Source organism: Papaver somniferum, unplaced genomic scaffold (assembly GCF_003573695.1).
Source record: "Papaver somniferum cultivar HN1 unplaced genomic scaffold, ASM357369v1 unplaced-scaffold_107, whole genome shotgun sequence".
Classification (NCBI taxonomy): domain Eukaryota; kingdom Viridiplantae; phylum Streptophyta; class Magnoliopsida; order Ranunculales; family Papaveraceae; genus Papaver; species Papaver somniferum.
The window spans coordinates 13,649,719-13,721,807 of record NW_020619603.1 but is presented as its reverse complement, the minus strand read 5'-3'; the positions used below and the strand labels follow the sequence as shown (position 1 = coordinate 13,721,807).

The 72,089-nt window shown below is 36.3% G+C and overlaps 10 protein-coding genes across 10 annotated transcripts; 6 read left to right on the top strand and 4 right to left on the bottom strand.

The window, feature by feature from the left end:
- Positions 1–7,534: 7,534 nt before the first annotated feature.
- LOC113328125 (F-box/LRR-repeat protein 13-like) lies at positions 7,535–9,452 on the bottom strand. Its single transcript, XM_026575216.1, has 3 exons — positions 8,607–9,452; positions 8,055–8,222; positions 7,535–7,858 (listed from the first exon to the last, which is right to left on the bottom strand). The coding sequence occupies exons 1-3, from the start codon at positions 9,450–9,452 to the stop codon at positions 7,535–7,537; spliced, it is 1,338 nt and encodes a 445-aa protein (XP_026431001.1).
- Positions 9,453–12,289: 2,837 nt separating this feature from the next.
- Positions 12,290–13,024, top strand: LOC113328124. The gene has a single exon (XM_026575215.1). It carries the CDS (start codon positions 12,290–12,292, stop codon positions 13,022–13,024), a length of 735 nt encoding a protein of 244 aa, XP_026431000.1.
- A 1,066-nt stretch (positions 13,025–14,090) lies between these two features.
- On the top strand, positions 14,091–15,269 carry LOC113328123 (F-box/kelch-repeat protein At3g06240-like). Its single transcript, XM_026575214.1, has one exon. It carries the CDS (start codon positions 14,091–14,093, stop codon positions 15,267–15,269), a length of 1,179 nt encoding a protein of 392 aa, XP_026430999.1.
- Positions 15,270–17,284: 2,015 nt separating this feature from the next.
- On the bottom strand, positions 17,285–18,310 carry LOC113328122 (F-box/kelch-repeat protein At3g06240-like). The gene has a single exon (XM_026575213.1). The coding sequence runs from the start codon at positions 18,308–18,310 to the stop codon at positions 17,285–17,287; it is 1,026 nt and encodes a 341-aa protein (XP_026430998.1).
- Positions 18,311–19,432: 1,122 nt separating this feature from the next.
- LOC113328120 lies at positions 19,433–20,020 on the top strand. The gene has a single exon (XM_026575212.1). It carries the CDS (start codon positions 19,433–19,435, stop codon positions 20,018–20,020), a length of 588 nt encoding a protein of 195 aa, XP_026430997.1.
- A 5,538-nt stretch (positions 20,021–25,558) lies between these two features.
- Positions 25,559–26,737, top strand: LOC113328119 (F-box/kelch-repeat protein At3g06240-like). Its single transcript, XM_026575211.1, has one exon. The coding sequence runs from the start codon at positions 25,559–25,561 to the stop codon at positions 26,735–26,737; it is 1,179 nt and encodes a 392-aa protein (XP_026430996.1).
- A 2,018-nt stretch (positions 26,738–28,755) lies between these two features.
- Positions 28,756–29,781, bottom strand: LOC113328118 (F-box/kelch-repeat protein At3g06240-like). Its single transcript, XM_026575210.1, has one exon. It carries the CDS (start codon positions 29,779–29,781, stop codon positions 28,756–28,758), a length of 1,026 nt encoding a protein of 341 aa, XP_026430995.1.
- A 1,123-nt stretch (positions 29,782–30,904) lies between these two features.
- Positions 30,905–31,492, top strand: LOC113328117. Its single transcript, XM_026575209.1, has one exon. It carries the CDS (start codon positions 30,905–30,907, stop codon positions 31,490–31,492), a length of 588 nt encoding a protein of 195 aa, XP_026430994.1.
- A 5,541-nt stretch (positions 31,493–37,033) lies between these two features.
- On the top strand, positions 37,034–38,212 carry LOC113328116 (F-box/kelch-repeat protein At3g06240-like). Its single transcript, XM_026575208.1, has one exon. It carries the CDS (start codon positions 37,034–37,036, stop codon positions 38,210–38,212), a length of 1,179 nt encoding a protein of 392 aa, XP_026430993.1.
- Positions 38,213–40,229: 2,017 nt separating this feature from the next.
- Positions 40,230–41,255, bottom strand: LOC113328115 (F-box/kelch-repeat protein At3g06240-like). Its single transcript, XM_026575207.1, has one exon. The coding sequence runs from the start codon at positions 41,253–41,255 to the stop codon at positions 40,230–40,232; it is 1,026 nt and encodes a 341-aa protein (XP_026430992.1).
- Between the last annotated feature and the right edge of the window lie 30,834 nt (positions 41,256–72,089).

Sequence of the window (72,089 nt, the reverse complement as noted above, 5' to 3'; positions counted from 1 at the left end):
ACATTATTCGTTCAATGAAACTCTCCATTTACATTTCCAAGTGATGTTACCATTAGTCTGTTTTGTCTAATCAATTTATATAGCCTATATTGATTTCCATATATAATTTTGACTTTAGTAGCGTATTTCATTATTGTACTCGGAGTTCCCGTTATTCTGTTTTTATCCAATTATTTACACTTTAGCATTCTTTGGTTGGTTAAGCTATACTGATTTGTTAAATGTGCACTTCGTTTGTCACTTGATCTAATTTTAGTGGAATACTATGATGCTTATGTAATTTAGACTTGAATAGCTTATTTTGTTTTTGTACTCAAGAGTATGACAAGATACTATGAGGATTTCGATTTCTTCTTACTCCAAATTTCTGTATCATATTGCATGAATGATCTTTCTTTATAATAAGAGACCCAAATCGCCACATGTCAACGCCACGATCACTCTTGCATTTGATAAAGCCACATCAGCGTTAACTTTACATGTCATCGTAATCTAATTGGCTAACCCATTAGTCACAAATCTAATATGCACCCTTAATCGGCAACTCCAACAGTCACTAACAAATTTCCACACGAAAAAGAAGAGGAAAAGATACAACCATTGGAAAACACAATAATCAAGGGTTGTACTATTTTTCAACGGATGCAATTTTAACATAACCGTTCATTTCTGAATGCAATAGATACGCCTTTTGGAAAGTTGTTCTTGCAAAAGCAGTTTCAACAGGATAATTCAAAGGATACGACTCTTCAAAGTAAAGCCCTTTATTTCTCTCTTTTGGATATGATAATCCATTTTTTAAATTTTACTATTCGTCACTCTTTCCTCCTATTTTGCAATATTGAAGTTGCACAACAAAACTGAACGATCGAATGACAAGATGAAGTTTTAGTGATTTCAACTACACATCTACCCGTACGGTGAACAACACTCACTACACATAACCAAGCCCTAATTCTCTTCTCTTTCGTTACATTTACTGAAGGAAAAAAAAAATGGCCCTGAACCCTAATTTTATTCTCTTCTCTCAATGGTGAATAAACTTCGAGAGACGAAGCGCATCATAATAGATATGTACTTGATAGCAAACACGGTTTGTTTCTTCGCTCTGTTGAATTTATTTTATTATATCAGTTCGTTTTGAGATTATTATTGATTCTGGAATCGATCACTTGAAGTTTCTATTATATATACAATAGTTATAGTTATCATAAACCCGATTTTTAATTTTTACTTCTGCGTGTAGAATTTGATTTTCGTCCACCATATGTCTCTCTAACCACAACATGATTATGGGTTGTTGTTTTCATTTTTTTTTTAGTATGGGTTTCTTAGTTAGTGTTTACAGGATTTTGGGAGGCATGGATCTAATTTTATTGGTTTCTTTGTTGTCTTATTTTAATAAATGTGATCCGTAGCCAGGAAGATGTAGCTTTCTTCTCTGAACGGAACATACCCTGGAAATATAGCTATATCTAAATATTTTCTTGAGGAAGCTAATCTAAGTACTGGTTTTTAGTATGGGTTTCTTAGTTAGTGTTTACAGGATTTTGGAAGGCATGGATCTATTTTGATTGATTTCTTTGTTATCTTATTTTGGTAAATGTGATCCGTAGCCAAGAAGATGTAGCTCTCTTCTCTGAATGGAACATACCCTTGAAATATAGCTATCTCTAAATATTTTCTTGAGGAAGCTAATCTAAGTACTGGTTGTTATGAATACTTAGGTTTACTAGATTGTGGAAGCTAATCTAAGTAATGGTTGGGTTTTACTCTGATAAGTTATAGGAACATTTCTTAAACTTCACCAATGTAGGCTTTAAAAAACTTCAAAGCTATGCTTATTAATTCCTTAAAAAAACTTCAAATTCGTTATGTTAAACTACCAAAATATATCTAATAAATCTCAAGAGAGTGAAGCAATTTTCCGTTCTTTGTGCATTTTTTCACTTAGCAGCTTGGTCATGGTGACATATAAGTGCAGTTGTTTTCCATTATTACTACAAGTACTATATTCTTTGAGTTCTGCACAAGACAAGGACTTTTAGTGTCGTCGATAGTGGGTAGTTATTTTTTGTAAACATTTCAAACATGCATCGGTGACCTATGGTCTATCCGTGGATTCGTTAAAAAAATTGTGCACTCTATACACGTTTTTCTGATTGGTGTGTTGGAAGTGGCAAATAGGTTGCACGATTTTGGGATCATGTCATTTAGGAAAAAACATAAGGAATCAACAATACATAAGGAATCAGCTTTAAAAGCTGCTTTTCTTATCAAGATATTGATGATGGACTCATTGTTAACGAGAACCAGCTTTAAATTTGAAGATATCAATTAGATAAAAAAAATTATATAAGTATTCAATTAGATATCAATTAGATAAAAAAAATTATATAAGTATTCAACTCACAGACCTGCTGATTTGGTACGGTTGTAATTGAAATTTCCTCAATACCAACCGACTTACATGTTCAACATAATTGTTGTTATTGAAATTTATGCTCCCCCGACATGTAAACCCATAGTCGTTAGACCTCATCTTAATGCAAGGAAAAATTACAAATATCTAAAATCCCCAAATACATCTCGAACCCTCTATTTCTATTTTCATTTCAATGTTTGTACAGAGTTAAAGAGAATTTAGTTCAATGTATGTTTAGACCTATTCCCATTTGATCATCATTGGAAATGTCCATAGAATATACATTATTAACTATACTGAAATGTTCACGGATTAGTTTTTGATATTTTGGAAGGTGGAACAAAATTAATGATCTCTTATGTATTATTTATTTGGTTGAAAATTAGATTCATGTAATAAAGTCTATAGGAAAATGGCTGAGATAAATGGAGTGGTGGCTTCTGATGCAACATTAGTTATGACACCTAACTGAATTGGGACTGTTTCGACATCTAATATTTACTTCTTTTTGAAGCATCTATTTAAGATATGTTAATACTAATCCATTTTCAGTTGAAAGAAGAAAGACGACACGACCAGTTATCTGTATGTTAGGAACTGACTCTTATGGTATTTTATATGGAATAATATTGAGAGGTTATGGACTATGAACTCTATAAACAACCAGGACATAATGCTTCTGAGTAAAGGAGTTAAAGAGACTGTCTTAGAAGAAGGAGCTGGAGGTTGTGAGATGGTAGGTGTTCCGGTTAACATACTTGAGGAGGATCCAGCTGTGAAGATGAAGAAGCTACGACTAGAATCATACACACATATCTCAAACTCCGATAATTTGAGATGCAATTAACTAGAGTTCCTGTAAGAATTCAATTTACTTTTACATTAACCTACTCGATGAAATTTTTAGTTTGTAGATCCTTCTCTGTGAACATGCTGAGTCTTAATTAATAAATTCTTTTATGTGGCATCCTTGAAAGGTTATAGTAATTCCCATCTTTTGCACAAGTGACAGGTGCAGTAGAATTTGTTTAGCAACAACATACTTATCTTTAACTTTATGCCTATCATTATTGCTTTCCATTTGAAAGTTATACTAATTGGCAGAAGGACCTTGCCAACAAATTCAAGAACTAAGATGTAAAGCCGTGGTAAATATAGTACACCAAAGAGCACTTAATATCCCAAAAATATAAACTCAGGCCCGTGCAGCGCACGGGCTAAGCACCTAAAGGTCCTGCCCCCCTACCAATAAGAATAGAGAGTTTCCGATGTACATGGGAAGGAGATTAGTCACCACTAAACGTATGAAACAAAACAGTATCTAACCCTAATTTTCTTGTCATCCCTTCCTTTCTTTCTTCGCTCCTATATATCTCTGAAAAGATCTACAGAAACCCTCGAGAAAATGGTCAAAAAGATGCTGATATACGGTCTGCTCCTACACCATAACTAACAAAGGAAAAATCTTATTTCAAACAATCAGAACCAAAAGCCAACTCCCAAGGCTCTCAAAGCAATTTATAATTGGGATTTTTTTCCCTTCGTTGTGTTGTGGTAGATTTTTATGGACTTCTTTTCTGGATTGTGGTTAAGAATCCAAACTATAGTTTTCTCATTTGATTTAGTTTTTTATATTCATATTCCCTGTAGTTGATCATATACTCACCTGCATCAATATATATATTATTGAAACTTGGGTATATCACAAATTCATATAGGTATACTAAACTGAAATATAATGTAATGTGTATGAATCATTGGGTGTATACTTAAGAATAGCATATGTTACTCATTATTCCTCTAATACTTTTACTATTTGCGGCACAGGACTTCAAAAAATCTAAGGTGCAATAGATTGGACTAAAAGATCAAGAAGTACCGGTTGCGAGTTTCGCATATGTGGCACTCGGAAAACTTATCTGCAGAAAACTGCGATCCAAGATTTTTTTGGCTGTTGCATCATCCGATATAGCGTCATTGTTGTTTCCTGGAGAAATGAATGTATGTTCTCGGTTCAAAATTCCAATAACTTTGAAGCAATTCCACGTGCAATGTTAGTCATGGAACTCAGTTGGAAGAGTTGATATGCAAGGATGGAATAAGAATTTCTGGATGAAGCACCGATGATTCACAGACATGCTTTTGAATCTCTAGAGCGAACGATGAGAGATGTCCTGAATCCAAGCAAAGAAAATTGTTTAGAGCAAAAGCTCTCCTGTTAGGAGGTGATTTTAGATAAATATTAGGGTAATTATTACCAGTTATTCGAGGTGGAAGCCGTAAAAGTATTATTGATGCGTTTATTAGTATGTCAAAAAGTATGGAAGCATTTCCATGTATTTGAGTTGTCAGAGAGAATGAGGTTGTTGAGTGGAAATCGTCGTTCCCGGAGAAAAAAATCAATGTTTGAATTCAGCAGGTGGATTTTGGATCTTGGAGACGGGAACTACCAGCAAAAGCAATACAGGGAGAAGGGGCAAGTTGGATTAAGATACCCGATGACATATTAATTAAGAGTGATGAGAATCTCATCAAATAGATGGTTGGGGCCATTTAGCATGAACTGATTCATATATTTAAGGTTAAGAATTACCCGAGGGAAAGATGCATCTTAACACCAACGAAGGGAACTGTTTAGTAGATAAAGGGATGACTTGGTGTCTATGCTTCGAAATAAAAACACATTTTTCTAAGTTCGTGATCAATAAGTCCTTGGTCTTATGACTTTGAGAATGCGGAGGCATTATTATATAATAAAGAATATACTAAATACTCAAAAGTATTAGGAGTACCTAATCATGTGCTACGATTGAAGCTTCATGGACCAATAATGCTTACAAGAAAAATAAATCCAAGTGTCGTGCTGCCTTTTATCACAGAAACACACTTACCTTTTATCCTAAGAAGAATACAGTTTCATATTTAGGTATGATTTTTAATAACGATAAACAAAAGTCAGGGTCAGAGTACCAACAATATTGGGAATCTATCTACCGAACCCAATTTTCTTTCATGGACAGTTTATGTCGCAGTCTCGGGGACGACAACGCCAAGTGGATTGAAAATTTCAATTGAAAACAAAGAATATGGTGCGAAGGATATACTTAGTAAGTGGTATACGGGCAAGTATTCAAAAATTTGCTTTAGGTAAGTGAGATCTCATTGGCTCATTCCACTACTTTCGTAGTTATTCTTTTCGGGATGATTAATCTAGCAGTGTTTAAAAATGATAATGCACAATTGTAGTTGTTAGAAGGATAACTGTCAATGTGCCTAATAGAACCCACTTTTGGTAAAAGCATTTTCTAATAAGCTAATTAAAAAAGAAATACAAAATGGAGAAGAGGTTGGAAATGTTGTTTGCATACCATGAATTTCATTCAAGATTTACTATTAAGCAATCGGTGTAGAAATGGAGTAAACTTTCTTACAGGACCCTATGATTGTGAGGATAATGGCTGAATATTTTCCTGCTTAGAGCGTCCACAGTGGTGCGAGTATAACCAAAGACCAAATACTAAAAAAAAAGACCAAATTTGAGTTTAGGATGTCGTGTGGCGTAATGGTAGGCGATTATATTTAGTCGAGCGAACATATAATGTTCGTTTGATTGTGGAGCGTAGATAAAGATTACGCCCAATTAAGACGTATATTACGCCCGACGTGGGGCGTTGGTAAAGATTACGCCCTATATGGGGCGTTCTTATAGTTTACGCCGGGAAAAGGGACGTTTGTATAATCAACGCCCCATGGGACGTACGTAAAGTCACCGCTCGAAGCCAAGCGTTTGTATAATCAACGCCCCATGAGACGTACGTAAAATCACCGCTCGAAGCCAAGCGTACGTAAACGTCGTAAAGTCACCGCTCAAATTTGTACTCATTTTCATTTATGAGCAGTGACAAGCGTACGTAAAGTCACCGCTCACATTTGATTCTTCTTAGGGCTAGTGTATATAGGATGTGTTTTGCAAAATATTTGCTCTTCTCCAATATTTTCACACTTCAAATTTGAATTCTGTACAAGTTCAATCATTCATGGGGCGTACACTTTATCAACGCCCCATTAAGGCGTTAACTTCACAAACGCCCCATCGGGCGTGCATTTAATCAACGTCCCATACAGGCGAAGTTTATATACCCGCCTGTTCGTTGGACGAATTTTTTACGGACGCGCATTGAGAAGCGGAGATTATATCAACACCCGTTGTGAAACGGAGATTATATCAACGCTCGACTATATTTGGATTTGGTCTTGGTCGGCGACCAAATTTAGTCCGGGCTTTAGTCGTTGATCAAAATTTGATCAATAGTACGTCCCACTACGTCAGTCCAAAAGACCAAATATTTGGGTTTAGTCGTCCACTGCAGTTGCTCTTAGTACTATTAAGCTTTTTTTACTGTTTTCTTTGATTCTTAAATGATTTTTCTTACCTATATAATGGTATTACATAAAAATGGTCATAATGAATGTGAATCATGTTTTTTCACAGCTTCCACATATACCAATCATATGATTTTAGCTGAGAAGGTGTTATTAACAATGCTTGATTAAGAAAGAATTTCACATATTTACCTCCAATAGTTTAATCCTCTGGAATGTTGAACTTAAAAGCCCATACCAACTAAAATTAAATAGATAAGCACTAGAAATGGTACAATTTTACGGAAACTAGCGAGTACTCTTATGTTGTATGTGATTGGATACTATATTTTGACACTATAGGAGAGACCCGTCTCTACATTTTCAGCATGAATAATGATTGATTTAACTTAACCCCGTGCAACGCACAGGTAAGACACTAGTTTCAACTTATGGTGATATTCTTTTTAGGTTAATTTGTCAGTGGGATACTGTGATGCATATGTTAGTAGCTTATTTCGTTTATATTCACCAGATAAGTAGTAAATGCAGGCAAAGAGTGAGCTTTCACGGTGGTGCAAAAGAATCTATGTTATGGTATTATACAGGCAGATCAAAACAGCAAATTTAAAAACAACCTCGCATAGTTCTACTACGGAAACAGACACAAAATGACAAAAGTATTAACTGAAAGCTAGAGGTTTTGTAGGTTAATTAGCACTGAAGCTGTCTTAAGTAGCATTTCAATCATTCTTTTTCACAGATGAAGACATTGCCAGCAGACAAAAGAAAAACAAAAGGAAGCAACCTAACACTACTAGATCTTGGCAGTGCTCTTAACTTATCCTGAAATTGCTTAACTTGTGTTACTCTATCAGGTGAGCCAACACTAGAACCAAAGCATACAACAACTTTTTCCAAAACCTTTGCATTTTTGAATAAAAAACTCAAAAGTTCGAGCTCCGCATCACATTCTTCCGCATCATTAATCCGGATAAGCTTGAGGTGTGACAACTTTCCTGGCAATATCAATCCTGCTTCCCAATCATCTTCAATGTTCCCTAAATTTGACTATAGTCAAACAATCACAACAACAGATAGGTCACTTAGTGACAATAATATAAAATAAAAAACACCTCAAATCAAGATGTTTCATAAAAACAAATGTTGCCAAATCAGATGGATGCAAACATAGATGTTGTATTAGAACTGTTGGAACAAAAACGCAGGTCAAATTGAAAAAACGACTGGCTTGGTTAAATATTACCTCCATCGATTCAAGAACCAAATGAGTTATACTAGGAGAAATCTTGAGTAAGTATGCTACAGCCCGCAAGCAACCTCCTGTAGACCACATTTCCAGTATCAAACATTGTAGATTATTCAAGCGAGGTGGTTGACGACAGTCTACTAAGTCAGGAGTTTGTGCGAGAACCTTGAGAAAGAAAAGAATATTATACAAAAATAATGTGGCAGCTAACCCAAGACTACTCAAGAGAGGAAGAACATACTAGTTCAGAATAACAAATTTTTGACAATACTTGGTGTCAACCTATAGAAAACAAAAACGACAATCATCATAATAGCCAAGATGTAACATCATAAAAGCTAAGAACATTTTATAGGTAACGAAAGTCAGGTACTTAAGCTACAACACCCTTGCCTGTCTCATAAATTTGACGAGGCGGTAAAACATGGTTACACTATTTTTACAAGTATGTTAATTCATGGAAGAGATGAAGCACCCATACCTCAAGGAAACCAGATGATAATCTCATTGTTTTCACCATAGAAACAGCTCCTAGGAATTTCATCATACGTTTAGCATATAGAATTTTCTCCGGTGAAGACTTTCATATGTTTCTGTATTCTCATTTCGTTTCTGTTTTCTGAGTGTCATGTCAAAATATGCCCTGGACAGTGGAGAACAGTTTTCTAGACAATAATTAATTGTAAACAAAGATCTGAAATTGAACTCTTCCAGATTCGGAGCACATAACTTGATAATGATAGCTGTAGTATCATATTGTGGCAAACGACCTCTACGATGATCATAAAACTCAAACTTCTTAAGGCTGAGAGAATCAACAATCAACTTCCTTGCATTATCAGTCTGTATGTCAAAATTACTTATAAATAAAGTTTCAAGAACTGGACAACTTGAAAAGAGCCTTTTAGATGATTCTACATCGGAGATTGCTAATCCAATTAAGAACAATAACTTAAGCTGAGGTAAACTCATTGACCCTGGTAAAACAATATCTACATATCTGGCATTACCGTGCGCGGATATTATCAATTTTTTTAGTGATCTGCAATTAAGGAGACGATGAGGAATTTCGTACGCCGTAATATGCAGTTGATCGATCTGTTTACTTAAATCTACAACATTATACTCAACCGCAGTAAGGCTCCATCTAATAACATTCATCATCACGGAATCATCATATGCGGAGTTCTTCCAATGCACAGTAAACTTCTGAATATCAAAGTCCTCTCTGAGAGAAAGCAATACCATGTCTGCAAACATTATGAAACTATCTGTTCTGTCTTCTGAAAATGAATCCCTATCGAATTTTAGAAAAGGTAGAGATTTCCAAGTATCAATCCACCTTTTCGACAGAACACAAGTTTGGACTGCATTCTTCGTATCTACGAAAGACATGATATAATGAACCAAGGCATCGGGTAACCTACTGATTCTATCATCCAAATTAAAATATGTTGCATTCCTTGCTTCACTACAACAAAACATGGTTTTTTCAATGAAAAATATGGTCACAAATATTTGATTTTATGTCACAAATATATTTTTCTGACGTTTTTTTTTGCTGTCGGGAAGTGCGTTATAAAAACAGGTGTTGCAAATAATCCAACCGACGCTAAAAGCGTCACTTATGTCGAAGGTTTTTTCAATAGTTTTTTGTGTCACAAAAATGTTTCTTCGTCACAAATAGCTTATGCGTCACAAATACTGTTTTTTTCATTTATACTGAAAAATCCTTTATGTGACATTCGTGTATGTAACAAAAAGTTTGTATTTATAACGATTGAAGATGCCACAAACAATCCTTATTTTCAACGCATTAATGCGTTATAAAATTGGCGCATACGCAGCGGATACACCCGTCAGTAATAAATCTTATGTATAACGGTTGAAGATGCCACAAACAATCCTTGTTTTCAGTGCATTAATACGTTATAAAATGAGCGCATACACATCGGATACACCCGTCGGTAATAAATCTTATGTATAACGGTTGAAGATGTCACAAACAATCCTTATTTTCAACGCATTAATGCATTATAAAATTGACGCATAAGCTGCGGATACACCCGTCGCTAATATATGTTATTTTCAACACGTAATAACATCGTGAATAATAATTATATACTACTTATTATTATGTCATATAAATAATTATATTTACCACGCATAAGTTTTGTAGATACAAATATAATATGGGCCACGTTTATAATCGTGGAATATATATACGCATTTGCAACGCAGAGCTTCAAATTTTTGGGAAGGAATTATCCGTTGTATTATAAATTTATAAAAGTAGGTCTCATGTTTTTCAAATTTACTCAGAAATTGTAATTCGTCAAAGTTAGACTACTAAATTTTTTCGAAAAGAAGCAAATCATCAATAGAAAATATCTACATTGTTCATTAAATGACACCACTAATTAAGAAACTTAACATTCTAAACTGAAGAAAAGAAATGATACCACTACAAATTTCAAAAGTGAAACATAAAGCTAATTCTAAACTGAAGAAAAACACGATACCACTTGATTTTACATAAAGCTAAAAAAAAAGAAACAGAGATGCACATCTCAACTGTTGGTCCCTCAACAATCATCTCAAGAGGTGCTTTGACTGTTCTCAGGAGTGCTTTGATGGTTCTCAGGAGTGCTTTGACGGTTTCCCTGTATTTCAAGCAACATTCTTCTTATATCCATTGTGTCAGTCACCATCCCCTGTATTGTGCGATTTTGTTCTTGTTCATTGTTGTTGAAGATGCAACTAAGAACGATTTACTTGATCCTTTTACTTCAACATCTGCTTTGATTTTAATTTCAATTCCAAACACTTGGGGAAAAACACAGCACAAACCTGTGATCCCGGTTTAGGGGTACTTCACTTTCTCATGTTGCAAACTGTTCGAAAAGAGAGGTTAATATTTCTGCAATTTGGACAGGTCCAACCACTGTCACGAGTCGAGTCTACAAGTTTCGGAAAACTGATAGCGGAGACATCAGTATGAGATAGGACATGCTCTGACAGCAGAAAATTAAGCAATACCATTTACGATAACAACTTCATATATGCTTACTGACTGACTTTCTTGGTGGATTTTCATCTTGAAATAGCCGTGGCCTTGAGACCTACACAACATCAGACATCAGTTCATTCATTGCCACGTAAGATATATATCGAAAAGGTTGAGAATAAGAATCAAAAAAAGAGTGAACAATCAGGTACCCACCATAGCAGTATGACCCATTGGAAAACCCAAATCCATTCACAGCTCCATCTTGCCAATTCTGAAAAAGAGTGACACATCTACATAATCCATTCACAGCTTCTTCCATTATTAACTTAACAGTAAAACCCTAAGAAAACCCCCAAAATTTGTAATTCGAAAACCCTGAATTAACAGATGGAAAGATATCGAATTACCATTTGAGTGTAGAATAACTCTTCAATTTTGCAAATGCAATTCGTTATAAACCTTAAACTCCAATTTGAAGTCTTCTTCAACTGAAAATTAAAACCCAAATTTCTAGTCTCCGCTGCTGCTTCTGATCTGAGCTGAAAGTCAACGCTAAAACAACACGGGTTTAAATATATGGAAACTTCTATTCATGGGTTGGTCAGTGTATGACTACATGAGGTTTATTTTCTTGTATTACATCCGAATTTGGTTTTTCCATCGGCCCTATAAATATTCCGTTCTTAAAATACAAAACTACTGTTCTCTATCCAAGTCCTGCTTGCTGCTTCCTGCTTTCTTGAACAGCAACAAGGGTTGAGTTGTGATGGATAATTTCAACAATCTCCCGGCAGATATTATATCTGATATTTTCACTCGTTTGCCCGCTGATTCAGTTCTAGATTGCAAGTTAGTGTCTAAAACATTGAGAAATCTTATTCAACACCCATTCTTCTTTAAGATGCACTCGAATCGTCTCATTAGTCATTCGGCGGCTTGTTCTACCGATTCTTGTAAGTTGAGTTTTCTTGCCTTGGCTATGGATGAACAACTCTACTATTTTGAATACAATGAAAATCATGAGACACCATTGGTAGAATTAGAAGGATCAATCTAACACCTCCATCTAAGTACGTTAAGTATACCTATGTTGGTTCGTTTAATGGTTTGATATGTCTAAGGGCGCTGAAAGAAAGTATTTGTATTTATAACCCCATGACAAAAGAGTACGTTCATCTTCCTGAGCCTAAGATCAATTCTAAGTCGGTGTATGGAAAGATGCATGGATAGGTGGATTGGATTTGGTTATCTTCCTTCCACCAATGAGTACAAAGTTGTTTTAATGTATAAGGAGCCCGAATATGTGGTAGTCATGGTTTACACTCTTGGCAGTCGCAATGGTTGGAGACACATTGGGAAATTCAGACTCAAATATAATTACATTTACAAAGGACATGGTACCTTTGCGAATGGAGCTCTTGATTGGATGCACCCAAAAAATAAGATGATTTTAGTCTTTGATTTGGCTGATGAAAAGTTTCGTGAACATCTTTCACCACCTCCTTCGCCAGCAGGCGCCAGTTATTCAGAATTTGGAGTTTTGGGTGGGTTTTTAGTTTGTGCTCATAGATACTACAATCCAGACACCAAAAAGTACATGTTTTCCGAGCTATGGCTGTATAAAGAGAAGAATGATAATTATGACATGAAAGAGCACCCGTCATGGGGTTGGACTAAAGAGTTTATTGCTATATTTAGCATACCGTTATCATTTTCGAAGCAAGGTTGTCTCTTAGGCTACGGTTACAACTATTTGAATACAGGTTATGGTCCCTGCTATTTTGATATTTATGACTCAAAAATGTTAACCATGTCCACAGAGCTGCCAAATTTCAAGGAACAATTTTGTCAAGTATTCCCTCACTACCACACCTTTGTTTCTTTAAAAGAACTAGGAGAAGAAGGTACCAAAATAATGCAGGCAGTTGAAACTACGAAGCGAAAAAGGCGTGATTAGCCAAACAATCAGCTGTTCAAAGTATTCCATAAGATCTCTGGATACATACATATATACGAACTTGTCATTTTCATCTAGATCTCAATCAAACATTCCATTGATACTGTCTTATTTATTTATATTTGGGATTAAGCTTGGGTTTTAAAAGGGATCCCAATACCACTACAGAGAACTAATACATACGGAAATAAATACAAAAAATTATGCAATATGTCTCACGTATGCTTTTATCCAATTACTCTATTTCGACTCTATGGTTCTGACGTTTTTTTTCTTTGGTTAAGCTATACTTATTTGTTAAGCGTATGCACTTAATTTCTGTGGGTTACTGTCATGCATGCTTTAGTAGTTTATAGGAATTTTGTTAACTGGAGGAGAAGAATATGTATATGCAGGTAAAATTGTGAAGAGTGCGAGAGCTTTTGCGATAGTACGAGGGAAACCTATTTCTTCTTACTGCTTAACTTTATTTGATTCATAACGCCGTCATTGCTTAAATTGTTGTATGGGCAGCAAAATTGCTAGCATATATCTCTAGATCATCTTCCAACATTGTTAGGAACTGAGATGAAACCTCTGGACTCTCCAAGACGATAATACATTAACCATTTGATATGTGATATGGGCGACTTCGTTTTGTTTTCTTTTTGAAAGGAAGATGACCTAATTTCAAGTATGTTAAATTTAATAACACCTAGACATTTTTTACTTGGCTGGCACAGTCGAACAGGAATCATTATGGTATAGAGGATCCAGGATTTGACATCATTTAATAAAATATCACATAATATTTACTACGAAATATTTACTCAAATTTATATGATTTGTTTCTTTAAAACAAATTAATTAAAAGATATCGTACGATTTTGAGTAACTCAAACGCCGTATTTATTTGTTCCCGTATTAAAAATTTATTTTATGAATCTGTGTTATATGGAAAATTTTTTATTCTTGTAAATAAACGCATACTTTAGGAATTTGTTTATTCCATCAACTCTATAATCATTTCTCACAATACCACCAATCTCTACGAGAGTTCTGCTTTCTTCGACAAGAAAGGGGTTTCATGGATAATTTAAACAATCTTCCGGCAGAGATCATATCGGATGTTCTTACTTGTTTACCGGCTGAAACAGTTCTGGATTGCAAATTGGTATCCAAGACATGGAGAGACCTCATTAAGCATCCACTGTTCTATAAGATGCACACAAATCGTCTCATCAATCATTCTGCAACAGCAGCTTATTCTACTGATTCCGGTAAGCTGGGTTTTCTTGCCTTGGCCCAGGATAAAAAGCTCTACTATTTTGAATATGTTGAGAATCATAATAAACCCATTGATAATTTCAAAAAGATCAGTCTAACACCTCCAATCCAGAACTATAAATATAACTATGTTGGTTCGTTTAATGGTTTGATATGTCTACGGGCTGTGGGAGAGAATATTTGTATGTATAACCCTATGACAAAAGAGTACGTTTTTCTTCCTCAACCTACGATTAATTTTTATCGGATTAAGCAAAGGTGGTTTGGATTTGGTTATCTGCCTTCAACCGGTGAGTACAAAGTTGTTTTAATGTATAAGGTGCCCAAGTTTGTAGAGGTTATTGTTTACACCCTTGGCAGTGGAAATGGCTGGAGAAACATTGGACAATTCAAGCTTGAATTTAACTATGTTTACGAAGGACATGGAGTCTTTGTGAATGGAGCTCTTCATTGGATGCACAATGCAAGAGCAAGAAGGATGATTCTGGTCTTTGATTTGGCTGATGAAAAATTTTGTGAGCATCTTTCACCACCTCTTGTGCCAATAGCGTGCAACTATTTAGTATTAGGAGTTTTGGGTGGGTTTTTATTCTGTGCAGATAGACATTTCTGCTCAGTTAGTAGACAGTACGTGTCTTCTGACATATGGGTATACAAAAAGAATAATGATAATTATTCCATGAAAGAGCTGGATGAACACCGTTCACTGGGTTGGAGTAAAGTGTTTACTAATGTATATAGCATACCATTAGCATTTACGAAGAGCGGCGATGTCTTAACTTACAGTTTGAGCTTTCTCAGTATTTATGACGCAAAATCTTCTACCTTGAAAAAGATATTGGTGCCTTTTAAGGAGCAATTTTGTCAAATTTCCCCTCACAGGAATACGTTTGGTTCGTTGAAAGAACTAGGAGAAGGAAATGCAAAAACAGTGGAGTCAGTTAAAACTAAGAAGCGAAAAAGCCGTGATTATGCATGAGATCTCTGGGTGCATATTGAAAATCGATAGCGAAAAACTATCCGAAATTCTAATGCCAATTGACATTATCCCTCCAAAGAAACTTTCAATTGACATTGTCTATTTGAGTATTCCTATCCAATTTGCTTTTACTGAACAGGAGTGTTTTTTTTTTCCTTAGGTTTATTTATTGTTATATGTGCCTTCTTTTAATCTAATATCAGAGTGGGATACCGTGATGCATATTTTAGTAGATTATTGGTTTTTGTTCTTATTGCTTAACATCAGTTAATTGATAACGTCATTGTTTATTTTCAAATAATGTTATTGTCGATGTCCAAGGGAAGGCTGTATCTTTGCAAGGAAACTTAGCCACTACTGCGATGATTTGGAAGTATTTTGACATTTTTGACGCAGTGTATGACTGCTTATAAATTTCTAGGTATTAGCCGCTGAATTGCTGGTATGCCTTTGTATTGGACGACAATGGATCCCATGTATATATGGCATCTTATCCTAATGAGCTAGTCAGTAACCGGTACGCGAGTTATAACCCCAAAGGAGTCACTATCCATCCACAGAAAACCCGCCAAATCAAAACTAACACAAAAATCCCAAAAAACAAAATTTTGATGAAACCAAAATTTGGTTTCATCATAAAATTTGATGAAACCTCATAAAATTTGACGAAACCAATTTTTGGTTTCATCATAAAATTTGATGAAACCAATTTTGAAATTTGGAGTTTTTGTATCAAGTTTTTAAAATTTTGGGGGTTTTGTATAATTTAATTTAAGATGGAATTTTAATGAATCCCAACATTTGAGTGGGTTTTTGTACCACAAATTTGGAATTTTAATGAATCCCAATATTTGAGTGGGGTTTTTGTACCACAAATCTGGTCACCTTGGATTTTTATGACTAGTTTTGAGTCAGTAATTCGCACATTAATGTGATTTCAAACTTGCAATGCATGCCTAACATAACCAGTAGCTGCAGGCATTAGGTTAGTTGCATCTGTCTACATGATAATAACTAACTATTTTATGGAGGGGCCTCTGCGCGCTGTCTTTTTTGTGGGTTAACTTAATCAACTTCTGCAACTCATAGAAATTACAGGCCGAAATATTGAATTTGAACAGTTGCGGTTATTAAAGGGTCAATTCATGCATCAGATAACTATACGTAATACATGAGTACATGTTTAAGCAACAGGGCTAGCCAACTTGGCCAGGATCCTGATTTTTCATCTCTGGGGTAAGAGGAAGGAGTTACCATTCTAGCTAGAGTTTGGGGATCTCATAAGAACCCCTTTTATGAGTTTAGCGGAGATCACTTATAAGTAAATTACCTTTCCCACATTGTTTGTTTAATTACATGTTCTAACAGGCATATTATACTGGAACAGGGTTATAGAAAGTGGTATTACAGAATTCTTGAAGTTTTATTATATTTCCCATCTACTTTAAGCATAGGATATTACGGTATATAAACACGAAACTGAAATATCTTTCTTCGTGCAACTTTCTATGTCTTGAAAAGGTTAAAGAGGAATTTAACCTTTCTAAGGATGTCGACTGCTAAAATTATTTTGCTGCATGGATGCACAAGACAAGACGAACTAGTTCATAATAAAAAAAAAATTGTAATCGGGTTTCATGAATTTTGTGTATTTAATCGAGATGCTTATTTTTGAACTAATGTTATGCAGTAAGAAGAAAGAGGTTCCTAGCAACACCGCGAGAGTTCTGACACTCTCAATGATTCCGCCTACATATACTTACTCTACTCCGGTGAACAAAAACTAAATAAGCTACTAAAGATTGCATCATAGTATCCCACAGAAATTAGATAAACAAAAAGGTGAATATAACTAGCCAAAAAAAGAAAAAAAAATACTAACAACACTCACTTAGACAATGTCAGTGGAACGTACAGGATCTAGACGAAGATTACCAGTTCATATATATGTGTACCCAGAGTTCTATCCAGTACTACAAAGAGTTGCCTAATCACCCCTTTTTCTCTTCTTAATTTCAACGCTGCATTATTTGTGCACCTTCTTCTCCTAAATCTTCCAAGGAAACAAACGTATTCTTATGAGGGAATACTGAGACCCAACCACTCTTCTTTAATACCAACGGTATGTTGGCTGCAGCCATTAAATCTTTAGTCCATCCAAACGACTGGTGTTGGTCTTGCTCTTTCGCGTGATAGTTATCATTCTTCTTTTTATACAGCCATAACTCAGAGCACATGTACTTTTTAGTGACCTGATTGAAACATCCATGTGCAGAAAATAAAAATCCACCGAAAGATCCTAATGAACTGTCTGTTGGCAAAGGAGGTGTTGAAAGATGATCACGAAACATTTCATCAGCCAAATCAAATACCAGAATAGTCCTTTTTTCTCTATGCATCCAATAAAGAGCTCCATTCGCAAAGACACCATTTCCGCGGAAGACATAGTCAGATTTAAGTTTGAATTCTCCAATGGTTCTCCAACCATTACCACTGCCAAGTGTGTACACCATCACTACCACAAATTTGGGCACCTTATACATTAAAACAACTTTGTACTCATTGGTTGAAGGAAGATAACCAAATCCAGACCACCTTTGATCAATCCGATTAAGATCGATCTTATGATGAGGAAGAAAAACGTACTCTTTTGTCATGGGGTTATAAATACAAATATTCTCTCCCACCCCCCTTAGACATATCAAACCATTAAACGAACCAACATAGGTATATTCATAGTACTGAATTGGAGGTGTTAGACTGATCCTTATGGGTCTCTTACGATTCCCAAAATATTCAAAATAGTAGAACTTTTTATTCTCAGCCAAGGCAAGAAAACCGAACTCACCAGAATCAGTAGAATAAGCTGATGTTGCGGAATGATTGATGAGACGATTTGTGTGCATCTTATAGAACAATGGATGCTTAATGAGATCTCTCCATATCTTGGATACCAATTTGCCATCTAGAACTGATTGAGCGGGTAAACGAGTAAGAACATCCGATATGATCTCTGATGGAAGATTGTTTAAATTATCCATGGAAACCCCTTTTTTGTTTAGATTATCCATGCAATCAGGGCTGCTGGAATAACGAAATTCCAAATATATATATATATGAGTTTATTTATGGCAGTATAAAAATTGCCATATATAACACCGGGTCACCAATTAATTCTAACTTTGGTTATTTGCAAACACAGGGTTTACCTAGTTCTAGCTATGTGTTTTCAAACGCAGGGTTTTAAACGTTTAGTCTGGAATTCGTTCAGTTATGAGGATTTTTTACCTAGACTTAGCGGTGACCTTGGTTGACTTTGTTAGGACTAAACCTAGAATTTTTAACATATGGTTCAGTATTTTAACTTTTGTGGTATCTACGATTCGCAGTGTAATGGCAGTCAGTTATACTTAACGATGTGTACATGAATTGACCCAGTAACCGAGAACCAGCCGTCCCCGAAGGGTAGAATGGGCAGGACATCAATATTCTGAAGTTGCATATTCTGAAGTTACGAATAGGCCTAATAAGGGTTTTAGGGTGATGAATAAATAAACTTCGAATCCCTTATTTGTAATCTTCACAAGTTCAAACCCTATGCCTTCAATTCAAACCGCAAGGGTTTGCATGGATAATCTCAACATTCTCCCACCAGAGATCATATTTGATGTTCTCACCTGTTTACCTGCTGATTCAGTTATAGAATGCAAGTTAGTATGTAAAACATGGAGAAATCTTATTCAACATCCATCATTCAATAAGATGCACTAAGACCGTCTGATTAAATCTTCCACAACGGCTTATGATTCTAGTAAGTTGGGATTTCTTGTCTTGGCTTGGGATAATAAATTTTACTATTTTGAATATATGAGAATCATGATCAGATACCATTGATGAAATTACAAGGATCAAACTTAACATCTCTATCTAAGTCTTCCTATTTTGTTGGTTCGTTTAATGGTTTGATATGTCTTAACAAATGGCCTCTAAGATTTTTTATTAGTAACCCCATTACAAAAGAGTATATTATTCTTCCCGACCATAAGAGAAATTCTAGTCGGTTTAACTATACATTGATTGGACTTGGTAACCTTCCTTTAACTAATGAGTACAAACTTGTAGTAGTTGATAAGGTAAAGAAAGAACCAAATTTTGTAGAGGTGATGGTTTACACTCCTGGCAGCCGCAATGGTTGGAGAAACATTGGAAAATTCTATCTTAAATTTGATAATCTTAATAATAAACCTGCTGGAATATTTGTGAATGGAGCTCTTCACTGGATGCACAAAAAAGCAGAGATGATTCTGGTCTTCGATTTGGCTAATGAGACCTTTGTTGAACATCTTGCAGCACCTCCTTTGCCAACGGACGGTTCTTTAGATTTTGGAGTTGTGGGTGGGGTTTTATTTTGTGCGCATAGATATTTCTGTTCAGTCACTAAACAGTTCTCATGTTATAATATATGGCTATACAAAAAGAAGATAGATAATTATAATATGAAAGAACACCAGTCATTGGGTTGGAGCCTAGAGTTTACAGCTGCTTGTCACAGGCCGTTAGCATTTACTAAGAGTGGTGATGTCTTAGGTTACAGTTCCAGCCTTCTCGAGGTCTATGACCCAAAAACTTTAACCTCTAAAGTACTGGTGGAGTTTAAGCAACTATTTTGTCAAGTATTCGCTCACAAGAGAAGTTTTGTTTCTTTAAAAGACCTAGGGGAAGAAAGTACAAAAATAGTGCAGTCAGTATAAACTAAGAAGCGAAAAGGCCATGATCAGGAAAAAAAGTAGCTGGCCATGATTCAAAGATATCTCTGGGGTACATAGAAGTATAGAACTGGTAATCTTCCTCTAGATTATTGAAGAAACATGGGTTGCTGCATGTTGAAATTGGATAACAAAGATCCGATTTGCAATTCTAATGCTGTGGACATTATTCGTTCAATGAAACTCTCCATTTACATTTCCAAGTGATGTTACCATTAGTCTGTTTTGTCTAATCAATTTATATAGCCTATATTGATTTCCATATATAATTTTGACTTTAGTAGCGTATTTCATTATTGTACTCGGAGTTCCCGTTATTCTGTTTTTATCCAATTATTTACACTTTAGCATTCTTTGGTTGGTTAAGCTATACTGATTTGTTAAATGTGCACTTCGTTTGTCACTTGATCTAATTTTAGTGGAATACTATGATGCTTATGTAATTTAGACTTGAATAGCTTATTTTGTTTTTGTACTCAGGAGTATGACAAGATACTATGAGGATTTCGATTTCTTCTTACTCCAAATTTCTGTATCATATTGCATGAATGATCTTTCTTTATAATAAGAGACCCAAATCACCACATGTCAACGCCACGATCACTCTTGCATTTGATAAAGCCACATCAGCGTTAACTTTACATGTCATCGTAATCTAATTGGCTAACCCATTAGTCACAAATCTAATATGCACCCTTAATCGGCAACTCCAACAGTCACTAACAAATTTCCACACGAAAAAGAAAAGGAAAAGATACAACCATTGGAAAACACAATAATCAAGGGTTGTACTATTTTTCAACGGATGCAATTTTAACATAACCGTTCATTTCTGAATGCAATAGATACGCCTTTTGGAAAGTTGTTCTTGCAAAAGCAGTTTCAACAGTATAATTCAAAGGATACGACTCTTCAAAGTAAAGCCCTTTCTCTCTTTTGGATATGATAATCCATTTTTTTAAATTTAGTATTCGTCACTCTTTCCTCCTATTTTGCAATATTGAAGTTGCACAACAAAACTGAACGATCGAATGATAAGATGAAGTTTTATCATTACACAGAAAAGGAAGTACCTACTCTGATTCTAACAAAGCATAAATAACCATTAACAGTAGTTTTTATTTCCATTTCCAATTGCTCCGTCTGTAAAAGTAGGTAAGCAATTTTCTTTTCCATTTCCAATTGCTCCGTCTGTAAAAGTAGGTAAGCAATGTTTGGTAAACAATTTTGATCTCATAATATGACTGCGACTTTTTGAATCATTTTCTGTATGCCGAATAGTTGACAACCATCATTGCTTATGAAAAGTGCACATATATACATGTTATCAATGCGAGTTTGAATCAATGATCAAGGATTTCCATTATTTTGTGCAGTGGATTCGTAAATGACACCTTACTACTAAAGCGGACAATGGATGCATGCGCCTCTTCAAGTATTTATAGACGGACACGAAAAGATCCGGAAGTAATAAGAAGAGAAGTTAGGGATTTTCTGACAAGAAAGGAGCGGGAACTTTTTCGCTCACTCAGTTTACTTTCTTATGACGAATAAGAATAGGAGGGAAATGGTATGCTGACTAATTACGCCATAAGCTTGAACATTCTGTCCTGTGATACCATCCCGAAATTATCGCAGAACTTCATTCCGTTGCAGTATCTTAAGTTGAAGCCTCCACACTTACAAAATTATAAGATGACACATCACGCACATATATGTACGATGGCACTGTATATAAGTCGATAAGTATGACAATTTGATAGGATTGTGTTTAAAGTGTCGAGATAGAGAGATTACAAGGTTGGAGTGGTTTCCATATTCAGAGCATAAAGTTTTGAAGGCAGAAGTACACATGGCTATTAGCAACAACATCAGGACGTTTAAATAGGAACCTGCAGTAAGTAAATTATCTGCAGAATTACAAGAAGAACACAAAAAAATGACCAGATGTATGTCGTTATTGTCTGTTTGGGATTATGAATGCATTCACACTTTTCGTACATAAATTTGCAGTGTCAGGTGGACTACGTATAAGAGCATTGAAGAATAAAACGATCAAAAGATTACAAAATATGGTATATTTGGCAACAACAAAAAAGAACTGAAGGAAGTTACAAGACAAGATTGTATGTAGAAAACAAGAGTGAAAAACAGACGAGACAAGAAATTTGTTCTGCTTTCATTGTCAAAGAGAACTCCTATATAAAGGAGTTAGCTTACAAAAGATTATCTCCAATATCCTGACATAAGCAACATATCTCTTAAAGAAGGTAAATAAATATTTACATCTAATACAAAAAATACAGGAGTATCCAAAAGATACTGGAATATACAGCTAATACCCCCCCAAGTTGGAGCATGAAGAGTCGAAATGCCCATCTTGAGAAGAAGATTTTGAAACTGCTGACGTCCCAAAGCTTTAGTCAGAATATCAGCTAGCTGAGAAGTAGTATGAATATAGGATGGAACGATAGTACCTCGAAGAATTTCATCACGCACAAAATGACAGTCAATCTCGATATGCTTTGTACGCTCATGAAAGACGGGATTATTAGCAATGTGTAACGCAGCTTGACTATCACAATGAATTAAAACTGGTTTTAGATGTCCGATACCAAAATTTCGGAGCAATCCTTTTAACCATATAATCTCACAAGTTGTGGAGGCCAAAGCACGATATTCTGCTTCGGCTGAAGAACGAGACATTGTGGTTTGTTTCTTCGTTTTCCATGATATAGGAGAACCGCCGAGAAAAATAAAATGGGCCGTGAGAGAGCGACGACTAATTGGACAACTAGCCCAATCTGCATCACAATAGGCCTCAAGAACGAATTTGGAATCTGCTCGAAGTAAAATACCTTGCCCAGGGCTAGATTTCAAATAACGCACAACTCGAAGTGCAGCATCCCAATGAGAATGAGTTGGATGTTGCATAAACTGAGACAAAGTATGAACAGAGTAACATATATCAGGCCGTGTAATATTTAAATAAATTAGTCTCCTGATGTGATTTTTAAGTTGTTTGTAAAGTGGTAAATAAGATGTCGTTCTCTCGAACTTGCGAAGGATTTTTGAAAAGTAAATTAAGTTGTTTCAAAGATAATAAGAAAATACCAAGACTCAGGATTCCACCAATGACCAATTAAGAGATAAATTCTAATCAATATTCATGCAATTCTTTCTTTTAAAGTGATCTTATATTTTTCCTCTAATAGATTTTTGAAGTAATAGTTGTAATCACCAAGCATGAAACATCAAAAGCTTTAAAACCAAGCATGCTCCATCAAAATAATTCACAACAACTCAATAAAAATCAATTATTCTTTTAAGTTCTATGCAAATAATCATATAAAATAATTGTAATAAATAACTAAAATAGAATTATACCAATTTTCATGAAACAATGGCTTCCTCCGTTGCCTTGGCTAAGAGGTTTAGCTCTTCATATTAATCACTTGCTCAAGATTCATGATTACAGCTCAAAAGTTGATTAAAAGATGAAGAAATACTAAAACAGGAAGTTTAAGACTGACAGAAAGCGTCTATAAAACAACGAGACTTCGCTTCTGCAGTAAACAACGACACAAGCTGCTGCAGTTGACGCGAGAAAATAAGACTGCCTCTGACGCAACAGGAAACGACTGCCTCTGGTGTTGTGTTCTTCGTGTTCTTCAAGAGTTTTAATGGCAGCAGCAGCAGCGAACTGGTTTCCTGCAACTTTGATTTCTCGGCTCTGAAGTGCTCTAAACTTCTCCCTAGGGTTTCCCTTTTTCATATAGGACTCGACGAAATGCTATATATAGCAAATAGGTGAATCAAATCCTCCCAAATCTTCTTGGTTTATCTTCTTTTCTCTTCGGCAGTAAGTCACGAAAAATATCTTTCCAAGTCTTCTACGCGGCTTCTGAGAGTTCCCAACTTATCCTAAACTCTCTATAGGATATATTAGAATATATAGGAAGGTTTATCAGCAATTCCTTACGCTAGAAATCCTAATCCAACTCAAACAGGACCCGATATTCCCTGTTGAGCTGTGATTGCTTCTCACGGCTTTTCCAGTCACTTCTGACCCTTAAAATCACCTCTACCATCCCTGTTATGAAGTAAAAAGTCCAGCCCAACGAAAAACAGAGGTTGAATCTCCATAATAATCGATTGAAAATCTGCTAGTGATAGCATGCATGAAACCACTTTCCCGCCAAAATTCTGTTTTGAATTTGGGAAGGAAACTGACCTCCCCCTATCCAGTCTCGGTGTCCCTTTAGCACATTCCTGGAAATGGGTTAACCCTTATCCAAAGTGAGAGTCCGAATAGCAAATGTCCTCCCCGGTGCCTTTAACAACTTTTCGAGCCAATTTCGCCGAAAAAGCTTATTTCTCCAAAAACACCTACAAAGAGATAAAATACCAAAATAATGCACGCAGTTGAAACTAAGAAGCGAAAAAGGCGTGATTAGCCAAACAATCAGCTGTTCAAAGTATTCCATAAGATCTCTGGATACATACATATATACGAACTTGTCATTTTCATCTAGATCTCAATCAAACATTCCATTGATACTGTCTTATTTATTTATATTTGGGATTAAGCTTGGGTTTTAAAAGGGATCCCAATACCACTACAGAGAACTAATACATACGGAAATAAATACAAAAAATTATGCAATATGTCTCACGTATGCTTTTATCCAATTACTCTATTTCGACTCTATGGTTCTGACGTTTTTTTTCTTTGGTTAAGCTATACTTATTTGTTAAGCGTATGCACTTAATTTCTGTGGGTTACTGTCATGCATGCTTTAGTAGTTTATAGGAATTTTGTTAACTGGAGGAGCAGAATATGTATATGCAGGTAAAATTGTGAAGAGTGCGAGAGCTTTTGCGATAGTACGAGGGAAACCTATTTCTTCTTACTGCTTAACTTTATTTGATTCATAACGCCGTCATTGCTTAAATTGTTGTATGGGCAGCAAAATTGCTAGCATATATCTCTAGATCATCTTCCAACATTGTTAGGAACTGAGATGAAACCTCTGGACTCTCCAAGACGATAATACATTAACCATTTGATATGTGATATGGGCGACTTCGTTTTGTTTTCTTTTTGAAAGGAAGATGACCTAATTTCAAGTATGTTAAATTTAATAACACCTAGACATTTTTTACTTGGCTGGCACAGTCGAACAGGAATCATTATGGTATAGAGGATCCAGGATTTGACATCATTTAATAAAATATCACATAATATTTACTACGAAATATTTACTCAAATTTATATGATTTGTTTCTTTAAAACAAATTAATTAAAAGATATCGTACGATTTTGAGTAACTCAAACGCCGTATTTATTTGTTCCCGTATTAAAAATTTATTTTATGAATCTGTGTTATATGGAAATTTTTTTATTCTTGTAAATAAACGCATACTTTAGGAATTTGTTTATTCCATCAACTCTATAATCATTTCTCACAATACCACCAATCTCTACGAGAGTTCTGCTTTCTTCGACAAGAAAGGGGTTTCATGGATAATTTAAACAATCTTCCGGCAGAGATCATATCGGATGTTCTTACTTGTTTACCGGCTGAAACAGTTCTGGATTGCAAATTGGTATCCAAGACATGGAGAGACCTCATTAAGCATCCACTGTTCTATAAGATGCACACAAATCGTCTCATCAATCATTCTGCAACAGCAGCTTATTCTACTGATTCCGGTAAGCTGGGTTTTCTTGCCTTGGCCCAGGATAAAAAGCTCTACTATTTTGAATATGTTGAGAATCATAATAAACCCATTGATAATTTCAAAAAGATCAGTCTAACACCTCCAATCCAGAACTATAAATATAACTATGTTGGTTCGTTTAATGGTTTGATATGTCTACGGGCTGTGGGAGAGAATATTTGTATGTATAACCCTATGACAAAAGAGTACGTTTTTCTTCCTCAACCTACGATTAATTTTTATCGGATTAAGCAAAGGTGGTTTGGATTTGGTTATCTGCCTTCAACCGGTGAGTACAAAGTTGTTTTAATGTATAAGGTGCCCAAGTTTGTAGAGGTTATTGTTTACACCCTTGGCAGTGGAAATGGCTGGAGAAACATTGGACAATTCAAGCTTGAATTTAACTATGTTTACGAAGGACATGGAGTCTTTGTGAATGGAGCTCTTCATTGGATGCACAATGCAAGAGCAAGAAGGATGATTCTGGTCTTTGATTTGGCTGATGAAAAATTTTGTGAGCATCTTTCACCACCTCTTGTGCCAATAGCGTGCAACTATTTAGTATTAGGAGTTTTGGGTGGGTTTTTATTCTGTGCAGATAGACATTTCTGCTCAGTTAGTAGACAGTACGTGTCTTCTGACATATGGGTATACAAAAAGAATAATGATAATTATTCCATGAAAGAGCTGGATGAACACCATTCACTGGGTTGGAGTAAAGTGTTTACTAATGTATATAGCATACCATTAGCATTTACGAAGAGCGGCGATGTCTTAACTTACAGTTTGAGCTTTCTCAGTATTTATGACGCAAAATCTTCTACCTTGAAAAAGATATCGGTGCCTTTTAAGGAGCAATTTTGTCAAATTTCCCCTCACAGGAATACGTTTGGTTCGTTGAAAGAACTAGGAGAAGGAAATGCAAAAACAGTGGAGTCAGTTAAAACTAAGAAGCGAAAAAGCCGTGATTATGCATGAGATCTCTGGGTGCATATTGAAAATCGATAGCGAAAAACTATCCGAAATTCTAATGCCAATTGACATTATCCCTCCAAAGAAACTTTCAATTGACATTGTCTATTTGAGTATTCCTATCCAATTTGCTTTTACTGAACAGGAGTGTTTTTTTTTTCCTTAGGTTTATTTATTGTTATATGTGCCTTCTTTTAATCTAATATCAGAGTGGGATACCGTGATGCATATTTTAGTAGATTATTGGTTTTTGTTCTTATTGCTTAACATCAGTTAATTGATAACGTCATTGTTTATTTTCAAATAATGTTATTGTCGATGTCCAAGGGAAGGCTGTATCTTTGCAAGGAAACTTAGCCACTACTGCGATGATTTGGAAGTATTTTGACATTTTTGACGCAGTGTATGACTGCTTATAAATTTCTAGGTATTAGCCGCTGAATTGCTGGTATGCCTTTGTATTGGACGACAATGGATCCCATGTATATATGGCATCTTATCCTAATGAGCTAGTCAGTAACCGGTACGCGAGTTATAACCCCAAAGGAGTCACTATCCATCCACAGAAAACCCGCCAAATCAAAACTAACACAAAAATCCCAAAAAACAAAATTTTGATGAAACCAAAATTTGGTTTCATCATAAAATTTGATGAAACCTCATAAAATTTGACGAAACCAATTTTTGGTTTCATCATAAAATTTGATGAAACCAATTTTGAAATTTGGAGTTTTTGTATCAAGTTTTTAAAATTTTGGGGGTTTTGTATAATTTAATTTAAGATGGAATTTTAATGAATCCCAACATTTGAGTGGGTTTTTGTACCACAAATTTGGAATTTTAATGAATCCCAATATTTGAGTGGGGTTTTTGTACCACAAATCTGGTCACCTTGGATTTTTATGACTAGTTTTGAGTCAGTAATTCGCACATTAATGTGATTTCAAACTTGCAATGCATGCCTAACATAACCAGTAGCTGCAGGCATTAGGTTAGTTGCATCTGTCTACATGATAATAACTAACTATTTTATGGAGGGGCCTCTGCGCGCTGTCTTTTTTGTGGGTTAACTTAATCAACTTCTGCAACTCATAGAAATTACAGGCCGAAATATTGAATTTGAACAGTTGCGGTTATTAAAGGGTCAATTCATGCATCAGATAACTATACGTAATACATGAGTACATGTTTAAGCAACAGGGCTAGCCAACTTGGCCAGGATCCTGATTTTTCATCTCTGGGGTAAGAGGAAGGAGTTACCATTCTAGCTAGAGTTTGGGGATCTCATAAGAACCCCTTTTATGAGTTTAGCGGAGATCACTTATAAGTAAATTACCTTTCCCACATTGTTTGTTTAATTACATGTTCTAACAGGCATATTATACTGGAACAGGGTTATAGAAAGTGGTATTACAGAATTCTTGAAGTTTTATTATATTTCCCATCTACTTTAAGCATAGGATATTACGGTATATAAACACGAAACTGAAATATCTTTCTTCGTGCAACTTTCTATGTCTTGAAAAGGTTAAAGAGGAATTTAACCTTTCTAAGGATGTCGACTGCTAAAATTATTTTGCTGCATGGATGCACAAGACAAGACGAACTAGTTCATAATAAAAAAAAAAAATTGTAATCGGGTTTCATGAATTTTGTGTATTTAATCGAGATGCTTATTTTTGAACTAATGTTATGCAGTAAGAAGAAAGAGGTTCCTAGCAACACCGCGAGAGTTCTGACACTCTCAATGATTCCGCCTACATATACTTACTCTACTCCGGTGAACAAAAACTAAATAAGCTACTAAAGATTGCATCATAGTATCCCACAGAAATTAGATAAACAAAAAGGTGAATATAACTAGCCAAAAAAAGAAAAAAAATACTAACAACACTCACTTAGACAATGTCAGTGGAACGTACAGGATCTAGACGAAGATTACCAGTTCATATATATATGTGTACCCAGAGTTCTATCCAGTACTACAAAGAGTTGCCTAATCACCCCTTTTTCTCTTCTTAATTTCAACGCTGCATTATTTGTGCACCTTCTTCTCCTAAATCTTCCAAGGAAACAAACGTATTCTTATGAGGGAATACTGAGACCCAACCACTCTTCTTTAATACCAACGGTATGTTGGCTGCAGCCATTAAATCTTTAGTCCATCCAAACGACTGGTGTTGGTCTTGCTCTTTCGCGTGATAGTTATCATTCTTCTTTTTATACAGCCATAACTCAGAGCACATGTACTTTTTAGTGACCTGATTGAAACATCCATGTGCAGAAAATAAAAATCCACCGAAAGATCCTAATGAACTGTCTGTTGGCAAAGGAGGTGTTGAAAGATGATCACGAAACATTTCATCAGCCAAATCAAATACCAGAATAGTCCTTTTTTCTCTATGCATCCAATAAAGAGCTCCATTCGCAAAGACACCATTTCCGCGGAAGACATAGTCAGATTTAAGTTTGAATTCTCCAATGGTTCTCCAACCATTACCACTGCCAAGTGTGTACACCATCACTACCACAAATTTGGGCACCTTATACATTAAAACAACTTTGTACTCATTGGTTGAAGGAAGATAACCAAATCCAGACCACCTTTGATCAATCCGATTAAGATCGATCTTATGATGAGGAAGAAAAACGTACTCTTTTGTCATGGGGTTATAAATACAAATATTCTCTCCCACCCCCCTTAGACATATCAAACCATTAAACGAACCAACATAGGTATATTCATAGTACTGAATTGGAGGTGTTAGACTGATCCTTATGGGTCTCTTACGATTCCCAAAATATTCAAAATAGTAGAACTTTTTATTCTCAGCCAAGGCAAGAAAACCGAACTCACCAGAATCAGTAGAATAAGCTGATGTTGCGGAATGATTGATGAGACGATTTGTGTGCATCTTATAGAACAATGGATGCTTAATGAGATCTCTCCATATCTTGGATACCAATTTGCCATCTAGAACTGATTGAGCGGGTAAACGAGTAAGAACATCCGATATGATCTCTGATGGAAGATTGTTTAAATTATCCATGGAAACCCCTTTTTTGTTTAGATTATCCATGCAATCAGGGCTGCTGGAATAACGAAATTCCAAATATATATATATATGAGTTTATTTATGGCAGTATAAAAATTGCCATATATAACACCGGGTCACCAATTAATTCTAACTTTGGTTATTTGCAAACACAGGGTTTACCTAGTTCTAGCTATGTGTTTTCAAACGCAGGGTTTTAAACGTTTAGTCTGGAATTCGTTCAGTTATGAGGATTTTTTACCTAGACTTAGCGGTGACCTTGGTTGACTTTGTTAGGACTAAACCTAGAATTTTTAACATATGGTTCAGTATTTTAACTTTTGTGGTATCTACGATTCGCAGTGTAATTGCAGTCAGTTATACTTAACGATGTGTACATGAATTGACCCAGTAACCGAGAACCAGCCGTCCCCGAAGGGTAGAATGGGCAGGACATCAATATTCTGAAGTTGCATATTCTGAAGTTACGAATAGGCCTAATAAGGGTTTTAGGGTGATGAATAAATAAACTTCGAATCCCTTATTTGTAATCTTCACAAGTTCAAACCCTATGCCTTCAATTCAAACCGCAAGGGTTTGCATGGATAATCTCAACATTCTCCCACCAGAGATCATATTTGATGTTCTCACCTGTTTACCTGCTGATTCAGTTATAGAATGCAAGTTAGTATGTAAAACATGGAGAAATCTTATTCAACATCCATCATTCAATAAGATGCACTAAGACCGTCTGATTAAATCTTCCACAACGGCTTATGATTCTAGTAAGTTGGGATTTCTTGTCTTGGCTTGGGATAACAAATTTTACTATTTTGAATATATTGAGAATCATGATCAGATACCATTGATGAAATTACAAGGATCAAACTTAACATCTCTATCTAAGTCTTCCTATTTTGTTGGTTCGTTTAATGGTTTGATATGTCTTAACAAATGGCCTCTAAGATTTTTTATTAGTAACCCCATTACAAAAGAGTATATTATTCTTCCCGACCATAAGAGAAATTCTAGTCGGTTTAACTATACATTGATTGGACTTGGTTACCTTCCTTTAACTAATGAGTACAAACTTGTAGTAGTTGATAAGGTAAAGAAAGAACCAAATTTTGTAGAGGTGATGGTTTACACTCCTGGCAGCCGCAATGGTTGGAGAAACATTGAAAAATTCTATCTTAAATTTGATAATCTTAATAATAAACCTGCTGGAATATTTGTGAATGGAGCTCTTCACTGGATGCACAAAAAAGCAGAGATGATTCTGGTCTTCGATTTGGCTAATGAGACCTTTGTTGAACATCTTGCAGCACCTCCTTTGCCAACGGACGGTTCTTTAGATTTTGGAGTTGTGGGTGGGGTTTTATTTTGTGCGCATAGATATTTCTGTTCAGTCACTAAACAGTTCTCATGTTATAATATATGGCTATACAAAAAGAAGATAGATAATTATAATATGAAAGAACACCAGTCATTGGGTTGGAGCCTAGAGTTTACAGCTGCTTGTCACAGGCCGTTAGCATTTACTAAGAGTGGTGATGTCTTAGGTTACAGTTCCAGCCTTCTCGAGGTCTATGACCCAAAAACTTTAACCTCTAAAGTACTGGTGGAGTTTAAGCAACTATTTTGTCAAGTATTCGCTCACAAGAGAAGTTTTGTTTCTTTAAAAGACCTAGGGGAAGAAAGTACAAAAATAATGCAGTCAGTATAAACTAAGAAGCGAAAAGGCCATGATCAGGAAAAAAAGTAGCTGGCCATGATTCAAAGATATCTCTGGGGTACATAGAAGTATAGAACTGGTAATCTTCCTCTAGATTATTGAAGAAACATGGGTTGCTGCATGTTGAAATTGGATAACAAAATCCGATTTGCAATTCTAATGCTGTGGACATTATTCGTTCAATGAAACTCTCCATTTACATTTCCAAGTGATGTTACCATTAGTCTGTTTTGTCTAATCAATTTATATAGCCTATATTGATTTCCATATATAATTTTGACTTTAATAGCGTATTTCATTATTGTACTCGGAGTTCCCGTTATTCTGTTTTTATCCAATTATTTACACTTTAGCATTCTTTGGTTGGTTAAGCTATACTGATTTGTTAAATGTGCACTTCGTTTGTCACTTGATCTAATTTTAGTGGAATACTATGATGCTTATGTAATTTAGACTTGAATAGCTTATTTTGTTTTTGTACTCAGGAGTATGACAAGATACTATGAGGATTTCGATTTCTTCTTACTCCAAATTTCTGTATCATATTGCATGAATGATCTTTCTTTATAATAAGAGACCCAAATCACCACATGTCAACGCCACGATCACTCTTGCATTTGATAAAGCCACATCAGCGTTAACTTTACATGTCATCGTAATCTAATTGGCTAACCCATTAGTCACAAATCTAATATGCACCCTTAATCGGCAACTCCAACAGTCACTAACAAATTTCCACACGAAAAAGAAAAGGAAAAGATACAACCATTGGAAAACACAATAATCAAGGGTTGTACTATTTTTCAACGGATGCAATTTTAACATAACCGTTCATTTCTGAATGCAATAGATACGCCTTTTGGAAAGTTGTTCTTGCAAAAGCAGTTTCAACAGGATAATTCAAAGGATACGACTCTTCAAAGTAAAGCCCTTTATTTCTCTCTTTTGGATATGATAATCCATTTTTTTAATTTTAGTATTCGTCACTCTTTCCTCCTATTTTGCAATATTGAAGTTGCACAACAAAACTGAACAATCGAATGATAAGATGAAGTTTTATCATTACACAGAAAAGGAAGTACCTACTCTGATTCTAACAAAGCATAAATAACCATTAACAGTAGTTTTTATTTCCATTTCCAATTGCTCCGTCTGTAAAAGTAGGTAAGCAATTTTCTTTTCCATTTCCAATTGCTCCGTCTGTAAAAGTAGGTAAGCAATGTTTGGTAAACAATTTTGATCTCATAATATGACTGCGACTTTTTGAATCATTTTCTGTATGCCGAATAGTTGACAACCATCATTGCTTATGAAAAGTGCACATATATACATGTTATCAATGCGAGTTTGAATCAATGATCAAGGATTTCCATTATTTTGTGCAGTGGATTCGTAAATGACACCTTACTACTAAAGCGGACAATGGATGCATGCGCCTCTTCAAGTATTTATAGACGGACACGAAAAGATCCGGAAGTAATAAGAAGAGAAGTTAGGGATTTTCTGAAAAGAAAGGAGCGGGAACTTTTTCGCTCACTCAGTTTACTTTCTTATGACGAATAAGAATAGGAGGGAAATGGTATGCTGACTAATTACGCCATAAGCTTGAACATTCTGTCCTGTGATACCATCCCGAAATTATCGCAGAACTTCATTCCGTTGCAGTATCTTAAGTTGAAGCCTCCACACTTACAAAATTATAAGATGACACATCACGCACATATATGTACGATGGCACTGTATATAAGTCGATAAGTATGACAATTTGATAGGATTGTGTTTAAAGTGTCGAGATAGAGAGATTACAAGGTTGGAGTGGTTTCCATATTCAGAGCATAAAGTTTTGAAGGCAGAAGTACACATGGCTATTAGCAACAACATCAGGACGTTTAAATAGGAACCTGCAGTAAGTAAATTATCTGCAGAATTACAAGAAGAACACAAAAAAATGACCAGATGTATGTCGTTATTGTCTGTTTGGGATTATGAATGCATTCACACTTTTCGTACATAAATTTGCAGTGTCAGGTGGACTACGTATAAGAGCATTGAAGAATAAAACGATCAAAAGATTACAAAATATGGTATATTTGGCAACAACAAAAAAGAACTGAAGGAAGTTACAAGACAAGATTGTATGTAGAAAACAAGAGTGAAAAACAGACGAGACAAGAAATTTGTTCTGCTTTCATTGTCAAAGAGAACTCCTATATAAAGGAGTTAGCTTACAAAAGATTATCTCCAATATCCTGACATAAGCAACATATCTCTTAAAGAAGGTAAATAAATATTTACATCTAATACAAAAAATACAGGAGTATCCAAAAGATACTGGAATATACAGCTAATACCCCCCCAAGTTGGAGCATGAAGAGTCGAAATGCCCATCTTGAGAAGAAGATTTTGAAACTGCTGACGTCCCAAAGCTTTAGTCAGAATATCAGCTAGCTGAGAAGTAGTATGAATATAGGATGGAACGATAGTACCTCGAAGAATTTCATCACGCACAAAATGACAGTCAATCTCGATATGCTTTGTACGCTCATGAAAGACGGGATTATTAGCAATGTGTAACGAAGCTTGACTATCACAATGAATTAAAACTGGTTTTAGATGTCCGATACCAAAATTTCGGAGCAATCCTTTTAACCATATAATCTCACAAGTTGTGGAGGCCAAAGCACGATATTCTGCTTCGGCTGAAGAACGAGACATTGTGGTTTGTTTCTTCGTTTTCCATGATATAGGAGAACCGCCGAGAAAAATAAAATGGGCCGTGAGAGAGCGACGACTAATTGGACAACTAGCCCAATCTGCATCACAATAGGCCTCAAGAACGAATTTGGAATCTGCTCGAAGTAAAATACCTTGCCCAGGGCTAGATTTCAAATAACGCACAACTCGAAGTGCAGCATCCCAATGAGAATGAGTTGGATGTTGCATAAACTGAGACAAAGTATGAACAGAGTAACATATATCAGGCCGTGTAATATTTAAATAAATTAGTCTCCTGATGTGATTTTTAAGTTGTTTGTAAAGTGGTAAATAAGATGTCGTTCTCTCGAACTTGCGAAGGATTTTTGAAAAGTAAATTAAGTTGTTTCAAAGATAATAAGAAAATACCAAGACTCAGGATTCCACCAATGACCAATTAAGAGATAAATTCTAATCAATATTCATGCAATTCTTTCTTTTAAAGTGATCTTATATTTTTCCTCTAATAGATTTTTGAAGTAATAGTTGTAATCACCAAGCATGAAACATCAAAAGTTTTAAAACCAAGCATGCTCCATCAAAATAATTCACAACAACTCAATAAAAATCAATTATTCTTTTAAGTTCTATGCAAATAATCATATAAAATAATTGTAATAAATAACTAAAATAGAATTATACCAATTTTCATGAAACAATGGCTTCCTCCGTTGCCTTGGCTAAGAGGTTTAGCTCCTCATATTAATCACTTGCTCAAGATTCATGATTACAGCTCAAAAGTTGATTAAAAGATGAAGAAATACTAAAACAGGAAGTTTAAGACTGACAGAAAGCGTCTATAAAACAACGAGACTTCGCTTCTGCAGTAAACAACGACACAAGCTGCTGCAGTTGACGCGAGAAAATAAGACTGCCTCTGACGCAACAGGAAACGACTGCCTCTGGTGTTGTGTTCTTCGTGTTCTTCAAGAGTTTTAATGGCAGCAGCAGCAGCGAACTGGTTTCCTGCAACTTTGATTTCTCGGCTCTGAAGTGCTCTAAACTTCTACCTAGGGTTTCCCTTTTTCATATAGGACTCGACGAAATGCTATATATAGCAAATAGGTGAATCAAATCCTCCCAAATCTTCTTGGTTTATCTTCTTTTCTCTTCGGCAGTAAGTCACGAAAAATATCTTTCCAAGTCTTCTACGCGGCTTCTGAGAGTTCCCAACTTATCCTAAACTCTCTATAGGATATATTAGAATATATAGGAAGGTTTATCAGCAATTCCTTACGCTAGAAATCCTAATCCAACTCAAACAGGACCCGATATTCCCTGTTGAGCTGTGATTGCTTCTCACGGCTTTTCCAGTCACTTCTGACCCTTAAAATCACCTCTACCATCCCTGTTATGAAGTAAAAAGTCCAGCCCAACTAAAAACAGAGGTTGAATCTCCATAATAATCGATTGAAAATCTGCTAGTGATAGCATGCATGAAACCACTTTCCCGCCAAAATTCTGTTTTGAATTTGGGAAGGAAACTGACCTCCCCCTATCCAGTCTCGGTGTCCCTTTAGCACATTCCTGGAAATGGGTTAACCCTTATCCAAAGTGAGAGTCCGAATAGCAAATGTCCTCCCCGGTGCCTTTAACAACTTTTCGAGCCAATTTCGCCGAAAAAGCTTATTTCTCCAAAAACACCTACAAAGAGATAAAATACCAAAATAATGCACGCAGTTGAAACTAAGAAGCGAAAAAGGCGTGATTAGCCAAACAATCAGCTGTTCAAAGTATTCCATAAGATCTCTGGATACATACATATATACGAACTTGTCATTTTCATCTAGATCTCAATCAAACATTCCATTGATACTGTCTTATTTATTTATATTTGGGATTAAGCTTGGGTTTTAAAAGGGATCCCAATACCACTACAGAGAACTAATACATACGGAAATAAATACAAAAAATTATGCAATATGTCTCACGTATGCTTTTATCCAATTACTCTATTTCGACTCTATGGTTCTGACGTTTTTTTTCTTTGGTTAAGCTATACTTATTTGTTAAGCGTATGCACTTAATTTCTGTGGGTTACTGTCATGCATGCTTTAGTAGTTTATAGGAATTTTGTTAACTGGAGGAGCAGAATATGTATATGCAGGTAAAATTGTGAAGAGTGCGAGAGCTTTTGCGATAGTACGAGGGAAACCTATTTCTTCTTACTGCTTAACTTTATTTGATTCATAACGCCGTCATTGCTTAAATTGTTGTATGGGCAGCAAAATTGCTAGCATATATCTCTAGATCATCTTCCAACATTGTTAGGAACTGAGATGAAACCTCTGGACTCTCCAAGACGATAATACATTAACCATTTGATATGTGATATGGGCGACTTCGTTTTGTTTTCTTTTTGAAAGGAAGATGACCTAATTTCAAGTATGTTAAATTTAATAACACCTAGACATTTTTTACTTGGCTGGCACAGTCGAACAGGAATCATTATGGTATAGAGGATCCAGGATTTGACATCATTTAATAAAATATCACATAATATTTACTACGAAATATTTACTCAAATTTATATGATTTGTTTCTTTAAAACAAATTAATTAAAAGATATCGTACGATTTTGAGTAACTCAAACGCCGTATTTATTTGTTCCCGTATTAAAAATTTATTTTATGAATCTGTGTTATATGGAAATTTTTTTATTCTTGTAAATAAACGCATACTTTAGGAATTTGTTTATTCCATCAACTCTATAATCATTTCTCACAATACCACCAATCTCTACGAGAGTTCTGCTTTCTTCGACAAGAAAGGGGTTTCATGGATAATTTAAACAATCTTCCGGCAGAGATCATATCGGATGTTCTTACTTGTTTACCGGCTGAAACAGTTCTGGATTGCAAATTGGTATCCAAGACATGGAGAGACCTCATTAAGCATCCACTGTTCTATAAGATGCACACAAATCGTCTCATCAATCATTCTGCAACAGCAGCTTATTCTACTGATTCCGGTAAGCTGGGTTTTCTTGCCTTGGCCCAGGATAAAAAGCTCTACTATTTTGAATATGTTGAGAATCATAATAAACCCATTGATAATTTCAAAAAGATCAGTCTAACACCTCCAATCCAGAACTATAAATATAACTATGTTGGTTCGTTTAATGGTTTGATATGTCTACGGGCTGTGGGAGAGAATATTTGTATGTATAACCCTATGACAAAAGAGTACGTTTTTCTTCCTCAACCTACGATTAATTTTTATCGGATTAAGCAAAGGTGGTTTGGATTTGGTTATCTGCCTTCAACCGGTGAGTACAAAGTTGTTTTAATGTATAAGGTGCCCAAGTTTGTAGAGGTTATTGTTTACACCCTTGGCAGTGGAAATGGCTGGAGAAACATTGGACAATTCAAGCTTGAATTTAACTATGTTTACGAAGGACATGGAGTCTTTGTGAATGGAGCTCTTCATTGGATGCACAATGCAAGAGCAAGAAGGATGATTCTGGTCTTTGATTTGGCTGATGAAAAATTTTGTGAGCATCTTTCACCACCTCTTGTGCCAATAGCGTGCAACTATTTAGTATTAGGAGTTTTGGGTGGGTTTTTATTCTGTGCAGATAGACATTTCTGCTCAGTTAGTAGACAGTACGTGTCTTCTGACATATGGGTATACAAAAAGAATAATGATAATTATTCCATGAAAGAGCTGGATGAACACCGTTCACTGGGTTGGAGTAAAGTGTTTACTAATGTATATAGCATACCATTAGCATTTACGAAGAGCGGCGATGTCTTAACTTACAGTTTGAGCTTTCTCAGTATTTATGACGCAAAATCTTCTACCTTGAAAAAGATATTGGTGCCTTTTAAGGAGCAATTTTGTCAAATTTCCCCTCACAGGAATACGTTTGGTTCGTTGAAAGAACTAGGAGAAGGAAATGCAAAAACAGTGGAGTCAGTTAAAACTAAGAAGCGAAAAAGCCGTGATTATGCATGAGATCTCTGGGTGCATATTGAAAATCGATAGCGAAAAACTATCCGAAATTCTAATGCCAATTGACATTATCCCTCCAAAGAAACTTTCAATTGACATTGTCTATTTGAGTATTCCTATCCAATTTGCTTTTACTGAACAGGAGTGTTTTTTTTTTCCTTAGGTTTATTTATTGTTATATGTGCCTTCTTTTAATCTAATATCAGAGTGGGATACCGTGATGCATATTTTAGTAGATTATTGGTTTTTGTTCTTATTGCTTAACATCAGTTAATTGATAACGTCATTGTTTATTTTCAAATAATGTTATTGTCGATGTCCAAGGGAAGGCTGTATCTTTGCAAGGAAACTTAGCCACTACTGCGATGATTTGGAAGTATTTTGACATTTTTGACGCAGTGTATGACTGCTTATAAATTTCTAGGTATTAGCCGCTGAATTGCTGGTATGCCTTTGTATTGGACGACAATGGATCCCATGTATATATGGCATCTTATCCTAATGAGCTAGTCAGTAACCGGTACGCGAGTTATAACCCCAAAGGAGTCACTATCCATCCACAGAAAACCCGCTAAATCAAAACTAACACAAAAATCCCAAAAAACAAAATTTTGATGAAACCAAAATTTGGTTTCATCATAAAATTTGATGAAACCTCATAAAATTTGACGAAACCAATTTTTGGTTTCATCATAAAATTTGATGAAACCAATTTTGAAATTTGGAGTTTTTGTATCAAGTTTTTAAAATTTTGGGGGTTTTGTATAATTTAATTTAAGATGGAATTTTAATGAATCCCAACATTTGAGTGGGTTTTTGTACCACAAATTTGGAATTTTAATGAATCCCAATATTTGAGTGGGGTTTTTGTACCACAAATCTGGTCACCTTGGATTTTTATGACTAGTTTTGAGTCAGTAATTCGCACATTAATGTGATTTCAAACTTGCAATGCATGCCTAACATAACCAGTAGCTGCAGGCATTAGGTTAGTTGCATCTGTCTACATGATAATAACTAACTATTTTATGGAGGGGCCTCTGCGCGCTGTCTTTTTTGTGGGTTAACTTAATCAACTTCTGCAACTCATAGAAATTACAGGCCGAAATATTGAATTTGAACAGTTGCGGTTATTAAAGGGTCAATTCATGCATCAGATAACTATACGTAATACATGAGTACATGTTTAAGCAACAGGGCTAGCCAACTTGGCCAGGATCCTGATTTTTCATCTCTGGGGTAAGAGGAAGGAGTTACCATTCTAGCTAGAGTTTGGGGATCTCATAAGAACCCCTTTTATGAGTTTAGCGGAGATCACTTATAAGTAAATTACCTTTCCCACATTGTTTGTTTAATTACATGTTCTAACAGGCATATTATACTGGAACAGGGTTATAGAAAGTGGTATTACAGAATTCTTGAAGTTTTATTATATTTCCCATCTACTTTAAGCATAGGATATTACGGTATATAAACACGAAACTGAAATATCTTTCTTCGTGCAACTTTCTATGTCTTGAAAAGGTTAAAGAGGAATTTAACCTTTCTAAGGATGTCGACTGCTAAAATTATTTTGCTGCATGGATGCACAAGACAAGACGAACTAGTTCATAATAAAAAAAAAAATTGTAATCGGGTTTCATGAATTTTGTGTATTTAATCGAGATGCTTATTTTTGAACTAATGTTATGCAGTAAGAAGAAAGAGGTTCCTAGCAACACCGCGAGAGTTCTGACACTCTCAATGATTCCGCCTACATATACTTACTCTACTCCGGTGAACAAAAACTAAATAAGCTACTAAAGATTGCATCATAGTATCCCACAGAAATTAGATAAACAAAAAGGTGAATATAACTAGCCAAAAAAAGAAAAAAAATACTAACAACACTCACTTAGACAATGTCAGTGGAACGTACAGGATCTAGACGAAGATTACCAGTTCATATATATATGTGTACCCAGAGTTCTATCCAGTACTACAAAGAGTTGCCTAATCACCCCTTTTTCTCTTCTTAATTTCAACGCTGCATTATTTGTGCACCTTCTTCTCCTAAATCTTCCAAGGAAACAAACGTATTCTTATGAGGGAATACTGAGACCCAACCACTCTTCTTTAATACCAACGGTATGTTGGCTGCAGCCATTAAATCTTTAGTCCATCCAAACGACTGGTGTTGGTCTTGCTCTTTCGCGTGATAGTTATCATTCTTCTTTTTATACAGCCATAACTCAGAGCACATGTACTTTTTAGTGACCTGATTGAAACATCCATGTGCAGAAAATAAAAATCCACCGAAAGATCCTAATGAACTGTCTGTTGGCAAAGGAGGTGTTGAAAGATGATCACGAAACATTTCATCAGCCAAATCAAATACCAGAATAGTCCTTTTTTCTCTATGCATCCAATAAAGAGCTCCATTCGCAAAGACACCATTTCCGCGGAAGACATAGTCAGATTTAAGTTTGAATTCTCCAATGGTTCTCCAACCATTACCACTGCCAAGTGTGTACACCATCACTACCACAAATTTGGGCACCTTATACATTAAAACAACTTTGTACTCATTGGTTGAAGGAAGATAACCAAATCCAGACCACCTTTGATCAATCCGATTAAGATCGATCTTATGATGAGGAAGAAAAACGTACTCTTTTGTCATGGGGTTATAAATACAAATATTCTCTCCCACCCCCCTTAGACATATCAAACCATTAAACGAACCAACATAGGTATATTCATAGTACTGAATTGGAGGTGTTAGACTGATCCTTATGGGTCTCTTACGATTCCCAAAATATTCAAAATAGTAGAACTTTTTATTCTCAGCCAAGGCAAGAAAACCGAACTCACCAGAATCAGTAGAATAAGCTGATGTTGCGGAATGATTGATGAGACGATTTGTGTGCATCTTATAGAACAATGGATGCTTAATGAGATCTCTCCATATCTTGGATACCAATTTGCCATCTAGAACTGATTGAGCGGGTAAACGAGTAAGAACATCCGATATGATCTCTGATGGAAGATTGTTTAAATTATCCATGGAAACCCCTTTTTTGTTTAGATTATCCATGCAATCAGGGCTGCTGGAATAACGAAATTCCAAATATATATATATATGAGTTTATTTATGGCAGTATAAAAATTGCCATATATAACACCGGGTCACCAATTAATTCTAACTTTGGTTATTTGCAAACACAGGGTTTACCTAGTTCTAGCTATGTGTTTTCAAACGCAGGGTTTTAAACGTTTAGTCTGGAATTCGTTCAGTTATGAGGATTTTTTACCTAGACTTAGCGGTGACCTTGGTTGACTTTGTTAGGACTAAACCTAGAATTTTTAACATATGGTTCAGTATTTTAACTTTTGTGGTATCTACGATTCGCAGTGTAATGGCAGTCAGTTATACTTAACGATGTGTACATGAATTGACCCAGTAACCGAGAACCAGCCGTCCCCGAAGGGTAGAATGGGCAGGACATCAATATTCTGAAGTTGCATATTCTGAAGTTACGAATAGGCCTAATAAGGGTTTTAGGGTGATGAATAAATAAACTTCGAATCCCTTATTTGTAATCTTCACAAGTTCAAACCCTATGCCTTCAATTCAAACCGCAAGGGTTTGCATGGATAATCTCAACATTCTCCCACCAGAGATCATATTTGATGTTCTCACCTGTTTACCTGCTGATTCAGTTATAGAATGCAAGTTAGTATGTAAAACATGGAGAAATCTTATTCAACATCCATCATTCAATAAGATGCACTAAGACCGTCTGATTAAATCTTCCACAACGGCTTATGATTCTAGTAAGTTGGGATTTCTTGTCTTGGCTTGGGATAACAAATTTTACTATTTTGAATATATTGAGAATCATGATCAGATACCATTGATGAAATTACAAGGATCAAACTTAACATCTCTATCTAAGTCTTCCTATTTTGTTGGTTCGTTTAATGGTTTGATATGTCTTAACAAATGGCCTCTAAGATTTTTTATTAGTAACCCCATTACAAAAGAGTATATTATTCTTCCCGACCATAAGAGAAATTCTAGTCGGTTTAACTATACATTGATTGGACTTGGTTACCTTCCTTTAACTAATGAGTACAAACTTGTAGTAGTTGATAAGGTAAAGAAAGAACCAAATTTTGTAGAGGTGATGGTTTACACTCCTGGCAGCCGCAATGGTTGGAGAAACATTGGAAAATTCTATCTTAAATACCCCCAAACTTATTATTTGCTAGTCCCGAGCAAATCAAAACTACAAAATAAAATCCTAACTCACTGTCGCAGGCATCGTCGATTGCATTTAGCGTATGCAATAAGCCTTTAAACCCCTAGGTGGCCCTAGTGGCCGAGTTATAGTCTCGGGAGGGCTTACCAGAGATATACCCACAAAAACTTTATACTCCAGACCCTAGCTATCTACAACGAACCTTGGAAGGCACTAAAGAATCTCCTTGGTTGGCATAGTTATTGACTACAGGAAGAAGTACCCTGATGCGAAATTCCAATTGTTGTACACGAGTTTGCACTCAAGCATACTAAAATTCATATAAAGTGACAGAGCTCTACTCAGATAGTTGCACTATGGACATCATATTCGGAGTCAAAACTAATCACATGGATAGATCAAGAAGATGGATATAGAAAAACATAGATGGTTTTGATGTTTACTAAGTGAACGACGTTTCCCATATCTGTCTGAAGGCCTCCGCCAAAATGAACCTACCCTAATGGATTGAGATACTAGTCTGACTAATATCAACACACTGGCATATACAAGGGAACCAGTGGTCGATAACATAACTCTAGGTCAACACAACTGACATATACAAGGGTACCAGTGGCCGACTTTATTGAATTTATTCCTTTTGGTCAAATGGTCTGGTCTCAACTTTTTTTTTTTTTTTTTTCATGGTATCTCAATCACTCTAATTCACCCTAGCATTGGTAACAACTTGAATCGTGGGCCCCACCTATCACTTAGAGAAACATAGCTTAAAAACAAAATAAAATAAAAATAGAAGTGAAAAGGACTCAACGAGATATGGTGAAACTATCATGTTATTTATAACACCTGAGCTCTGTGCTTTTATGAATAGACTCTTTAGATGTTTCCATCTAATCAGATTGGTTCCTCAACTCCTACAACCAAAATGCTTCCATCCACTTAGATTAGTTAGTGCAATCCTAAATAGGCATAAATTTCTAAGCTCTGGAGTTTATTTATTCATACTGCAACTAAAAAGTTTCTCCCATACCCCCAAACTTAAATCTAACATTGTCCTCAATGTTCTAAAGATAAAATTAAAAGCATGAACAAGGAGAAACTGTTACCATTTGAAGCAAAAGAGTTAAGGAAAGATGTTACCTGGTTGCATGAGCATGATGCTAAGTTTAAACTCTTCAGCCGGACATAAGTACCACAAAATGTCTAGTTACATTTCAAATCATATATCAATAGTCGAAACAACTGCGGGTCAACAAAACCAAATAAAACTGCCACTAATAGGAGATAAATGCTCTAAATCAGAAGAATGAGCAAATAGAGCATAACCTGATCTAAAGTTTCTTGGGCTTCATATGAGTGTCTCGACAAACAGATTCACCTGAAAAACGGGTCTCTAAGTTATCATTTTCCTCCTGGACAGTATCAGGAGGATCAGGTTGTGGAGTCTGAATAGACTCAGGGAATACCTCACTAGGCTCGAGTCCCAAGTTAGGAACTTTGGATAATTGACAATCACAAGAATCATCACTACCCCCAGACTTAGGGTTTTTACTACCCTCAGACAAACCTCTAATTATTGCTCGAATTTCCGGATCATCCCAGTCCTTAAAATACTCAATAGATTCTTCTAGTTTGCTACCCCCAAACTTATAATATTCGCTGCCTCTACATAGACTAGTCACAATGTTCCTAATTTCTAGACCATCGGGTTCTTGAAAAAGGTCAATTTCTTTCTCTAAGTTGTGATCAGGTAGTTCATCTTCAGCTTTCTTCCACTCTAAAGTTTCCTTATTTTCTTGAAGCACAGTCTCTGGCCTAATCTCCTGATCATTATCCGAATCGGAAGCTATAATCACAGGAAAAGACTCGGGCGGGCCTAAAAATGTATAATTAGGCTCCAACTCAGGAGGCTCTTTTAAGGTAAACTCAGAAGCTAGTAATGGTTCGAACCTATATTTCCATATATCAATATCTAACACAGGAATAGAATCCAACAGAGCATTAACCTGTTCAATGTTACTATCATCGTCGAAATCCAGGCCAAAATGGGCTAGACAACTCTCTAATGGATCGTCTGATGTGGTGTTTGGTAAGGACTCCGAAACTAAGGTTCCTATCATGTTCACTTCTTCAATGCATGTGTCATCTATCTCAGAATGTATCTTATTGACATTAAAAATATTCAGTTCGATAGTCATATTACCAAAAGATAGATTCATGATACCATTTCGACAATTTATGATTGCATTAGACGTCGCTAAAAATGGGCGACCTAAAATCACAGGTATCTGGTTCTCTAGGTCAGGGACAGGTTGGGTATCTAAGACCACGAAATCCACAGGATAAATAAACTTGTCGACCTCAATAAGAACGTCCTCTATCACACCACGAGGAATTTTAACAGACCTATCAGCTAACTGGAGTGTTATCTTGGTAGGTTTCAATTCTCCAAGTCCCAGCTTTAAGTACACATGGTATGGCAGTAAATTCACACTGGCTCCTAAGTCAAGTAAAGCTTTTTCTACCCGGTGTTTTCCTATTGTGCAAGCAATGGTAGGGGCACCTGGGTCTTTATACTTGGGAGTTGCAGTGTTCTGAATGATCGAACTTACATGACTAGCTAAAAAGGCTTTTTTAGGGACACTAAGCTTTCGCTTTCGGGTACACATATCCTTGAGGAACTTGGCATAAGCCGGTAGTTGCCTAATTGCTTCTAGTAACGGAAGGTTTATGGTAACTTTCTTAAATACCTCCATTATGTCATTAAAGTTGGATTCACTTTTTGTTGGTACTAATAGCTGGGGAAATGGGGCTCTAGGCATAAAGTAGGGCCTCTCAGGAACCGAATTAACATCATCAGAAACCTTAGCGGACTCTTCAGCTATGGGTAGTCCTGAGGAGTGGTCTACAGTATGCTGACTATCGGGCATGGTTACCTTGTTGTCTACAACTCTACCACTTCTAAGGGTACTAATAGCATTCAGTTGATGTGGTGGTTTCGTTCCTACTTCATGAATTCCTCTAGGGTTGGGTTGTTTTTGACTCGGAAACCTACCATTATCTCTTTCACATAGAGTCTGAGCAATTTGACCTACTTCAAGTTCTAACTTAGCAAGGGTTTGAGCATTAGTTTGAAAGTTCTTCTTAGTTTCCTCTTGGAAGCTAGCCTGACTTGTCATTGAAATTTCCTGGCTCTTGTATAACATATCGTGGCTCTTTTTTAACATATTGAGAGATTCCTCTAAGCTAGTGATTCTATTCTCAGAAGGGTTCTGAAACTGGGCTTGACCTGAGGAGTTCTTAAAACCAAAACCTGGATGAGGATTACTAGACTGCCCTTGACTCTGGCCTTTAGACCAAGAGAAATTAGGATGGTTTCTTCAACCAGGGTTGTAGGTTTCTGAATATGGGTTAAACTTTTGACGATTATCAAACCTAGTGTTATTATAGAGAGCATTAGCTTGCTCTTCATTATTCTGGCCTTCCCAAAAAGGATCCAATCTACCACTAGTGTGACTCACTTCTAAAGCTTCTAACCTCTTTGCTATAGAGGCAATTTTTGCATCTGATTCAAAGTTTCCTTCTACCCTATTGATATTTCCTCTACTTAGAAGAATTGTTTTCTGGGGCTCCCTACTATTTTCCCACTGCTGGGTTTTATCGGCGATTTCATTCAAAAAGTCCATCGCCGCATCAACTGTCTGGTTTTCAAACCCACCAGTGCATAAAGACTAAACCATGGTCGTTGTCGAATAATCTAAACCCTCATAAAGGATCCGAACTAACCTAACCTTCTCTAACACATGATGAGAACACTGGGATACCAAATCATTGAACCTTTCCAAATACCTATACAAAGATTCCCCTTCTCGTTGCGAAAATGTACAGATTTGCGTCCTAATCGACGATGTTTTGTGTCTAGGGAAAAACTTGATGTAAACGGCAGATGTAAGCTGTTCATATGTTTCAATTGACTCGGAAGTCAAACTATATAGCCATGCTTTGGCTTTATCTTTTAGGGAGAATGGGAATAACCTAAGTTTCAAAGCATCATCATCTAAGCCTCTAATTCTTAGGGTACTACAAATTTCTTCAAAATCCCTAACATGGAAATATGGGTTTTCATTTTATTTCCCTAAAAAGATTGGGAGCATCTGTAAAGTCCCAGGTTTCAATTCATAAGTTGCATCTGTGTCAGCTAACTTAATACATGATGGACGAGTAGTCCTAGTCGGATTCAACAGTGCTTTCAAAGTTGCCATTTCTGGCGCTATCGCTCAGTAAAATTCGTACTTTCAAAACCGGACCTTCCAAAAACAAGACTTTCTAAGTTAAGGTAACCGAGATTCTTAGAACTACTAGGTTATTCCCTAATGAATCGACCTAAAGTGTCTCTTTTTCGTTCTGGCATACACAAGAATATGGAAGCGAATTCTAAGCAATCACAAAGCAAGGCTGACTCAACCAAATCAAACCTATTGATTTCTAGTAAACAAAAAGCATGATGGCTCCACTTAGATTGTTTCTAGACTAGCTCCTATCTCTCGAAGGAGAATTCGTTACAGTTTGAGCAACCCCTCTGGATCAATCCAAGCTAATGTAAGATGAAACTGAGGCGAGGGAAGCTCAATGGAGCTTTGATACCCAAGGCCTCACCGGCGTTACAAGGCGGCTTGTTTCAACTCCCAGAAGTCATCATGAACTTTGAAGTTGCTGAAAAAGTGACCAATATCCTTCGAAAAATTTTCCTAACAAGCTCGATACCCTATAGGTCTCTTTCTAATCAGATTTTAAAGCTTGGGTTCGCGTTAGGTTTCGTTTTCCTAAAGCGGGCAAGAAGAGAACGGTGATGAAATCCGAACCCTTATCTTGTATGGCCAGGCCTTGCCCCTTACTAGGAAAATAAATGTCCGTATTCAGGTCCTCAGCATATATGCACCTTAAGGAATACAGTAACTCGCTAACAGGGGATTCGCGAGTGTTCGAATTTTACCTCCCGTACCAGACGGGCGATGAACCGTTGCAGTCGACTCGGGCCACCGACTCCGATGTCAGTGTGCGAACCCGAGGGGCCGAGACGATATCGTAATCGTCGTCCTTCCCTGCAAACAGGACGGAGTTTAATATTTAAAAATACCCTTCCGTAGGGTATAAAAATAATGTCCAAAGTCCGATGTCCAAGTGTCCAAAAAGAAAAGAAAAAATTACAAAAATAGCAAACCCTAGTACAGTTCTCTTTTTTTTTTTAATAAAGAAAAATAAACAAACCCTAAAAAAATTAAAAAATAAAAATAAAATAAAATAAAATAAAATATCTAAAAAGAAATTGTCTTCTTTTCCGTTCTTTTCGCTTTAATCTTTTGCTCCAAGTCTTTATGCTTTAAGTTCCAGTCTTTACGAAATCACCAAACTCCTTGGCTCAATTCGCTTTATGATCCAAAACCTGTAGACAAAAGACAAATACCCAAAAACGTAAAAAATAACAAAAATAATAAAGACCTAAAAAATAAAAATAAATAAAAGAAAACTAAGGCTAAAAACCCTAAAAGCAAATCCGCGTCGGCGGCGCCAAAAATTGATGTGATTTTTAAGTTGTTTGTAAAGTGGTAAATAAGATGTCGTTCTCTCGAACTTGCGAAGGATTTTTGAAAAGTAAATTAAGTTGTTTCAAAGATAATAAGAAAATACCAAGACTCAGGATTCCACCAATGACCAATTAAGAGATAAATTCTAATCAATATTCATGCAATTCTTTCTTTTAAAGTGATCTTATATTTTGCCTCTAATAGATTTTTGAAGTAATAGTTGTAATCACCAAGCATGAAACATCAAAAGTTTTAAAACCAAGCATGCTCCATCAAAATAATTCACAACAACTCAATAAAAATCAATTATTCTTTTAAGTTCTATGCAAATAATCATATAAAATAATTGCAATAAATAACTAAAATAGAATTATACCAATTTTCATGAAACAATGGCTTCCTCCGTTGCCTTGGCTAAGGGGTTTAGCTCCTCATATTAATCACTTGCTCAAGATTCATGATTACAGCTCAAAAGTTGATTAAAAGATGAAGAAATACTAAAACAGGAAGTTTAAGACTGATATAAAGCGTCTAGAAAACAACGATACTTCGCTTCTGCAGTAAACAACGACACAAGCTGCTGCAGTTGACGCGAGAAAATAGGACTGCCTCTAACGCAACAGAAAACGACTGCTTCTGGTGGTGTGTTCTTCGTGTTCTTCAAGAGTTTTAATGGCAGCAGCAGCAGCGAACCGGTTTCCTGCAACTTTGATTTCTCGGCTCTGCAGTGCTCTAAACTTCTCCCTAGGGTTTCCCTTTTTACTCTAGGACTCGACGAAATGCTATATATAGCAAATAGGTGAATCAAATCCTCCCAAATCTTCTTGGTTTATCTTCTTTTCTCTTCGGCAGTAAGTCACGAAAAATATCTTTCCAAGTCTTCTACGCGGCTTCTGAGAGTTCCCAACTTATCCTAAACTCTCTATAGGATATATTAGAATATATAGGAAGGTTTATCAGCAATTCCTTACGCTAGAAATCCTAATCCAACTCAAACAGGACCCGATATTCCTTGTTGAGCTGTGATTGCTTCTCACGGCTTTTCCAGCCACTTCTGACCCTTAAAATCACCTCTACCATCCCTGTTATGAAGTAAAAAGTCCAGCCCAACGAAAAACAGAGGTTGAATCTCCATAAAAATCGTCCAAAAATCGATTGAAAATCTTCCAGTGATAGCATGCATGAAACCACTTTCCCGCCAAAATTCTGTTTTGAATTTGGGAAGGAAACTGACCTCCCCCTATCCAGTCTCGGTGTCCCTTTAGCACACGCCTGGAAATGGGTTACCCCTTATCCAAAGTGAGAGTCCGAATAGCAAATGTCCTCCCTGGTGCCTTTAACAACTTTTCGAGCCAATTTCGCCGCAAAAGCTTATTTCTCCAAAAACACCTACAAAGAGATAAAATACCAAAATAAGTACAATAATGGGTACTAACAATATGCACAATAGAGATGAAAATAGACACATAAATGCGTCTATCATCTCCCCACCAACCTTCGATAACGAGCAGGATCAGGCATGAGCGTGTCAGAAGCAAGAGCCAGCCGATGATTCTCCTCCATTTGAATACTAGCTGGTTTGGATCCGAGAAGACCTGTTTCCTTCAAGATGTCTAGCACATATTTACGTTGGCAAAGGAAAATGACTTTAGAGCTTCTAGCTACCTCAATACCAAGAAAATATTTTAATTTGCCCAAATCCTTCATATGAAAGCATCTACTGAGATATGCTTGAAACTCGCAAATGGCAGCCTTATTGTTGCCAGTAATAACAAGATCATCCACATATACTAGAATATACATAATAATATTTCTTCTGCGATAGAGAAATAACGAGTGATCTGAGGCACTTGTAGAGAAACCATAAGTACGCAAATCGGTTGCCAGCTTTGCATACCAACACCGGGGAGCCTGACGTAAACCATATAAAGACTTACGAAGTCGACAGACTTTTCCAGAAAATCCATTACCGAACCCAGGAGGAAGTCGCATAAATACTTCTTCATATAAATCGCCATGAAGAAACGCATTGTGGACATCTATTTGAACTAACTCCCAGTTGTTGATTGCAGCAACCGCAAGAAGAGTTCGTACAGTAACCATTTTTACTGTAGGAGCAAAAATGTATGTGAAGTCAATTCCTTCCTTTTGATGGTTGCCAAGGACAACTAATCTGGCTTTGTAGCGCTCAACGGAGCCATCAGATCTTCGCTTAATTCGGAAGACCCACATGCAACCAATTACATGTTTGTTAAGGGGCATATCTTCAATAGTCCATGTACCGTTGGAGATTAGAGCAGCAATCTCTTCCTCCATTGCTTTACGCCATCTGGGATCAGCCATATCCTCCTTAAAAGATTTGGGTTCAACATCTTTCGAAATGGCTGCAACAAAAGTACGATGGGCAGCAGAAAAAGCATCATAATTCACGAAATGGGTTATAGGATAGGGAGTACCTGAGGTCTTGATTGGTACAGGTGAAGCTTCAGGGGGAACCAAGGTTGTGTTAGCCTGTTTTGAAACACCCTGCCAACTTACAAAATCCCTGTGACGTACATTCTCAAACCTTGTACTTTTTCCGCGCCCTATATCCTCATCTGTAACTAGACGGTGATGAGGTTCACTATCTTTGGTCACTGTAGGAATATCATTTGTAACATCTATAGGTACAGCAGGTGAAGAAGCATCAGGTAATACCAAATTAGAATCTCCTTCAACAGAACGTGTATCACATACAACAGATTCTGGCGGATGAAGTACTTGTACATTATCATTGTCTGTGATGTGTACAGAGTCTTGTGCAACGTCCTGGAGATATGGGGCAACATCCTGGAGATATGGTGAGCTTCTTAAACTAGTCTGTGGAAGTGCGTCAGTAGCAGCAGCGGAAGAAGAACCACCAGAAACTGGTAACACATTATAATCAGCTTCAAAAGGATCTGCAGACATATCCCTAGATATAGTGCCAGCAGTCTCATCAAGATACAAAGAATGCAGTCGCAGAAGCTCATTCTTATCAGCTAACGGAAAAACGTCTTCAATAAACTCCACATCTCGGGACTGAAAATATTTTCCTGTGTCTCGATCAAATAGATGCCATGCCTTCTTTCCAAACGGATAACCGAGAAATAAACAACGACGACTGCGACTATCAAATTTATCGCAGGGACTAAGATTTTTTGCATAACAAAGACAGCCAAAGACTCGAAGAGAGTTAAGAGTAGGAGCCGAACCATATAGAATATCATGCGGTGTTTTGAAATTAAGAACACGAGAAGGAGTTCTATTAATCAGATATGCAGCAGTTGGAACACATTCACCCCAAAAATCGATTGGTAAACAAGCCTGAAATCGTAGTGCACGAGCAACATTAAGAATATGACGATGCTTCCTTTCCAACCTTGCATTTTGCTGTGGTGTCTTAACGCAGGAAGTTTGATGAACAATACCATTCTTTCGAAAATAAGGAAAAAGACCTTTGAACTCAGTTTCATTGTCACTGCGTAAAATCTTAACCTTTTGTGTAAACTGACGTTCAACCATCGCAAAAAAAATTGTTAACAAGATAGGCACCTCATCTTTAGTTTTCATCAAATACACCCAAACACATCTAGAAAAATCGTCTACAATAGTCAAAAAATATCTTGAGTTACAAGCACGATTTGCATGATAAGGACCCCAAACATCACAATGAATTAACTGAAATAAATCGACTGCCTTATTATCACTTAATGGAAAAGAAGTACGAGTTTGCTTGGCTCTATGACAAACTTCACAAGCATGAAAATCTAAATCACTATCGATACGACCAACTTGAGGTAGAGACTTCAATACTTGAATAGAAGGATGGCCAAGTCGTTTGTGCCATAATTCCGCAGCAACTTTCTCCTGGACGTCTTGGCTGGCGACCATCTGGATAACCATGCTTCTTCCAACAACGATCTTCAAGATGTCCATTGTGACCACAATAAGTGCACTTTAATGGAGGTTTGCCCCCCCGGTTTTTGATCCTTGTGGCTTATGTGCATGAAAGGCCATTGGAGTAGCTGTATCCTCCCATTGTTGAGTATATGATTTGACCTCTTCCTCTTGGATGAGACGAGAATACACCGCATGTAAAGACGGAAGTGGATCGGTGCCCAAAATACTAGAACGAACATTAGCGTAATAGGGTACGAGACCCATTAAAAGTTCACGTACCTGATCGTTATTACGCCGAGTTCTGAGAGTCACATTCAAATCGCAAGTGCATCCAGAGCATTGACAAGAAGGCAAGGCATCAAAATCATTGATGTCATCCCAGAGTTTCTTCATCTTCCCGTAATAATCTTGAATGGACTCTCCATCTTTTTGTTTGCAACTAGCAACATCAGATTTGAGCTGAAATATTTTGATTCCATTCCCTACAGAAAAGCGAAGTCTAATATCTTCCCATAAATCGAAAGCAGTATCACGATAAGAAATTGAAGAACGAAGAATTGGATCAATCGTATTAAAAATCCAGGAAACAATCATGTAGCTGACAGTACACCAATCATCCAAATCAGAAGAATCAACAGAAGGTTTGGAGACTTTACCATTAATGAAGCCAAGTTTTCGTTTTGCGCCCAGAGAGATACGAAACCCTTTAGCCCATTCTTCATAATTCGATCCTTTGAGAACTACATGAGTGATGATAGTTCCCGGTCCATCGTTTGAGGCTAAAGTATATATAGAAGAACGATTCTTAGGAGAAGAAGAAGATGTAATTAGATTGTCTGGCATATCTAAAACCGGACTCAGGATACAGAAGGAAAACAAGAGTGAAAAACAGACGAGACAAGAAATTTGTTCTGCTTTCATTGTCAAAGAGAACTTCTATATAAAGGAGTTAGCTTACAAAAGATTATCTCCAATATCCTGACATAAGCAACATATCTCTTAAAGAAGGTAAGTAAATATTTACATCTAATACAAAAAATACAGGAGTATCCAAAAGATACTGGAATATACAGCTAATAAGAACGTTGTTCATAATGATGATAGTAAATATTAATGGGGTAACGAGGAGAATTGATTAATAAGTGATTTGATTAGTCACAAGTTTGGTACTGTTATGTTAAACGTGTTTGTAAAGAATTCATATTTGAAGATTGAAATGCGGAATGTGTTTTATAGTAATGGGTTTTTGAGAATTGACAAGTATTTGTCAAAAAGACGATGTCGGTGGAACTCATGAAGAAAAATAAGATCGGGGGTTATGGACACTGAAAAATTAGATAGAGAGATATGGATTTATTACTATATATGGCTCACTAAATTGAAGATTCTCAGTCCAACTTTTTCTGTGAATGCCAGGTATATTTCAAGTGAAAGATACTTACTAGCAGCAATCCAAAAAATAAATAAAATACACCACCTTTGGATCTTATGCTGAAATCTGCCTTCTTTGGTAAGAATGAAGAATTGGATTAACTTTTAAGAAGTACTTTGGACAACATGCTTATTATCATTTGAATCGGGATATGGCGGAGTTGTAAAAAGTTCTTGCTGATAGTGTATATTACGAACGAGGAAGAAAGAGGTCAAGAAAATTGTGTAATAAGGCAAGTACATTGTGAAAGATGTAATGTATTATAGTTGAATCAACCATTAAGTACGTTGTATGTTGGATAGCCAAGTTAATGTAGACTGAGTGTCGTCCAAAGGGCACCGAAGTCACATTGTTTGTCTTGCAGCCTTTCGGAGCACTACTTCGTTTGGACTAGAACTTGAAAGAGCATGGTCAAAACGCTATGAACTCTGCTCCCAAGTGACATGTTTTAGGCCTGTTTTAGAACTAATGAACAATTCAATGAGAAGTAGATAGTATTCCTAATAGGTTTTACTCTCAGGCGTTTATTGTTGTAAAGAATGCATTGCAGACACATGGAAAATTCCCTTATCCCAATTCTTTTTTTGATTTAGGAAAAACCAAAGAACATATTCATACTGATGAATCACTAATGTTGAGCCGCATTGTTTTTTTATTGTCACCACTATACGTTATATGCCGGTCGGCATGCACCGGGCTAGAAGAATAGAAGATGCAACTTCTGGATTTGTTTTGATTATATTTCTCGAAGTTACAAATTTGGCTTTCACTGGCTGTATAACGCTCAACTATATATTATAGTCATAATAACAAAATGAATGTAGTCGGATGTATGAAAAGCAGTATGCATGTAAATTGGTTTTTTTACCGTGCAGAAATTAGTCATTGGTTTTTTTACACCAACCCCGTAATTCTAAGTATTTGTGCACCACAATTACTCTTTCACTTATGTTATCCATCCGGTGCGTATACACCGGGTTAGGGGATTGTAGTCATGAATAGGAGAGTTTGTCTGCAGTCATCAATAAGTTTGATAAGAACACGTAATAGAATAGAGTCAAGTAGTCATTATGTAATTCTCATACTGACGTGATTTGCATGCGTAGCATGTCTAGTATAGATTTATTGCATTTTCTGTTTCATAATGTACGGTTAAGCTTCTGAAAACGTCTCAAGCATGAAGCATTACAAAAGCTAGCCATAGTTTCTCCAATCTTTCGACAAAATTGCAAATCATATCTGAATGATAAGCCTGACACTCAATCAAACATTAGAGATTTAACATTATTGAACAAGTAAAAAGTTACCACCTGTATCACGAAAAGTCTGGTGCCTCCATTAAAACACTAGCTGTCGAATTAATCCAGGGATATATAACACATGCCCATCCAACCACATTTGGTAATAGTCCACAGACTCAACTGGAAAATCGCAAAGAGCACAACTGTCATTCAATCTCCTAGTGATTAGATTTAGTCTAGTAAGCAGAAATCTTCCCCAACATGCTCTGCCATATTTAAGACCCAACATTCGTTGGCAGTCGAGTTAACAAAACAAGTTAGGGCCTTATATTGTACCTGAAACAGCACCGTTGCGGTATGGACCCAAAGGAAGATTAGATTGGACCATAAATGGCCTAGATAAAACCATGATCTCCATTCTTACGAGTCAGACGTATTTTTTGTCTGTTCAAGAACAAATGGTTTGATATGTCTTAGAGGTGGGAAAGAGAGATTTTTTATTTGTAACCCCATTGCAAAAGAATATGCTATTCTTCCTCAACCCAAGACTAATCTTGGTCAGCGTAAGTATAGATGGTTTGGATTTGGTTATGTTTCTTCAACCGATGAGTACAAAGTTGTTTTAATGTATAAGCTTCCCGGTTTCGTAGAGGTCATGGTGTACACTCTTGGCAGTGGCAATGGTTGGAGAAACATTAGAAAATTCAAGCCTGAATTTTAACTATCCAAGGACATGGTATCTTCGCGAATGGAGCCCTTTATTGGATCTACAGAATGAAAAAGGCGATTTTAGTCTTTGATTTGTCTAATGAAAAGTTTCTTGAACATATTTCACCACCTCCTTTGAGGTCCTGCTGGCTTTTGGATTTAGGAGTTTTGGGTGGGTCTTTATCTTGTGCACAGAGATATTTCTATTCAGTCATTTGGTTGGACTAAAGAGTTCAATGCTGCAACAGATTGCATACGACTAGCATTTACTAAGTGTGATGGTATCTTAAGTTATACTTCTAGTTATCTCAGTATTTATGATCCAAAAACTTCTACCTCGCAATGGCTGGTGGATATCATGGAACAATTTTTCCAGGAATTCCCTCACAAGAACTCGCTTGTCTCGTTGAAAGGATATGACATGTTCGGTCACTGAACAATCATGTTATGATATGTGGTTACATAAAAAGAAGAATGAGAATTATGACATGAAAGAGGAAGACGAACTCCAGTTATTGGGTTGGACAAAAGATGTTACTGCTGCCTCATATAGCATACCGTTAGCATTTATGAAGAATGGTGGTGTCTTGGGCTACAGTTGTACCTATCTCAATATTTATGAGACAGAATCTTCTACCTCAATAGGGCTGACGGAAATCAAGGATAAATTTTGTCAAGTATTGCCTCACAAGAACACGTTTTTGGAAGTGGATATTAAGAAATGGGATACACAAACAATGGAGTCAGTTAAATATTAAGAAATGAAAAGGAAGCGATTAGACAAACAAGAAGTTGTTCCTAATTCAAATGGGATCTCTGGGTAGTCTTCGTGTCGATTTTGGAAGAACTTGTTTTTATAGAAATGGGATAACAAAGAACCATTATGCAATTCTAATGCTATTGACTGTTAGTCTGTTTTCATGTTCTTTATTTTTATTCAACTATATTTATTCGTTGAATGTTATTAGGAGAATATATCTTTCTATAGTCAGTACTTTGATATCTATGTAAACAGAGTTATTCTAGGAAAAGAATTCCTTGAGAGTCAAGGCAATGCCGACTATTGTAACCTATATAAATAGTTTGAGATTAATGTGAAAGGGATATACAATCCTATTAAGAATTCGACATGGCCTCAGAGCCTGGTTTTAACCTAAATTTTTAAGCTTCTTTTCAGCCGAAAAAAAAAACAGAACCTAAAACTATTTTTAGCAATGGAAAAAGATGATGAACCAGAATTGTCAAACAAGGTGAAGAAAGATCTAGTTTATCACCTAGGATCAAGTGATGGTCCGGGTATTATTATTACCCCGATCATATTGAAGGGAACTAACTATGATGAATGGGCTAGAGTCATTGGAAGATCTTTGAAAGCAAAGCATAAGTTTGGCCTTGTTGATGGAACTGTGAAGAAACCTACTGGATATGTTGATCAGGTGGAGAAATGGAGTGTTATACATTCTATGATTGTTTCATGGATTACTAATACCTTAGATTCTTCTATCAGATCAACACTGGGAGATTATGATGATGCAAGTACACTCTGGACGCACTTGAAGAATAGCTTTTGTGTTGTTAGTGGAACCAGAATTTGTCAACTCAAATCTTCTCTGAGCGAGTGCAAGCAAGGAAAATCTGTACCTGTAGCTGTGTACTTTGGAAGGCTTAATAAAATATGGGATGAATTGATCACATATATGAAGACACCAAGATGTAGTTTTGGTATGTGTACTTGTGATATTGCAACACAAGTCACTACGTTAAGAGAAGCAGATTATCTTCATTATTTTTAATTGGTTTAGACAATATGTATGGGTCGATTCATGAACAATTATTGGCAAGAGATCCATTGCCAACGATTGATGCTGCATACCAAGCTGTAGTGAATGTTGAGCGCTTGAGAATAGAAGAGATCTCACTCTCTAAAGAAGGACAAGATAATGTGATGGCCTTTAAGGTTCAACCTTTCCAAAAAGGAAATACTAGTAATTCTGTTACTAGTTTAAAGGTGTGTAACCACTGTTAGCAAGATGGACATACATAAGATGGATGTTTTGAGTTAATTGGATATCCTTACTAGTGGGGGAGATAGACCACGAGGTGGGTTTGCTTCTGGTAGAGGATCTGGTAGAGGTAACAAAGGTGGTGGTATAACTAATCCTGGTGGTGGTGGTTTTGCATATGGAAGAGGTGGAAGAGGTAATCACAATACCAATACCGTTCGTGCCAATAACTTGAGTATGACAGCCAGTCAGCAGTCAAATACCAGTGCATGACCTACATATGGAGTTGTATTAGTTGGATTGACAACGACTCAACTTCAACAAGTACTTGAATTCTTAAATTCAAACAAATCGAAAATACAATTACAAGGTAAGAAGAATCATAACTCCTGGATTGTGGATACAGGAGAAACAAATCATGTCACATGTAATTTAGATGACATGATAGGAGTGACGACAATTAAAAATTGTTCAGTTGGTCTACCAAATGGAAAGACATCAAACTCTGATAAAATTGGAACCATTATCCTTCCGGGTGGTTTAAGGCTTGATAATGTCCTTTATGTGCCTCGGTTAAATTGTAACTTGATATCAGTCACTCAGATGATTGATGAGTCTATTTTTGTTGTGCAGTTTACTAACAAATTATGTGTTATACAGGACCAGTGGACGAGGAAGGTGATTGGAGTGGGTGAGAGACAAGATGGACTATATTATTTCTCTGGCGTTCCTCTAGTTAAAGTGTTAGCAGTTGGTAGGGATTCATACGAGTTGTGGCATCAACGAATGGGACGTCCTTCAGAGAAAGTGTTGCAGAAAATACCAGTTGTGAGTGATTCTTTTAGGAACAACAATAAGGCTTGTGATATTTTCCCACGAGAAAAACATCGTAGGAGTAGTTTTCCTTTAATTCAAAATAAAGATGCTAGTTTATTTGAATTGGTTCATTTGGATTTATGGGGGCCTTACAAGACACCTTCGTCTTGTGGAGCTCGCTACTTCTTGACAATAGTAGATGATTTTTCAAGAGGTGTTTGGATTTATTTGATGTGAAATAAAACATAAGTTGAATCAATGTTTCTTAACTTTATTGCTCTTATTAAACGTCAATTTGACAAAGAAATCAAATGTGTCAGAAGTGACAATGGAACGGAATTTAATTCTTTGGGTGAGTATTTTAAGTCTAATGGTATAATATTTGAGACATCTTATGTTGGTACACCTCAACAGAATGGAAGAGTTGAAAGAAAACATCAACATATTATGAATGTGGCGAGAGCATTAAGATTTCAAGCTAACTTGCCAATAAAATTTTGGGGAGAATGTGCGTTAACTACAGCGTACTTGATTAATAGAACACCGACACCTTTACTTGGGAATAAAACGCCATATGAGACTATGTTTGGAAAATTGCCTCCATATGATCAGATGTGTGTGTTTGGATGCTTGTGTTATGTGCATAATAAAAATAACAAAGGTGACAAATTTTCTAGTAGGGGAAGAAGATGTGTGTTTCTTGGATATCCATTTGGAAAAAAAAGCATGGAAAGTGTATGATTTGGATACACATCAATTCTTAGTGTCTAGAGATGTGGATTTTTATGAACTGCAGTTCCTTTTGTTGAGATAAAAGATGAACAGCTTCCCAATAATGCGAGAACAAGTAATGAAGTCTGTTGGAGTGATGATGAGGATGTGGAAAAGTTACCATTACCTAGAAGTGTAACTGAACTTCCAGAAAGTGGTGAAGACATACAAGATAGATCTTCACCACCAATAGAAATAGTAGAGGAAAATAGAAAAGAACGGATAGAAGAGAAAGAACAAGAAATCATATCAGATTCAAGTGGTGACAGTGAATGTAGTATACCAGAAGAGACAGTGGCAGATAACAATATCAATGAGATGGGTAAGGGACATCGTAAGAAAATTCCTTCGACAAGACTCAGAGGTTATGTGACGCATACATTTCGAGAGAATAGTCCATCTTCTCCTCCATCTGCACAATCATCTACCTCAGGTACACCTTATCCTTTAACATATTATGTTAGTTGTGATCATTTTTTCGTTGTGCATAAAAAATATCTTGTCGCAGTTAATGCAGCAAATGAAACAAGGAGCTTTAAAGAAGCTATGAAACATCCAGGTTGGCGAAAAGTTATGGATAGAGAAATCCGAGCGTTGGAAGAACAAGGAACATGGGAATTGGTGGAGTTGCCACCTGGAAAGAAAGCATTAGGAAGTAAATGGATCTATACACAAAAGAGAGATGAAAATGGAAATCTGGTACGCTTGAAAGCAAGGTTGGTGATCTTTGGTAATCATCAAGTTGAGGGTTTAGATTATAATGAGACGTTTGCTCCTGTGGAAAAGATGACAACAATACGAAATTTTATATCAGTTGCAGCTATTAAGAACTGGGAAGTGCATGAAATGGATGCACATAATACATTTCTTCATGGTGATTTGGAAGAAGAAGTGTACATGAAGATACCTCCAGGGGTTTCTAAGGGAAATCCTAATATGGTATGTAGAATGAAGAAGTCGTTGTACGACTTGAAGCAGGCACCTCGATGTTGGTTTGCAAAGTTATCAACATCCTTGAAGAAGTATGGTTTTAAACAATCATATTCAGATTACTTTATTTTTACTATGACGAAGGGAAAGATGCAGCTTAATGTCTTAGTGTATGTTGATGATCTGATTGTGGAAGGAAATGATCTTGTTGAACTTCATAATTTTAAAACTTACTTGGGATAATGTTTTAAGATGAAAGATTTGGGAAAGTTGAAATATTTCCTAGGATTGGAGGTGGCTCGTAGTAAACAAGTTTCTACATATGCCAGAGAAAATATGCATTGGACATTATAATGGAGACAGGATTATTGGGAGGAAAGCCTGAAGAATTTCCAATTGAAACAAATCATCGTCTAGCTTTAGCAAAAGGAAAATTACTGGATGATGTGGATAAATATAGACGGTTAGTGGTCGTTTGATATTCTTGTCAGTAACGAGACCAGATCTTGCGTATTTTGTGCATATATTATCTCAATTTATGCAACAACCTAGAGTAGAACATTGGGAAGCAGCACTGCGTGTTGTTAGATATTTGAAGATAAATCCTGGCCAGGGTATACTTTTACGTTCTGATAGTGCTCTTCATTTGAAAGGATGGTGTGATTCAGATTGGGCAAGTTGTCCATTGACGGGGCGTTCATTAACTGGTTGGTTTGTTCTTCTTGGTTTCTCACCTGTGTGTTGGAAAACTAAAAAAGCATACAGTCTCTCGTTCGTCTGTAGAAGCAGAAGAATAGATCGATGGCAGTTGTGACATGTGAGTTAAAATGGTTAAAACAATTACTTGGTGATTTCGGGGTTCATCATACTCAAGGAATGAATTATACTATGATAGTCAGTCAGCATTATACATTGCACAAAATCCAGTGTTTCACGAAAGAACAAAACATATTGAAGTGAAATTTCATCTTGTCAGAGATGCTTCACAAAAGCTTTGGGAAAATCTCAGTTTAAATCTCTCTTGTCGAAGATGGGCATTCTTGATTTACATGCTCTATCATGAGGGAGAGTATTGGGAGAATATATCTTTCTATAGTTAGGACTTTGATATATATGTAAACAGAGTTATTCTAGGAAAAGAATTCCTTGAGAGTCAAGGCAATGCCGACTATTGTAACCTATATAAATAGTTTGAGATTAATGTGAAAGGGATATACAATCCTATTAAGAATTCGACATGGCCTCAGAGTCTGGTTTCAACCTAAATTTTTAAGCTTCTTTTCAGCTGAAAAAAACAACTAAAAATATTTTTATCGATGGGAAAAGATGATGAACCAGAATTGTCAAACAAGGTGAAGAAAGATCTAGTTTATCACCTAGGATCAAGTAATGGTCCGGGTATTATTATTACCCCGATCATATTGAAGGGAAATAACTATGATGAATGGGCTAGAGCCATTGGAAGATCTTTGAAAGAAAGCATAAGTTTGGCCTTGTTGATGGAACTGTGAAGAAACCTACTGGATATGTTGATCAGGTGGAGGAATGGAGTGTTACATTCTATGATTGTTTCATGGATTACTAATACCTTAGATTCTTCTATCAGATCAACAACTGGGAGATTATGATGATGCAAGTACACTCTGGACGCACTTGAAGAATAGCTTTTGTGTTGTTAGTGGAACCAGAATTTGTCAATCAAATCTTCTCTGAGCGAGTGCAAGCAAGGAAAATCTGTACCTGTAGTTGTGTACTTTGGAAGGCTTAGTAAAATATGGGATGAATTGATCACATATATGAAGACACCAAGATGTAGTTTTGGTATGTGTACTTGTGATATTGCAACACAAGTCACTACGTTAAGAGAAGCAGATTATCTTCATTATTTTTTAATTGGTTTAGACAATATGTATGGGTCGATTCATGAACAATTATTGGCAAGAGATCCATTCCAACGATTGATGCTGCATACCAAGCTGTAGTGAATGTTGAGCGCTTGAGAATAGAAGAGATCTCACTCTCTAAAGAAGGACAAGATAATGTGATGGCCTTTAAGGTTCAACCTTTCCAAAAAGGAAATACTAGTAATTCTGTTACTAGTTTAAAGGTGTGTAACCACTGTTAGCAAGATGGACATACATAAGATGGATGTTTTGAGTTAATTGGATATCCTTACTAGTGGGGGAGATAGACCACGAGGTGGGTTTGCTTCTGGTAGAGGATCTGGTAGAGGTAACAGAGGTGGTGGTATAAATAATCCTGGTGGTGGTGGTTTTGCATATGGAAGAGGTGGAAGAGGTAATCACAATACCAATCCCGTTCGTGCCAATAACTTGAGTATGACAGCCAGTCAGCAGTCAAATACCAGTGCATGACCTACATATGGAGTTGTATTAGTTGGATTGACAACGACTCAACTTCAACAAGTACTTGAATTCTTAAATTCAAACAAATCGAAAATAAATTACAAGGTAAGAAGAATCATAACTCCTGGATTGTGGATACAGGAGAAACAAATCATGTCACATGTAATTTAGATGACATGATAGGAGTGACGACAATTAAAAATTGTTCAGTTGGTCTACCAAATGGAAAGACATCAAACTCTGATAAAATTGGAACCATTATCCTTCCGGGTGGTTTAAGGCTTGATAATGTCCTTTATGTGCCTCGGTTAGATTGTAACTTGATATCAGTCACTCAGATGATTGATGAGTCTATTTGTTGTGCAGTTTACTAACAAATTATGTGTTATACAGGACCAGTGGACGAGGAAGGTGATTGGAGTGGGTGAGAGACAAGATGGACTATATTATTTCTGTGGTGTTCCTCTAGTTAAAGTGTTAGCAGTTGGTAGGGATTCATACGAGTTGTGGCATCAACGAATGGGACGTCCTTCAGAGAAAGTGTTGCAGAAAATACCAGTTGTGAGTGGTTCTTTTAGGAACAACAATAAGGCTTGTGATATTTGCCCACGAGAAAAACATCGTAGGAGTAGTTTTCCTTTAAGTCAAAATAAAGATGCTAGTTTATTTGAATTGGTTCATTTGGATTTATGGGGGCCTTACAAGACACCTTCGTCTTGTGGAACTCGCTACTTCTTGACAATAGTAGATGATTTTTCAAGAGGTGTTTGGATTTATTTGATGTGAAATAAAACAGAAGTTGTATCAATGTTTCTTAACTTTATTGCTCTTATTAAACGTCAATTTGACAAAGAAATCAAATGTGTTAGAAGTGACAATGGAACGGAATTTAATTCTTTGCGTGAGTATTTTAAGTCTAATGGTATAATATTTGAGACATCTTATGTTGGTACACCTCAACAGAATGGAAGAGTTGAAAGAAAACATCAACATATTATGAATGTGGCGAGAGCATTCAGATTTCAAGCTAACTTGCCAATAAAATTTTGGGGAGAATGTGCGTTAACTACAGCGTACTTGATTAATAGAACACCGACACCTTTACTTGGGAATAAAACGCCATATGAGACTATGTTTGGAAAATTGCCTCCATATGATCAGATGCGTGTGTTTGGATGCTTGTGTTATGTGCATAATAAAAATAACAAAGGTGACAAATTTTCTAGTAGGGGAAGAAGATGTGTGTTTCTTGGATATCCATTTGGAAAAAAAAGCATGGCAAGTGTATGATTTGGATACACATCAATTCTTAGTGTCTAGAGATGTGGATTTTTATGAACTGCAGTTCCTTTTGTTGAGATAAAAGATGAACAGCTTCCCAATAATGCGAGAACAAGTAATGAAGTCTGTTGGAGTGATGATGAGGATGTGGAAAAGTTACCATTACCTAGAAGTGTAACTGAACTTCCAGAAAGTGGTGAAGACATACAAGATAGATCTTCACCACCAATAGAAATAGTAGAGGAAAATAGAAAAGAACGGATAGAAGAGAAAGAACAAGAAATCATATCAGATTCAAGTGGTGACAGTGAATGTAGTATACCAGAAGAGACAGTGGCAGATAACAATATCAATGAGATGGGTAAGGGACATCGTAAGAAAATTCCTTCGACAAGACTCAGAGGTTATGTGACGCATACATTTCGAGAGAATAGTCCATCTTCTCCTCCATCTGCACAATCATCTACCTCAGGTACACCTTATCCTTTAACATATTATGTTAGTTGTGATCATTTTTTCGTTGTGCATAAAAAATATCTTGTCGCAGTTAATGCAGCAAATGAAACAAGGAGCTTTAAAGAAGCTATGAAACATCCAGGTTGGCGAAAAGTTATGGATAGAGAAATCCGAGCGTTGGAAGAACAAGGAACATGGGAATTGGTGGAGTTGCCACCTGGAAAGAAAGCATTAGGAAGTAAATGGATCTATACACAAAAGAGAGATGAAAATGGAAATCTGGTACGCTTGAAAGCAAGGTTGGTGATCTTTGGTAATCATCAAGTTGAGGGTTTAGATTATAATGAGACGTTTGCTCCTGTGGAAAAGATGACAACAATACGAAATTTTATATCAGTTGCAGCTATTAAGAACTGGGAAGTGCATGAAATGGATGCACATAATGCATTTCTTCATGGTGATTTGGAAGAAGAAGTGTACATGAAGATACCTCCAGGGGTTTCTAAGGGAAATCCTAATATGGTATGTAGAATGAAGAAGTCGTTGTACGACTTGAAGCAGGCACCTCGATGTTGGTTTGCAAAGTTATCAACATCCTTGAAGAAGTATGGTTTTAAACAATCATATTCAGATTACTTTATTTTTACTATGACGAAGGGAAAGATGCAGCTTAATGTCTTAGTGTATGTTGATGATCTGATTGTGGAAGGAAATGATCTTGTTGAACTTCATAATTTTAAAACTTACTTGGGATAATGTTTTAAGATGAAAGATTTGGGAAAGTTGAAATATTTCCTAGGATTGGAGGTGGCTCGTAGTAAACAAGTTTCTACATATGCCAGAGAAAATATGCATTGGACATTATAATGGAGACAGGATTATTGGGAGGAAAGCCTGAAGAATTTCCAATTGAAACAAATCATCGTCTAGCTTTAGCAAAAGGAAAATTACTGGATGATGTGGATAAATATAGACGGTTAGTGGGTCGTTTGATATTCTTGTCAGTAACGAGACCAGATCTTGCGTATTTTGTGCATATATTATCTCAATTTATGCAACAACCTAGAGTAGAACATTGGGAAGCAGCACTGCGTGTTGTTAGATATTTGAAGATAAATCCTGGCCAGGGTATACTTTTACGTTCTGATAGTGCTCTTCATTTGAAAGGATGGTGTGATTCAGATTGGGCAAGTTGTCCATTGACGGGGCGTTCATTAACTGGTTGGTTTGTTCTTCTTGGTTTCTCACCTGTGTGTTGGAAAACTAAAAAGAAGCATACAGTCTCTCGTTCGTCTGTAGAAGAAGAATATAGATCGATGGCAGTTGTGACATGTGAGTTAAAATGGTTAAAACAATTACTTGGTGATTTCGGGGTTCATCATACTCAAGGAATGAATATATACTATGATAGTCAGTCAGCATTATACATTGCACAAAATCCAGTGTTTCACGAAAGAACAAAACATATTGAAGTGAAATTTCATCTTGTCAGAGATGCTTCACAAAAGCTTTGGGAAAAGCTCAGTTTAAATCTCTCTTGTCGAAGATGGGCATTCTTGATTTACATGCTCTATCATGAGGGAGAGTATTGGGAGAATATATCTTTCTATAGTTAGGACTTTGATATATATGTAAACAGAGTTATTCTAGGAAAAGAATTCCTTGAGAGTCAAGGCAATGCCGACTATTGTAACCTATAAATAGTTTGAGATTAATGTGAAAGGGATATACAATCCTATTAAGAATTCGACATGGCCTCAGAGTCTGGTTTCAACCTAAATTTTTAAGCTTCTTTTCAGCTGAAAAAAAACACAACTAAAAATATTTTTATCGATGGGAAAAGATGATGAACCAGAATTGTCAAACAAGGTGAAGAAAGATCTAGTTTATCACCTAGGATCAAGTAATGGTCCGGGTATTATTATTACCCCGATCATATTGAAGGGAAATAACTATGATGAATGGGCTAGAGCCATTGGAAGATCTTTGAAAGAAAAGCATAAGTTTGGCCTTGTTGATGGAACTGTGAAGAAACCTACTGGATATGTTGATCAGGTGGAGGAATGGAGTGTTACACATTCTATGATTGTTTCATGGATTACTAATACCTTAGATTCTTCTATCAGATCAACACTGGGAGATTATGATGATGCAAGTACACTCTGGACGCACTTGAAGAATAGCTTTTGTGTTGTTAGTGGAACCAGAATTTGTCAAATCAAATCTTCTCTGAGCGAGTGCAAGCAAGGAAAATCTGTACCTGTAGTTGTGTACTTTGGAAGGCTTAGTAAAATATGGGATGAATTGATCACATATATGAAGACACCAAGATGTAGTTTTGGTATGTGTACTTGTGATATTGCAACACAAGTCACTACGTTAAGAGAAGCAGATTATCTTCATTATTTTTTAATTGGTTTAGACAATATGTATGGGTCGATTCATGAACAATTATTGGCAAGAGATCCATTGCCAACGATTGATGCTGCATACCAAGCTGTAGTGAATGTTGAGCGCTTGAGAATAGAAGAGATCTCACTCTCTAAAGAAGGACAAGATAATGTGATGGCCTTTAAGGTTCAACCTTTCCAAAAAGGAAATACTAGTAATTCTGTTACTAGTTTAAAGGTGTGTAACCACTGTTAGCAAGATGGACATACATAAGATGGATGTTTTGAGTTAATTGGATATCCTTACTAGTGGGGGAGATAGACCACGAGGTGGGTTTGCTTCTGGTAGAGGATCTGGTAGAGGTAACAGAGGTGGTGGTATAAATAATCCTGGTGGTGGTGGTTTTGCATATGGAAGAGGTGGAAGAGGTAATCACAATACCAATCCCGTTCGTGCCAATAACTTGAGTATGACAGCCAGTCAGCAGTCAAATACCAGTGCATGACCTACATATGGAGTTGTATTAGTTGGATTGACAACGACTCAACTTCAACAAGTACTTGAATTCTTAAATTCAAACAAATCGAAAATAAAATTACAAGGTAAGAAGAATCATAACTCCTGGATTGTGGATACAGGAGAAACAAATCATGTCACATGTAATTTAGATGACATGATAGGAGTGACGACAATTAAAAATTGTTCAGTTGGTCTACCAAATGGAAAGACATCAAACTCTGATAAAATTGGAACCATTATCCTTCCGGGTGGTTTAAGGCTTGATAATGTCCTTTATGTGCCTCGGTTAGATTGTAACTTGATATCAGTCACTCAGATGATTGATGAGTCTATTTGTGTTGTGCAGTTTACTAACAAATTATGTGTTATACAGGACCAGTGGACGAGGAAGGTGATTGGAGTGGGTGAGAGACAAGATGGACTATATTATTTCTGTGGTGTTCCTCTAGTTAAAGTGTTAGCAGTTGGTAGGGATTCATACGAGTTGTGGCATCAACGAATGGGACGTCCTTCAGAGAAAGTGTTGCAGAAAATACCAGTTGTGAGTGGTTCTTTTAGGAACAACAATAAGGCTTGTGATATTTGCCCACGAGAAAAACATCGTAGGAGTAGTTTTCCTTTAAGTCAAAATAAAGATGCTAGTTTATTTGAATTGGTTCATTTGGATTTATGGGGGCCTTACAAGACACCTTCGTCTTGTGGAACTCGCTACTTCTTGACAATAGTAGATGATTTTTCAAGAGGTGTTTGGATTTATTTGATGTGAAATAAAACAGAAGTTGTATCAATGTTTCTTAACTTTATTGCTCTTATTAAACGTCAATTTGACAAAGAAATCAAATGTGTTAGAAGTGACAATGGAACGGAATTTAATTCTTTGCGTGAGTGTTTTAAGTCTAATGGTATAATATTTGAGACATCTTATGTTGGTACACCTCAACAGAATGGAAGAGTTGAAAGAAAACATCAACATATTATGAATGTGGCGAGAGCATTCAGATTTCAAGCTAACTTGCCAATAAAATTTTGGGGAGAATGTGCGTTAACTACAGCGTACTTGATTAATAGAACACCGACACCTTTACTTGGGAATAAAACGCCATATGAGACTATGTTTGGAAAATTGCCTCCATATGATCAGATGCGTGTGTTTGGATGCTTGTGTTATGTGCATAATAAAAATAACAAAGGTGACAAATTTTCTAGTAGGGGAAGAAGATGTGTGTTTCTTGGATATCCATTTGGAAAAAAAGCATGGCAAGTGTATGATTTGGATACACATCAATTCTTAGTGTCTAGAGATGTGGATTTTTATGAACTGCAGTTCCTTTTGTTGAGATAAAAGATGAACGCTTCCCAATAATGCGAGAACAAGTAATGAAGTCTGTTGGAGTGATGATGAGGATGTGGAAAAGTTACCATTACCTAGAAGTGTAACTGAACTTCCAGAAAGTGGTGAAGACATACAAGATAGATCTTCACCACCAATAGAAATAGTAGAGGAAAATAGAAAAGAACGGATAGAAGAGAAAGAACAAGAAATCATATCAGATTCAAGTGGTGACAGTGAATGTAGTATACCAGAAGAGACAGTGGCAGATAACAATATCAATGAGATGGGTAAGGGACATCGTAAGAAAATTCCTTCGACAAGACTCAGAGGTTATGTGACGCATACATTTCGAGAGAATAGTCCATCTTCTCCTCCATCTGCACAATCATCTACCTCAGGTACACCTTATCCTTTAACATATTATGTTAGTTGTGATCATTTTTTCGTTGTGCATAAAAAATATCTTGTCGCAGTTAATGCAGCAAATGAAACAAGGAGCTTTAAAGAAGCTATGAAACATCCAGGTTGGCGAAAAGTTATGGATAGAGAAATCCGAGCGTTGGAAGAACAAGGAACATGGGAATTGGTGGAGTTGCCACCTGGAAAGAAAGCATTAGGAAGTAAATGGATCTATACACAAAAGAGAGATGAAAATGGAAATCTGGTACGCTTGAAAGCAAGGTTGGTGATCTTTGGTAATCATCAAGTTGAGGGTTTAGATTATAATGAGACGTTTGCTCCTGTGGAAAAGATGACAACAATACGAAATTTTATATCAGTTGCAGCTATTAAGAACTGGGAAGTGCATGAAATGGATGCACATAATACATTTCTTCATGGTGATTTGGAAGAAGAAGTGTACATGAAGATACCTCCAGGGGTTTCTAAGGGAAATCCTAATATGGTATGTAGAATGAAGAAGTCGTTGTACGACTTGAAGCAGGCACCTCGATGTTGGTTTGCAAAGTTATCAACATCCTTGAAGAAGTATGGTTTTAAACAATCATATTCAGATTACTTTATTTTTACTATGACGAAGGGAAAGATGCAGCTTAATGTCTTAGTGTATGTTGATGATCTGATTGTGGAAGGAAATGATCTTGTTGAACTTCATAATTTTAAAACTTACTTGGGATAATGTTTTAAGATGAAAGATTTGGGAAAGTTGAAATATTTCCTAGGATTGGAGGTGGCTCGTAGTAAACAAGTTTCTACATATGCCAGAGAAAATATGCATTGGACATTATAATGGAGACAGGATTATTGGGAGGAAAGCCTGAAGAATTTCCAATTGAAACAAATCATCGTCTAGCTTTAGCAAAAGGAAAATTACTGGATGATGTGGATAAATATAGACGGTTAGTGGGTCGTTTGATATTCTTGTCAGTAACGAGACCAGATCTTGCGTATTTTGTGCATATATTATCTCAATTTATGCAACAACCTAGAGTAGAACATTGGGAAGCAGCACTGCGTGTTGTTAGATATTTGAAGATAAATCCTGGCCAGGGTATACTTTTACGTTCTGATAGTGCTCTTCATTTGAAAGGATGGTGTGATTCAGATTGGGCAAGTTGTCCATTGACGGGGCGTTCATTAACTGGTTGGTTTGTTCTTCTTGGTTTCTCACCTGTGTGTTGGAAAACTAAAAAGAAGCATACAGTCTCTCGTTCGTCTGTAGAAGAAGAATATAGATCGATGGCAGTTGTGACATGTGAGTTAAAATGGTTAAAACAATTACTTGGTGATTTCGGGGTTCATCATACTCAAGGAATGAATATATACTATGATAGTCAGTCAGCATTATACATTGCACAAAATCCAGTGTTTCACGAAAGAACAAAACATATTGAAGTGAATTTTCATCTTGTCAGAGATGCTTCACAAAAGCTTTGGGAAAAGCTCAGTTTAAATCTCTCTTGTCGAAGATGGGCATTCTTGATTTACATGCTCTATCATGAGGGAGAGTATTGGGAGAATATATCTTTCTATAGTTAGGACTTTGATATATATGTAAACAGAGTTATTCTAGGAAAAGAATTCCTTGAGAGTCAAGGCAATGCCGACTATTGTAACCTATATAAATAGTTTGAGATTAATGTGAAAGGGATATACAATCCTATTAAGAATTCGACATGGCCTCAGAGTCTGGTTTCAACCTAAATTTTTAAGCTTCTTTTCAGCTGAAAAAAAAACACAACTAAAAAATATTTTTATCGATGGGAAAAGATGATGAACCAGAATTGTCAAACAAGGTGAAGAAAGATCTAGTTTATCACCTAGGATCAAGTAATGGTCCGGGTATTATTATTACCCCGATCATATTGAAGGGAAATAACTATGATGAATGGGCTAGAGCCATTGGAAGATCTTTGAAAGAAAAGCATAAGTTTGGCCTTGTTGATGGAACTGTGAAGAAACCTACTGGATATGTTGATCAGGTGGAGGAATGGAGTGTTACACATTCTATGATTGTTTCATGGATTACTAATACCTTAGATTCTTCTATCAGATCAACACTGGGAGATTATGATGATGCAAGTACACTCTGGACGCACTTGAAGAATAGCTTTTGTGTTGTTAGTGGAACCAGAATTTGTCAAATCAAATCTTCTCTGAGCGAGTGCAAGCAAGGAAAATCTGTACCTGTAGTTGTGTACTTTGGAAGGCTTAGTAAAATATGGGATGAATTGATCACATATATGAAGACACCAAGATGTAGTTTTGGTATGTGTACTTGTGATATTGCAACACAAGTCACTACGTTAAGAGAAGCAGATTATCTTCATTATTTTTTAATTGGTTTAGACAATATGTATGGGTCGATTCATGAACAATTATTGGCAAGAGAACCATTGCCAACGATTGATGCTGCATACCAAGCTGTAGTGAATGTTGAGCGCTTGAGAATAGAAGAGATCTCACTCTCTAAAGAAGGACAAGATAATGTGATGGCCTTTAAGGTTCAACCTTTCCAAAAAGGAAATACTAGTAATTCTGTTACTAGTTTAAAGGTGTGTAACCACTGTTAGCAAGATGGACATACATAAGATGGATGTTTTGAGTTAATTGGATATCCTTACTAGTGGGGGAGATAGACCACGAGGTGGGTTTGCTTCTGGTAGAGGATCTGGTAGAGGTAACAGAGGTGGTGGTATAAATAATCCTGGTGGTGGTGGTTTTGCGTATGGAAGAGGTGGAAGAGGTAATCACAATACCAATCCCGTTCGTGCCAATAACTTGAGTATGACAGCCAGTCAGCAGTCAAATACCAGTGCATGACCTACATATGGAGTTGTATTAGTTGGATTGACAACGACTCAACTTCAACAAGTACTTGAATTCTTAAATTCAAACAAATCGAAAATACAATTACAAGGTAAGAAGAATCATAACTCCTGGATTGTGGATACAGGAGAAACAAATCATGTCACATGTAATTTAGATGACATGATAGGAGTGACGACAATTAAAAATTGTTCAGTTGGTCTACCAAATGGAAAGACATCAAACTCTGATAAAATTGGAACCATTATCCTTCCGGGTGGTTTAAGGCTTGATAATGTCCTTTATGTGCCTCGGTTAAATTGTAACTTGATATCAGTCACTCAGATGATTGATGAGTCTATTTGTGTTGTGCAGTTTACTAACAAATTATGTGTTATACAGGACCAATGGACGAGGAAGGTGATTGGAGTGGGTGAGAGACAAGATGGACTATATTATTTCTGTGGTGTTCCTCTTGTTAAAGTGTTAGCAGTTGGTAGGGATTCATACGAGTTGTGGCATCAACGAATGGGACGTCCTTCAGAGAAAGTGTTGCAGAAAATACCAGTTGTGAGTGGTTCTTTTAGGAACAACAATAAGGCTTGTGATATTTGCC

Coding starts and splice junctions, on each gene's coding strand:
- LOC113328117 (XM_026575209.1), top strand. CDS start 30,905: ATGGTTTACACTCCTGGCAGCCGCAATGGTTGGAGAAACATTGAAAAA.
- LOC113328118 (XM_026575210.1), bottom strand. CDS start 29,781: ATGGATAATTTAAACAATCTTCCATCAGAGATCATATCGGATGTTCTT.
- LOC113328119 (XM_026575211.1), top strand. CDS start 25,559: ATGGATAATTTAAACAATCTTCCGGCAGAGATCATATCGGATGTTCTT.
- LOC113328123 (XM_026575214.1), top strand. CDS start 14,091: ATGGATAATTTAAACAATCTTCCGGCAGAGATCATATCGGATGTTCTT.
- LOC113328115 (XM_026575207.1), bottom strand. CDS start 41,255: ATGGATAATTTAAACAATCTTCCATCAGAGATCATATCGGATGTTCTT.
- LOC113328116 (XM_026575208.1), top strand. CDS start 37,034: ATGGATAATTTAAACAATCTTCCGGCAGAGATCATATCGGATGTTCTT.
- LOC113328125 (XM_026575216.1), bottom strand. CDS start 9,452: ATGTCTTTCGTAGATACGAAGAATGCAGTCCAAACTTGTGTTCTGTCG. Junction 8,223..8,606: donor GAAAATTCTATATGCTAAAC/GTATGATGAAAT, acceptor TTCTTTCTCAAG/GTTCTCGCACAAACTCCTGA. Junction 7,859..8,054: donor TGGTTCTTGAATCGATGGAG/GTAATATTTAAC, acceptor GTTTGACTATAG/TCAAATTTAGGGAACATTGA.
- LOC113328122 (XM_026575213.1), bottom strand. CDS start 18,310: ATGGATAATTTAAACAATCTTCCATCAGAGATCATATCGGATGTTCTT.
- LOC113328120 (XM_026575212.1), top strand. CDS start 19,433: ATGGTTTACACTCCTGGCAGCCGCAATGGTTGGAGAAACATTGGAAAA.
- LOC113328124 (XM_026575215.1), top strand. CDS start 12,290: ATGGATAGGTGGATTGGATTTGGTTATCTTCCTTCCACCAATGAGTAC.